The 62,533-nt window shown below is 43.2% G+C and overlaps 7 protein-coding genes, 1 long non-coding RNA gene and 1 pseudogene across 11 annotated transcripts; 6 read left to right on the top strand and 3 right to left on the bottom strand.

The window, feature by feature from the left end:
• Positions 1 to 5,276: 5,276 nt before the first annotated feature.
• On the top strand, positions 5,277 to 6,083 carry LOC115682325 (HMG1/2-like protein). Its single transcript, XM_030606510.2, has 3 exons — positions 5,277 to 5,328; positions 5,730 to 5,774; positions 5,884 to 6,083. Exons 1-3 carry the CDS (start codon positions 5,278 to 5,280, stop codon positions 6,049 to 6,051), a joined length of 264 nt encoding a protein of 87 aa, XP_030462370.2. The 5' UTR covers position 5,277; the 3' UTR covers positions 6,052 to 6,083.
• A 3,152-nt stretch (positions 6,084 to 9,235) lies between these two features.
• Positions 9,236 to 10,946, bottom strand: LOC115682326 (uncharacterized; annotated as a pseudogene).
• A 1,785-nt stretch (positions 10,947 to 12,731) lies between these two features.
• On the top strand, positions 12,732 to 14,249 carry LOC130134723 (uncharacterized). The gene is made up of 3 exons (XR_008814254.1): positions 12,732 to 13,090; positions 13,565 to 13,609; positions 13,717 to 14,249. It is a non-coding gene; the product is annotated as an uncharacterized LOC130134723 (long non-coding RNA).
• Positions 14,250 to 25,696: 11,447 nt separating this feature from the next.
• Positions 25,697 to 29,761, top strand: LOC115682372 (nicotianamine aminotransferase 1-like). The gene is made up of 7 exons (XM_030606583.2): positions 25,697 to 26,066; positions 27,137 to 27,476; positions 27,751 to 27,969; positions 28,156 to 28,215; positions 28,739 to 28,894; positions 29,017 to 29,110; positions 29,223 to 29,761. The coding sequence occupies exons 1-7, from the start codon at positions 25,798 to 25,800 to the stop codon at positions 29,336 to 29,338; spliced, it is 1,254 nt and encodes a 417-aa protein (XP_030462443.2). The 5' UTR covers positions 25,697 to 25,797; the 3' UTR covers positions 29,339 to 29,761.
• A 659-nt stretch (positions 29,762 to 30,420) lies between these two features.
• On the top strand, positions 30,421 to 33,495 carry LOC115682340 (probable aminotransferase TAT2). Its single transcript, XM_030606528.2, has 7 exons — positions 30,421 to 30,806; positions 31,068 to 31,407; positions 31,498 to 31,716; positions 31,797 to 31,856; positions 32,210 to 32,365; positions 32,440 to 32,533; positions 33,037 to 33,495. The coding sequence occupies exons 1-7, from the start codon at positions 30,550 to 30,552 to the stop codon at positions 33,153 to 33,155; spliced, it is 1,245 nt and encodes a 414-aa protein (XP_030462388.2). The 5' UTR covers positions 30,421 to 30,549; the 3' UTR covers positions 33,156 to 33,495.
• A 524-nt stretch (positions 33,496 to 34,019) lies between these two features.
• On the top strand, positions 34,020 to 36,815 carry LOC115682342 (reticulon-like protein B17). Of its 2 annotated transcripts, XR_008814252.1 has the most exons (9): positions 34,020 to 34,703; positions 34,825 to 34,984; positions 35,101 to 35,175; positions 35,252 to 35,393; positions 35,488 to 35,557; positions 35,675 to 35,740; positions 35,832 to 35,954; positions 36,126 to 36,428; positions 36,518 to 36,815. XR_008814252.1 is itself a non-coding variant. In XM_056302353.1 (8 exons), exons 1-8 carry the CDS (start codon positions 34,142 to 34,144, stop codon positions 36,269 to 36,271), a joined length of 1,344 nt encoding a protein of 447 aa, XP_056158328.1. In that variant the 5' UTR covers positions 34,020 to 34,141; the 3' UTR covers positions 36,272 to 36,443. The 2 variants fall into 2 exon arrangements, 1 of the variants encoding a protein (XP_056158328.1); XM_056302353.1 differs by lacking the exon at positions 36,518 to 36,815 and having other exon boundaries at positions 36,126 to 36,443.
• Positions 36,816 to 37,900: 1,085 nt separating this feature from the next.
• Positions 37,901 to 40,426, top strand: LOC115682343 (uncharacterized protein At4g28440-like). Its single transcript, XM_030606531.2, has 2 exons — positions 37,901 to 38,292; positions 39,887 to 40,426. The coding sequence occupies exons 1-2, from the start codon at positions 37,980 to 37,982 to the stop codon at positions 40,075 to 40,077; spliced, it is 504 nt and encodes a 167-aa protein (XP_030462391.1). The 5' UTR covers positions 37,901 to 37,979; the 3' UTR covers positions 40,078 to 40,426.
• Positions 40,427 to 41,417: 991 nt separating this feature from the next.
• On the bottom strand, positions 41,418 to 42,841 carry LOC115682378 (protein E6). Its single transcript, XM_056302354.1, has one exon. The coding sequence runs from the start codon at positions 42,710 to 42,712 to the stop codon at positions 41,684 to 41,686; it is 1,029 nt and encodes a 342-aa protein (XP_056158329.1). The 5' UTR covers positions 42,713 to 42,841; the 3' UTR covers positions 41,418 to 41,683.
• A 5,241-nt stretch (positions 42,842 to 48,082) lies between these two features.
• Positions 48,083 to 52,589, bottom strand: LOC115682379 (transcription activator GLK1-like). Of its 3 annotated transcripts, none has more exons than XM_030606591.2 (6): positions 51,807 to 52,589; positions 51,235 to 51,375; positions 50,185 to 50,568; positions 49,647 to 49,706; positions 49,325 to 49,471; positions 48,083 to 48,579 (listed from the first exon to the last, which is right to left on the bottom strand). In XM_030606591.2, exons 1-6 carry the CDS (start codon positions 52,311 to 52,313, stop codon positions 48,409 to 48,411), a joined length of 1,410 nt encoding a protein of 469 aa, XP_030462451.1. In that variant the 5' UTR covers positions 52,314 to 52,589; the 3' UTR covers positions 48,083 to 48,408. The 3 variants fall into 3 exon arrangements, with proteins under 3 accessions (XP_030462451.1, XP_056158297.1, XP_030462450.1); XM_056302322.1 differs by having other exon boundaries at positions 49,647 to 49,719; positions 50,186 to 50,568; XM_030606590.2 differs by having other exon boundaries at positions 49,647 to 49,712; positions 51,807 to 52,587.
• Between the last annotated feature and the right edge of the window lie 9,944 nt (positions 52,590 to 62,533).

Here is a 62,533-nt window from a genome sequence, read left to right as displayed (position 1 = left end):
GGAAAGGTCGTTGCTTCAGATGTGACATACAAATATAAAAATCATGCAATTGCTTCACTTGAAACACTCAAAGATGATCTTTTGAGGAGCCTACTTTCTCTAAATATTTATCTGTGAAGTATCGTTCGGCTTGATAAGCATGCCATGGAGCAGAATTTTGCAAAGAGGAACTGATGCAGAGCTTTGACCTTCATGTCTTTTATTCAGTGGGCATCCAAAACGCTAAGTATGATCATGGTGCATAAGAATAGAGTTCAGATGGTACAAGCTAAGCTGAATAATTTCGTATCCTTTTGATCCACGGTGGTTGATTTCTCGATATCGCATCTTCCGACGATAGTGCAAGTGCCCCACAGAACAGTCGGAAGCATTACCGTCGATCCAGCGAGCAAGCCATCGCGACAGAGACCTGGCTTTGAGCATCTTCTGTGCTCCCGGTGGCACCAGATGCTACAAATTAAACGGATGTTACACCGGCGTAAGCCATTAATTATTCAAATCAACATGCGGAAAGGAATGACTTCAGGACTAGCTGATGAAGCCAAGGAAGCTGGACGATGGACGACCTCAGTCGTCAAGAGCGATCAATTAAACCAAGCCAATATTCCAGAGCACATATTAGTCATTGGTGGGATTATGCTGCCTCATATATATAGCAATATTCCTACGTTCGAGCACTTGTCCCTTCCCAGGTTGAAGTGAACAATTTGAGTTTGTCTGTCTCCTAGTCACTTGCAGGTCCATCACGACGTTACTGATCACTGTCACTGCCCAAATAATCTTAGCAAAGAAGTGCTTCATGCCACCTAAAAAATTTGTATTTCAGGCAATTAAAAAAAGACTGAGAAGGTGAAGTCCTTAACAATTTTCCCTAGGATCCATTCGGCTCATTTTGATTCGATCGCATCATGGAGCAAGCGTATCTATAGTTTGCGTCAAATAATATCATCAAGATGTCAAATCAGAGAGCAAGGAGAAAGGCAGCGGCCATCCCTAATGCATTTCTCCAGGGACGGCCAGGGCAGTCGTCCCTAAAAGGGCCCGTCGACGGGCTTCGCAAAGCAATCGCCAGGTCTCTTTGATGCGTCGTCGCGGTTTTTGAATTTTTAACGGACGGTTTTTTCTTGCCGTCTTGTGCCCGTTCTTTAGTTTGGGAGCGGCGGCGACTTCCTATTTCGACTCGGGTCGAGATGATTATATTTTGGCGATGGAGGGAGAGAATAGAAGACTGGAGACTTCTAATACAAGCCAAGGGGTTAAGGGGGAATCTTCCTCACAAATCTAATGAGATATCCAACGTCAAACCGCAAAAACATCATCCATGACGCTATATAAGCCTTTCATGTTGGATCTTTCCAACCAAAATTCGTCCCAAGATGATATTAAATGTCCCCTCCGTCGTGCGAATTTGTGTCGATTCCTCCCGGTGTGCTCCCCTCCCTTCCTTGCTCTCCAAGATTGTATAGACCGACAAGGTTGACCTTTGGACACCTCTCGGGTCCAATTAATGCCGCGTCACATTTTTTCGTACTAAATTCATTTTCCATCCATACTTTTTTTTATCGCTCATCTCTTTTTTATACATGTGTATGCGGTACTCACGAGAATCAAATCTCGGACCTAATATTCTCTGGCCCTATCCCCTAATTTTTTTTACCAATAGAGTCATATGCCCAGTGGTCCATCCATACTTAATTTATCCAGATTAGCGTACTTTCCCCTCTTTCCCCCGAGCCCCAACGTGTTTAGACATTCACCTCTGTGTGTCTGCGATTGATGAATGGGGGAGGAATTAAAGAGAATCGAATGATTAAATAATGTCTTAGCCTAGCCAGAGAGACATCATAGATAATGTAGAAACTAGACAAGCAGAAGACCATGAGAATGGAATCTACACTTGTCGTTTTGTCGTGATTTGCTAGAACATGTAAAGTATCTTGCCTTTTCTTTTCTTAATCTTCTTTTATAATCAGCAGATTAAATTATTGTCGTTTGGATTTGTCGAATCATCCGCCCACATCACATGAGACTCGTCTCTTTGTGCCTCTTTGGTGAAAAACAGTGCAATGCACACGCATCGAGTGCGGCACAGTTAGTCATGGCCACGGTTCAGGAACCGCCGGTTCCGGTTCGGAACCGGCGGTTCCGGTTCCTGGCCACTGGCCAGGTATGAACCGGAACCGGAACCGCCCGGTTCCGGGCTGGAACCGGCCCGGTTCAGGGTCGGTTTAGGTCCGATTCCGATTTTTTAAAATTTTTTTCAATTTTTTTAATTTTTTCAGGGTCAGTTTAGGTCCGGTTCCGGTTCAGGGTCGGTTTAGGTCCGGTTCACGTTCAGGGCCGAAATGTGGCCTACGGGCCCGGTTCCGAACCGCAGGCCCGGTCAACGGGCCGGGCCCGGGTTTGACCGGGCCGAAATCGGTCCGTGGCCATGACTAGGCGCAGTCACCACCTGACATGTTTTCTTTGAAGAGTTGGTGCGAGCAAGTAGCGATGCACGTGTAGTTCAGCCGACAGATACGGTCACGCGTCGAATCCTCTTCGTTTTATATTATGAAAACAACATATAGTCGTAATTACGATTTTTATGGATATTTCGTATGCTTATTAAGTATATTTAACCTAGAATCATTGAATTTTCAACTAATTAATTTCTAAAATTATTAATGTAAAGTGGCATGGGATCCCATATCCCCTTCGTCTCCATTTTCCATGTATAGAAACGTGTACTACATTATCTTTTTCGTGACCGGTTCAACAATTTGTGAAAATAGTGTATTCACATTTCGGAATTTTCCGATGAGCAGCGGCAAGGTGGTTGCTTTGTTGGACACTCCCGATATCTATCTTGGAGTTGAATCTCCCGTCGTCTCGACCCCGACTTTATACTATCATTAGACTACAGAGTTCACGGGTCATCGTTTTGTAAAGTTGGATGATATTAGCAATAATATGATTACCCACTTAAGTGGAATGCGCAATATATGTAGAGAAAATTAAAAGCTAGAGGAAGGTATTACTGTTTTTATAAGTGAACCGTTATGATGCACTTATAACAAATCTCTCCTCATTACTTAGCAAGCAGATTGGAACACGCCGTTTATTATTATTTTCGGTTCCTTGACTCTGTGTTTCACTAGGAAGCAATCGCAAATGAAGTTATTCAATTCATGGGATGATATGAAAAATCCTATTCGATATTAGGACAATGTTTAGCATGCTAAATAAGAAGATTGACAAGTTTATGACTAAATGGGCAACCGTACAATAGGAAGCTTCGTGAACGGCAAAAAAGAGAGGGAGAGTTGGATGGTAAAACCAAAGAAGCTCGTCCGTGAAGAAGGAAAAAGGGAAAAAGAGAGGATGTCTCGACAAGTCGAATCAACTCGGAATTGCAACGCCAGGTAAGTATTCGAGCCAATTATTCGTTCAAGCGTAGTAATTTTTAAAGTTAAGTCATAAATTTGGAATTATGTGAAGTTCGATTTGGGAGGTTCGATTGAGGAGTTACCGATCTGCGCACGCGCGCGCATATATATATATATATATATATATATAGATGAATGCCTGAGCTCATTTCTCTGCTGTTATCAATGCCTGAGCTTGAGGTCAGGCAATAACCCACAACCACCGCCTGCCCGCTTCTATATCACTCCGTGGCTTTCGCCCGACTTAAAACGAATAAATTTTCTGCCTTCCAAAAATCTATTCCAACTCAAATCCGAGAAAGTTAAAAATAAAAAAAAAAGCACGAAGCGCTTGATGGTGGTGGTGGTGGAGGTCGAGTTTGGGATTGGACTGTTGTTGTCGGTGGTTTAGAAGCTCTGCCGCGGCGGCGGAGGGGACATCAGCGGTGCTTTGGTGGCTGTGGGGGCAGACAACTGTTGTTGACGGTGGTGGCGGAGTATGGCGCAGATGGTTGGCTTTCGGTGGTGGTGTTAGGTTGGGGGACGCTGAACTTGTACTAAATGGTAGAAATTATTTCGAATTTACGGCAAATCTAAGGTGATTTTAAGTAATTATGGTATGAGATTTACAGAATAATAATTGTAAGATCACGATTGTGTGAGATTGTTATGTATGATAATTATAGAAGAAGTATAAAAAAATCATTCAATTACTTATATAGGGAAAAAACATAAAAATGTAATTTCATGTGGCGAAATGTTCCAAAAAATTTCTAAATCTATTAATATTAATCCAATCATAAATATTTCAATTGAACAAATTTAGTTATCAACCTTTTCACATTGGTACCAATTCAGTCCATCCGATCAATTTAGGTCGGAAATCGCTGGTGTGGACGCCGGCCGGCGCTGAAGTGGACATTTTCTATAATCTTTTAATATTTTTTTGAATTTTTTTTCATTTCTTTTTGTTTGGCTTTACCCTTTTCTTTTTGCCGACGGCAGCAACTAAAAGTCCACTGTAGATGCGTGGGCGATTGTCGTGAACCTTTCGACCAGATTTTTTTTTCTTGTAAATTTGTTCTTAATCGAATGAAAAAAAAAATAAAACCAAAAGAGCATTAACACATTGAAAGTTGGGTTACTAAATAAGAAAAAAATTCCACAATTTTTAAAAAGGGAGATCAAAACCAAACCCCACGCCACCCCACTCCTCCCCGCCTGCTCGCAAACCCTAGAAATCCTCTCAGTCGCCGATTCTCCCTCCCTCTCTCTTCTTCCCCCCTTTCTCCCCCAAGGCGCACATCCTCGACGCCTATTCCGACTACATGGCCAGCAAGACCTCCTCGTCGGCGAGGGGAGCCGGCAGAGCGCTCCCGGTGTTGGAGAAGAAACGTCGCCCAGCCCCAGAGTAGGCTCGACCAATTCATTCCCTTTTCTTTTCTGTTTTTTTGCCCAAGGATATCTCTCTCTCTCTCTCTGTGTATCGTTTCGTTTTTCGACCGTATACTGCTTGGTGAATCCTCCTGTGTACACCGATCGGTGTGTACATGTAGATTGATGTTGCTATGTTATGTGATTGCTTTTGAATTTGTGAGCCGGGCTTCTCTTACTCGCGTTTGTTTGTGCATATTGAAATACCATACGCTCGATCTCAACCACCTTCTTCGTTCTCTCAAGGGTGCTTGACCCACGGAAGGATATCTCGAACAAGAGGAAAGGAGCGGTGCTAGAGCGTCCTCCTCCCCCGGCTTTTACCATTTTTATGTGAGTGCGCTTAGTTTGATTTGATTGATTGATTGATTGATTGGATTTTTGTGTGTTACCATTATTCTGCTGTTTGTTTGTTTGTTTTTACATGTATGGTTTTATGGGTGGTGACAGGTGTGATTTCAAGAGGAGCAAGGAATGCGAATCTGTCGTGAGTCTCGCTCTCAAGTCACCTTGCGTTTACTGTTCTTTATCTTTTGCGTCGTCCCTACGTTGCAATTCTCGACATTACCGAGTTTCAGGCACTTCTGATCCCAACAGTTTTTTTTTTGACTTGTTTGCGAAAAAAAAATTGGATTGCGAATCGATCAGCGTGATTCGATGTGCATCATTCAACCGTCTCATTTTCAGTAAGAGAGAAACCAAATTGCTACCGTGCGTCTCGCTCTTGCTGCTTTTGCATTCACGCTCGCAATTAGTCAGAGACCCGTCTCTCTTTGTCGTTTTCGGATTACCTCGATGCTCTTCGGTCTTATAGCTTTCTGATGACTAATTTGCCTTAGCAGTCTCAATTCTCAGACCATAATTTGTTGTGCTTGAAATGGTGTGCAGGTCGAAAAAGCTGCAGAGGATAAATGGAACTCAATGTCTGAAGCTGTAAGATGTCACTTGTCATTGCAGCATTAGCTCACAAAAGCTGTGAAAAGCCCAAGAAAAATACCAACCTCTGTGAATACAATGTTGATTCAGCCTACATTTTATGCAGGAGAAAAGTCCATTCGTAAAAAAAGCCTCGGAGATGGTGGCAGCCATGGACAGAGCTGCGGAATTCTATAAAATGATTACGAATGCCCCGAAAGCAACGGCAGCAGCTGCTCCTCCTACGGAAGAAAAACTCTCAGAAGCAGCTACAACTGGTGGTCCAATGGAGTAATAAACTTCTCAGAAGTTTATCGTTTGCTTTGCACGTTTGATTTGGGCAAACCTGGTAAACTCGTATTTGCTCTGCGTGTTCTTGTTTGGAAACCATGGCTTTATACTTGAGATACGATGACTTGTGATAGATGTCATACAATTGATAGACTAGCATTTTTAAAACTCAGTATTTACTCGCCCTTGTACGACTTGAGCAACGACCTGGTGTCACTGCACACATGGTTGAAGGCATGGTTTTTAATTGTCCAAAGGGGGCTAGCATTGGAACTTTAGTGCAGTGGGTCGGCTGTTTCTTGTGCAGCAAGTTTTTGAGCTTTGTCATTGCTTCACAATGAAGGTGAGTTACTGCTGCATTCTATGCCAAATTACTGCATAATTTCAAACTTATTACACTAAATATGATCTGGGTGAGTAAATGCTACGGGTGTGGACATCAAGTACACCCATATAGCACATGAGATGGATCACTTTAGACATCAAATACAATAGCCATGTAATACTTGTCTGGATCCAGAATGATACTGTATTTGCAGAGTAAGGCAGACCTCTTATTTTTAAGCACCTTGATCATTTGATTATTTCTTTTCTCCCGTGGGTCCTTAATTGCTTAATCTTACAAATATGATGTCTCTATGACGAAAGCGAAAGTTCATATCTTTGTTTTATCTCTCGTGCGTTTAATAGTAAAAATTCGGAAATGTTCCACCCCATGACATCCCTACAAAATTTTCCGAATCTTGAAATATTTTTGTACCCACATGTATTGCGCTTTCTTTGTATGTTGCATTTCTATCAATAATTTCTTCTCGTTGCTAAACGACTCGAGGGTTTCATATTTCAATTACTCGGGCACATTTTGCTAGTATCGTGAACGAACGAACAAGCTCACAAGTCTGCATCGATGATGACCATTCGAGTTACAAGGCAACCCTCCATCGTCATTTTCTGGCATATACTTTCTATAGGAAAAGGCAAAAGAATTTAGGAGTAGCTCCCAAGAATGAATGGAAAGTCCATCGCATGGAAATTGGGCAGTGTCCCTTCCGAAATTGAGTGAACAATTTGAGTTTGTCTTTCTCGGAGTCATTCGCAGGTCAATCACGTAACTGATCACTGCCCAACAATCTTAGCAAAGAAGTGCTTCATGCCACCTAAAAAATGTGTACCTCGGGCAATTGAAAAACAGACTGAGAAGCGAAGGCCTTAACAATTTCCCCTAGAATCCATTCGGCTTATTTTAATTCGATCACATCACATCGTGGAGCAAACCTATCTTTAGTTATGTTTTGCGTCAAATAATATCCTCAAGATGCCAAATCAGAAGAGCGAGGACAAAGGCGGCGGCCATCCCTAATGCATTTCTCTGGGGACGGCCACGGTAGTCGTTCCTAAAAGGGCCCGTCGATAGGCTTCGCAAAGCAATTGCCATGCCTCTTTAATGCGTCGTCGCTGTTTTTGAAATTTTAGAGACAGTTTTTGCTCGCGCCTTGTGCCCGTTCTCTAGTTTGGGAGCGGTGGCATTCAATTTCGACTCGGGCCGAGATGATATATTTTGTCGATGAAATGAGAAAATAGAAGACGCGAGACTTCTAATACAAGCCAAGGCGTTAAGGAGGAATCTTCCTCAAATCTAATAAAAATCCAGCGTCAAATGCAACAACATCATCCCTGCTGCTATATGCCTTTCATGTTGGATCTTTCCAACCAAAATTTGTCCAAGATGATACGAAGTTCCCTCGATCGTGTCGATTCCTTCTAGTGTGCGTCTCTCCCTTCCTTGCTCTCCAAGATTTTATAGACCGAAAAAATTGAACTTTGGACACCTCTCGTGTAGGGTCGTCAAATGGACGGGTTAGGTCGAAAATGATCCGATCTATGTTGACTCATTTAACCGTATTGATCTATTTACGTGCAAGGCCACGACACGTTGCTTGTCCTAATTTATTTCCCACCCGTACTTAAATTGCCTAGATTATGTCACTCTCTCCTCTTTCCCAAGTCCCAACGGGTTCAGATACTCGCCCGTGTGTGTCTGGGATCGAAGAATGGGGACAGGAATTCAAGAGAATCAAATGATTAAACAATGTCTTAGCTGGAGAGATATCATAGATAATGTAGACACTAGGGGCCTGTTTGGTAATGTTACAAATTTTATATTTTCTATTATTTTGTTCTTCGGAGCGAAAAAGGAACAAAAATCCGTTTGGTAATGTTAGTTAATTTTTTTGTCCACCGGAACAAAAAAGTAGCCGAGGAGTAGATTTGAAACAAAAAGTAAAAAAAAAATGCTTCTAGTTCTCGGGTACAAAAAGAGAAACAAGATCAATCACCTCTCTTTGACAAGATATTTCATACTAAATCTTAAACCCCAAACCCTAAAGTACTAAAAACCTAAACCCCAAACCCCACTAAAACCCTAAACCTCAACCTTAAAACATCAAATCCCAAACCCTAAAACCTAAAACCCTAAACTCTAAACCCTATACCCAAAACTCGAATCCCTAAAACCCCAAACCAAAACCCGAAACACTAAACCCTATATCCCAAACTTGAAACCCTAAGAACCTAAACCCTAAAACCCTAACCTCAAATTGAAATAATTAAAATTTTGTTGACAAAAATGTCAGAAAAATCTTAAATCTATTGCATTGATGTCAATTTAGTCATAAACCTTTTAATCGTGCCAATTTAGTCGTAAAACTTTTTGACCTAATGCCAATTGAGGCTGGTACCACCAGTGTTGACATGGATAATTTTTAATAATATTTTAATATTTTTCAATTTTTTCTTATTTTCTTTTTTTCCTTCTTCTTTCTTTTGCCGATGACCCACCATAGGCGATGGTTGGTCGCTAGCCATGGCCAAGCGAGCTGGCCTCGGCAAGTGTACTAGGCTACAAAAAAGTGGACATATTTTAGCTCAAGAAGGAGACAGAGACTTGTTTATTATAAAATGTTAAAACATGACTCACATCGAGAATTTGAAGGTTTGTCCCAGGATTTGTGTAAACACCAAGTCTTACCATTTTCTTCTTCTTTGGTTGCGATAGCCTTTGCATCTTTTCCTTTTCAGTTGCAGGTCTCTTAAATTGGAAAAAACATTGGACGTAAGAATCAAATGACAATACATAAATGCATGCAGATTATGGTATTGCTTGATTTTCTGAGGTCTATCCTAAATTATTACATTGGCTTGAACAAAATAAATTCCTTATCCTTGACCAAAAGTGACAGCGGCAAAAGCATTAACCCCGCCACAAGCTTGAGAAGAAGCAGTAACCTGCCCACCACATTCTGCACTTGCCTCCGTAGAAGCAATGGCCTGGCCTTTAGATCCTCCTTCAGTTGTACTTGGCGTTGCTTTAACTTTATCCTGAATATGTATTCATTGTCATTAAATGTAACATTGACATATACATATATTGCATATCATGACCATAATCACTAGGGGCGTCAATGGATCGGGTCGGGTTGGGTTTTCATGATACCCGACCTGACCCAAATATTGGACATATGTGTTCGACCCAATCCGAGACAAGACCCGAACAAGATAAAGCTACACGATTGGGCCGGGTCATGTCGGGTCGGGTCGGGGCGGGTTTTGTGTTTCAAACAATGAATTCAGAGATAGAGATAGAGAGAGAGACGCCATTGTTGCGGATTTCGAATTCATCATCTTCCCAGCAGCACCCCGTGCATCACCGCCCCGGCCTTAGCGATTCAACCGCCGTCGCGGCATCGCCGCCTTCTGCGCCCGCCGTCCCAGCATTGTTGCTGCCGCAGCAGGAGGACTCCGCGTCGTCGACGAGCCCACCGCCGCCGCCGCCGCCGCAGGCGTCGGCTTCGGCCTCGTTGTCCTGGGCAAGGCCCCGCCAGATGTGGTTCTCCGACAACAGGGACTTCACTTGCTCTCAGAGGAGGCGATTCAATTGCCCCATCTTCGCGATCTCTTGGTCTTTTTCCTTGATTTTTCTGGCCAGCCCCTGCGTCTGTAAAGAAGTCAAGAACAAAGTTGTCAGGGTTTTGCTTTTGGAAATCCCAAAACCAAGTCATAAACCCTAATTAGTCCATCAAAAACTTGTCGAAACAACATAAACTGACGACGACGACAAGAAAAGGTAAAATTTGAAAAAGGAAAGGAGGAAAGAAGGGTCGTTACATACATGTTGGGAAATCAAAGGGTCGATCTCCGATTCGTACCCCCGAGACGGCGACGCCTTGGTCATCTTGCGAGGATCGTGAGTCACCGAGAAGCGATCGCCGCTCAAGAGGTCGTCGCCGATGGCGTCTCTGGACCTCTTGCGGTGGTGGTTCCCAGGGACAGAGACGGCGGCGGTGGCGGTGTTGTTGTCGCCGGTCGATGATTTCGCTGTGCAGAACTCGGGGATGATGCGGTATTTACGGAGGCGGCGGCGCGATGGCCGCGAGATCTGGTTGGACGGCGTGGTCTCCGGCAGAAGGATGAAATCCTCCGCCGCCTGGCTAGGGTAGAAACAGGTCGTCTCGTTGGTGAGCTTGAGGACGCCGCGGCCGTCGATCTAGGCGACGCCGCTGAGGGTGATGTTGCGGGCGGCGGAAGAACCCGGGGAAGAAGAAGTCGGCGGCAGGGTCCTAGGAGGAGGAGGGATCTTAAGGGTTTTGGTTATTGTTTAGGTTGGGCTTGGGTACCCAAGCCCAATAGATCCAAACAATACACAATTCTTTTTATTGTTACCCAAACAAGTTGAGATCCAACCCGACCCAATAAGAAAATTTCGTGTTCGGATCGGGTCGGTTCGTGTTTCGGTTCGGGTATTGATTGTGTTTGGTTTTGACACCCCTGATAATCACTTACTTTGTTTTCTTTTAGTCATAGATTCAGGTGCATTGGTATTGGCACTTGATGTACATACATCGGCTTGCTCAATTGTTTGCTGTTCACCTGCCGGGAAACCAGCAAAAGGAAACAAACGGAGAACTCGAGAAGTTCGTCGGGACTACAAAGACCTCGATGGAGCGTTGAGGGTAGCGGTGTCAGTGATGGGTGGCTAAGCGAACCACCTGGATCGCTGGAGTTTTTCTCCGGATGTGAAACTTCGTAATGAAAGAACCTAATCGGAGAAGCCTTGGTCTATCTCTAAGTGTGGCCTCAGTGTCTCCCGGAAGTGACGAAAATGGGTGACGTGAATAGAGAGGAGAGGGGAGGAGATTTGATCGTGGGATGTCATGAGAGATGTAGTGGATGATGATGAGTGGGTCTTTTAGGGAGCTTCAAGATTTGATGGTCATAGAATTTAGAGGTGAGGGGTTCCAGGTCCACTTAAAACCTATACCTTGTATACTATTGATTTTGGAACCTAATATGTCCCAGGTTTTAGGGTCGATGCTAGGGTTTAGCTGAACGATTGCAATAAATCATTATCTTTCATAACCATCACTTACTATTACAATCTACTGACACAATTTATATTTAGAACTATGAAGAATACGAAACATTAATAAAGTACAAATCTTAGTTATAAAATAGAAACTCAGACTAGTGGTTCCAAATTATTTCCAAATTATACGCTGTAGGATCTCGTGAAAACATTAACAAAAAAAAAATTACAAAAACTTGTTTTAGGTTCCCACAAAAAAATAGATAAAAAAATACAAAAACTTATTCCGGGTACTTGGCACTTAAACCTATCCATCGAAATAAATTTTTCAATTTTTGAAATCTCAACCTATTCTGCATACTTGAAATCATGCTGACCCCTAATGGAAGTTAATCTCTGCATGATGGCCGTGTACTTGAAGGATCGTGAAAATCTTTTTAAGGATGAGCATGATCGTGGGCAGATATGATGGCATCGGGATCCTTGATGAGCATTTTCTTTTTATCTTTCCTTTCGAAACCCTTTCCTATATAGCGTGCAAAGAATTGCTTTCAAAATCCCAGAATTTAGTTCCCAGTCAAATCCCTCTTGCCTTACCAATTTGAGTGCCAATCTCGTCGATTCCTCTTCATGATTTTAGTTTGGCCAGCTCATTTGCTTCCATTTTTCTTTTGTAGATTTCAGCAGACAAAACCTTCCACAAACGCTTCGATTTCTTCCCTTTATTTTGTCCGTCTTCACAGATTTTGTCTCTCGATTGCCAGCCCTTTCCTTCCTTGTCCACATATGTAATCTGGCTTGATTAGGCAAGATAATTTCTCCTGAATACGACCAGCTTTTCTTCACCAAGTTCGTGGAAAAGGAAAGAGGATTCCGGTTCCGTCAAATTGATGCATGAGATTTCCAGTCCCATATTGCTTTGCCGCGTCAGTTTACAAAGATTTCGAATCCAATCTTGGATGTCACCAAATATGGGAAATGATTTTCGACAATCCGGAGGATATTTGAAGGGTTTCTAATCTCACCTTATCCCATCCTATCTCAATTCAAATCCGAACAATCAAATGCAGCTTGAATGCAAATACTATGAGATATGAATATTTTTATTTAGAGACAAAACCAATCCCTAATTTATTTTGTGATAAATGACTAGAAAAAATCAAAATTTAGGTATCAACCATCAGAAAAGCCCTAGCCCCAGCCCCAGCCCTGAAGCTTCGTATCTCACTTTTATAAGCGAGAGATATCGTCCATCTAAGGCAACAAATGAATGTAAATTAAGGTCTTAGATAAACATTACTCACCAGAACCTTCGTCCAGACTCCAGAGTAGGCTCGACCAATTCTTTTTTTTTCCAAGTATCTCTCTGTTTCATTTCGTTTTTCGAGCATCCTTAGTTTGCCGCATGCTGCTTGGTGAATCCTCCTGTATACACGATCGGTGTGTAGATGTAGGTGTTGCTTCAAGTAGATGTTATGTGATTATTTTTGAAGTTGTGAGTCAGGCCTCTTACTCGCGTTTGTGCATTGAAATACCATATGCTCGATCTCAACCACCTTCTTCATTCTCTTAAGGATGCTTAACCCACGGAAGGATATTTCGAAGAAGAAGAAAGGAGGCACCAGCAGCTCTGCTCCTGCGATGCCAGAGCGTCCTCCTCCCTGGCTTTTGTCCTTTTTATGTGAGTGCGGTTAGTTTGATTTAATAGATTGATTTTTTTTTTTTTGTGTGCGTGTTAGCATTAGTCGCTGTTTTTTTTTGACATGTATGGTTTTATGCATGATGACAGGTGTGATTTCAAGAAGAGCAAGGAATTCGAATCTCTTGCGAGTCTCGCTCTCAAATCACCTGCGTTTAGCTTTCCATCATCACTACGTCGCAATGCTTGACATTACCACTTGGTTGCAAAAAATTGGATTGCAAATTGATCAGCGAGAATCAATGGGCATCCAATTGTCTCATTGTCAGTAAGAGTGAACCAAACTGCTACCGTGCATCTCGCTCTTGCTGCTTTTGCGGTCGCATTCACAATTAGGCGGAGACCGGTTTTCGGATTTCCTTGATGCTCTTCAGTCTTATGGCTTACTGATGATTAATTTGCCTAAGCAGTCTCAATTCTCAGACCATAATTAGTTGTTCTTGAAATGGCGTGCAGGTCACTAAAGCTGCAGAGGATAAATGGGACTCGATGTCTGAAGCTGTACGATATCACTTGTCATTGCAGCATCAGCTGACAAAAGCTGTGAAGACCAAGAAAAAAATCAACTGCTATGAATACAATATTGATTCAGCCTACTTTTTATGCAGGAGAAAATTCCATATGAAATAAAAGCCTTGGAGACGAGCGCAGCCTTTGACAGAGGTGCGGAATTCTGTAAAATGATGATGAATGTCCCGAAAGCTAGAACTGGTGGTCCAATGATGTAATGAACTTCTCAGTTCTTTCTTTGCTTTGCACGTTTTGATAAAATTAGGTAACTTCTATGGTGACTCGTATTTTCAGCCTGGTTCTTGATTTGGGCAAACCTTAGTGTTCCTGTTAGTTTGGTATTATCGCGTCTGAGCTGGGCATATGATATGCCTGCGTTCTTAGTATCCTCCTATAGATTCTTGGCCGGAAAACCTGCATTATTGTTTGTTGTCCGAAGGGCCAGGTTTCAGAACACATCCGCTTATGTCATATTTGTCGATGTGGCTTGAACTGTGACAGCTACTAGACTTGCGAGCATTGATGTTTTGCTGAATGAAAGTGGGATTACCTGGCAGAGGTTGTAGGACAGCAACAAACATATGGAAACAACGAAAGAAACCAATTATCGGTAGTTGGACTATTATGAATGGAATTATAGAGATCATCATCATTCTTGCTGCATAGCTTGTCCAGATGTCGGTGCTCGCTCCAGATCCTGCGATAGTCACCGTTATTTGAGATATAATGCGAGGTGCATCTAAATAGACAACCTATAACAAGGGTCATTTTCAAAATTGTTGCAGTCAAAAGTTCAGTTGCAATACATAATACAAAAGAGTAAAGCTATTGAGATATTCGGATGGGGGAAAGATTGTTGCTTCAGATGTGACATACAAATATAAAAATCATGGAATTGCTTCACTTGAAACATTCAGAGACGATCTTTTGAGGAGCCTACTCTCTCTAAATATTCATCCGTGAGTATCATTTGGTTCGATAAGCATGCCATGGAGCAGAGTTTTGCAAATAGGAACTGATGTAGAGCTTTGACCTTCATATCTTTATTCAGTGGCATCCAATACCATAAGTATGATCATGGCGCATTCATATAGAGTTCAGAAGGTACCAGCTAAGCTGAATAATTTCGTTTCCTTTTGATCCATGGTGGTTGACTTCTCAATATCGCATTTTCCGAAGATAATGCAAGTGCCCCATAGAACTGTCAGAAGCATTACCATCGAGCCAGCGAGCAGGCCCATCCCGACAGAGACCTGGCTTTGAGCATCTTCTGTGCTCGCAGAGGCACCAGATGCTACAAATTAAATGGATGTTACACCGGCATAAGCCATTAATTATTCAATTCAACATGCTGAAAGGAATGACTTTAGGACTAGCTGATGAAGCCAATGAAGCTGGACGACCTCAGTCGTCAAGAGCGATCAATTAAACCAAGCCAAAATTCTAGAGCATATATTAGTCATTGGTGGGATTATGCTGCCTCATATATATAGAAATAACAAGTTCATGTGGAAAAAAAATGTCTTGACAGTCTGCATATGCAGCAGAAAGTCATGACATATGGCTAAGAATTTATAAGGAACAACATTCTCCGTCCTTGCTGTCTCCTTTCCACAAGCCAACAGTACAACCTTCCTGAATTGCATCAAGACTTCCCATTTCATGGCAGAAACAGTAATTCTCATAAAGATGATTTCATGGGAAAAATGCTATAGTGCATTGTAATTAACTGAACAATGGATTTATAATTGCATGTTCTTGTTTCGAAACCATGGCTTTATGCTTGAGATACGATGACTCATGATGGATGTCATACAAATGTTAGACTATATGTACGTTGTCTATAATGCTTAGGCATTTCCAAACTCGGTATTTACTTGCCATACAAGACTCGAGCAATGACCTGGTGTCACTGCACATATGGTTGAAGGCACGGTTTTTCATTGTCCCAAGGGGACTAGGATTGGAACTCTAATGCAGAGGGTCCGCTGCTTCTTGTGCAGCAAGTTTTTGAGCTTCTGTCATTGCTTCAAAATGAAGGTGAGTTGCTGCTGCATACCATGCCAAATTACTACATAATTACAAACTCATTACAAGTACAGATGATGCACGTGAGTAAATGCTACGGGTATGGACATCAAGTAACACCCATATAGCATATGAGATGGATCGCTTTAGACATCAAATACAATAGCCATGTAATACTTCTCTGGATCCAGAATGATAACAGTATTTGCAACATAGCATGTGAATAATTCTATGTAGCTTCCAAGTTATAACGATAAATTAAAGTTTGAGTATCCAATTTTGCTCATTTGACACAAAGCATCATTTGCAAACACAACATCGAAGTCGAAAGACGGGTTGATCCGGTTATTCTCAAAACATTACCCAAATTTTACCTTGGCGTCTATACTATCATAGAAAGTAAAGAAGACCTCTTACTTTTAAGGGCCTCGATCATTTCTTTTCTCCCGTAGGTCCTTAATTGCTTTATCTTACAAATATGATGTCTACGACAAACGCGAAAGTTCATAATTGTGTTTTACCTCTCGTGCGTTTCAATAGTAAAAATTTGGAAATGTTCCACCCCCACGACAACGTCCCTAAAAATTTTCGAATCTTGAAATAATTTGCTCTATCCACGTATATCACGCTTTCTTTGTACTTTGCATTTCTATTAATAATTTCTTGTCATGATTAAATGATTCGAGCGTTTCATATATCAATTACTTGCGCCCATCTTGCTAGTATTGTGAACGAACGATCAAGCTCGTAAGTCTGCATCAATGATGACCAATCGAGTTACAACTCACAGGGCAACTCGATATCGTCAATTTCATGCCTATACTTTCTACAGGAAAAGGCAAAAAATTTCAGGAGCAACTCCCCGAGAAAGAATTGAAAAGTCCATTACATGGAAATTGGGCTTGCTCTCTACGCTCGAGCACTTGTCCCTTCCCAAATTGAAGTGAACAATTTGAGTTCGTCTTTCTCTTAGTCACTTGCAGGTCCGTCACGTTACTGATCACTGCCCAATAATCTTAGCAAACAAGTGGTTCATGCCACTTAAAAAATGTGTATTTCGGGCAATTAAAAAAAGACTGAGAAGTGAAGTCCTTAACAATTTTCTTTTGGATCCATTCGGCTTATTTTAATTGGATCACATCATGGAGCAAACGTATTTATAGTATTGTTTTGCGTCAAATAATATCGTCAAGATGTCAAAATCAGAGAGCAAGGACAAAGGCAGCGGCCGTCACTAATGCATTTTCTCTAGGGGACGGCCAGGGCAGTCGTTCCGAAAAGGGCCCGTTGATGGGCTATGCAAAGCAATCGCCACGTCTCTTCAACGCATCGTCGCAGTTTTTGAACTTGATAAGGGACGGTATTTTGCTCGCCGCCTTCTGCCCGTTCTCTAGTTCGGGAGCGGCGGTGATTGCCAATTTCGACTCGGGTCGAGATGATTATATTTTGTCGATGGAGCGAGAGAATAGAAAGACGCGAGACTTCTAATACAAGCCAAGGCGTTCAGGAGGGATCTTCCTCAAATCTAATGATCTAACGAGACATCCAACGTCAATTGCAAAAACATCATCCATGACGCTATACGCCTTTCATGTTGGATCTTTCCAACCAAAATTCGTCCCAAAATGATACTAAATGTCCCCTCGATCGTGCGAATTTGTGTCGATTTCTCCCGGTGCGCTCCCCCTCCCTTCCCTTGCTCTCCAAGATTGTATAGACCGGCAAAATTGACCTCTGGACACCTCTCGGGTCCAACTAATGCCACGTCACATTTTTTTTGTCCCAATTCATTTTCTATCCGTACTTTTTTTTGGTCTCGCTCATCTCTTCCGTATATACGTATGCGGTATTCACGAGAATCAAATCCTTGACTTAATACTCTGCCCCCATCTCCAATTTTTTTTACCGGTAGGGCCGCGTGCCCGCTGGGCCCATCCGTACTTAATTTATCCAGATTAGCTTTACTCTCCCCTCTTTCCCCGAGCCCCAACGTGTTCGGACGTTCGCCTGTGCGTGTCTGAGATCGATGAATGGGGGTAGGAATTCAAGAGAATCAAATCTTAGCCGGAGAGATATCATAGATAATGCAGACACCTACACTTGTCGTTTTGTCGTGGTTTGCTAAAACATGTAAAAGTCTCTTTGCCTTTCTTTTTAAAATCTTTTTCGATAATTAGCAGATTAAATTATTGTTGTATGGATTTGTCGAATCACCCCGTTCACATCACACGAGGCTCGTCTCATTGTCCCGATTGGTGAAAACAGTGCAGTGCACTCGCACCGAGTGCAACGCAGTCACCAACCTGACGTTTTTTACTTTGTTTTCTTTGAAGAGCTGGTGCGAGAGAGCGGCGGTGCAGGTGCTCTTCAGCCAACAGATACAGTCACGTGTTGAATCTTCTTCGTGTTATATTGTGAAGACAACATATACTCATAATTACAATCTTTTTGCAATGGATCGTACTTACAAGTGGTCCCGAGATACTTATTAAGCATATTTAATCAGGGATCGTTGAATTTTTAACCAATTAATTTCCAAATTTATCGATATATAGTGGCATCGGCTCGTGATTTATGGGATCCCATATCCCCTTGTCTTTATTTTCCATGTATAGAAACGTGCGATGCATTATCTTTTTCATGACTGATTCGGCAATTTGTGAAAATGGTGTATTCACATTTCAGAATTCCCGATAAGCCGCGGCAAGGTGGGCGCTTCGTTGGACACTCCCGATATCTATGTCACAGTTGAATCTTCCGTCGTCTCGATCCCGACTTTCTACTGCCATTAGACTTCAAGATCACAAGTTTATTGTCTTGTACAGTTGGATGATATTAGCAATAATATGATTACCCACTTAAGTGGAATTCGAAACATATATAAAGAAAAATAAAAGTTACAGGAAGGTATTACTATATACTGAAGTGAACCGCTCTAATGCACTTATAACAACCCTCTCCTCGTTACTTAGCAAGCGGATTGGAACACGCCGTCTATTATTGTTTTCATTTCCTTGACTCTGTGTTTCACTAGGAAGCAATCGCAAACTAAGTTATTAAATTCATGGGATGATCCGAAAAATCCTGTTTGATATTTGGACAATGCCTAGCATGCTAAATAAGAAGATTGAAAAGTCTAGGATACTAAATGGGCATCCGTACAACAGGTTTCAGGCCGATTGAATGTCTAGCAACATCTTGAAATTAGAATGAGATATTTGCATAACTTCGAAGATAGTAGAAACTTGCTGTAATGATGAGTGATCTAATAAAACTTCACTTAAAAACTCGCCAAAGCGAAAAAGAAAATAGGAGAGGAAGATATCGTGCTCTAATTTTTGTACATAGTAATCATGCCATAATCGTTCCTCCAGTTACGAGTCACCAATATTACTATCAACGAAAAAAAAAATGAAACTCCATCGATCTATATACTATTGTAGAAAGTAAAGACGTCGTCATACTTTTAAGGGTCTCGATCATTTCTTTTCTCCCGTATATCCTTAATTGCTTATCTTACAAATATGATATCCATGACAAATGCGTAAGTTCGTAATGTTGTTTTATCTCTCGTGCGTTTCAATAGTAAAATTCGGATGTGTTCTACCCTCCGGACAACGTTCCTGAAAATTTTTGAATCTTAAAATAATTTGCTCTATCCACATATATCACGCCTTCTTTGTACTTTTCATTTCTATTAATAATTTCTTCTCATTATTAAATTATTCAGGGGTTTCATATTTCAATTACTTGCGCACATCTTGCTAATATTGTGAACGAACGAACGAACAAGCTCTTAAGTCTGCATCAATGATGACCAATCGAGTTACAACTTACAAGGCAACGCTATATCGTCATTTTCATGCATATACTTTGTAACATGTTAGCCTCTCAGCCCATGTAAATTAAGAAAGTCTTTCTCCTTCCTTCCTGGCAAGCTTCGTGAATGAAAAAGATAGAGAGAGGGAGAGAGAGTTGGACGTTAAAATTAAAGAAGCTCATCGGTGAAAAAGGAAAAAGGAAAAAGGGGAAAAGAGAGGAGAGTGAGAATTTTGGCGTGTAGCCATTTCAGACATCCCGACAAGTCGAATCAACTCCGCATTGCAACGCTAGGTAAGTATTCAAGCCCATTATTTGTTTAATCGAAGTAATTTTTGAAGTTAGGTCGGTTATGTGAATTTTGAACTAAGAGGTTTGATTGAGGAGTTATCGAGTTGCGGATATATATGCAAACAAAAATTTATGGTGTTGTGGAACTGTAGGGTATGATGAAAATCGATTTCGAAATACGGATTAATCAGAACGAAATTCCGATGTTTCGTGTTCGAGTTACACGTGACGGACAAAGATAAACGTTCGTTATAAACGAGTTTCTTCGTTAGTGCATAGAAATCGTTTTATCAGCAAACAAGCGTAGTTTAGTCGAGTAGTTCATTACATTAGTGTATTACTCAGATATTGATATCGTTTTTCCATTAAATTCATAGGACTAAGATTGTGTCGGCTTTACTACCGTCGTAGGTTGGTTTTTAGCATTCTCAAGTGTGTGGTGTCATCTCTTCTTCGAGTTTGTAAACTCATATTTTAAAAGCGATATGAATTAGATATATTATGACTTACAAAATAACATTTTTATTGCATAAAAATTGGATCAAGCATTTACTACCATTTTGTCTATTTGAAATAGAACATTATCTGTCGATTATAATTTAAATTTATTACTTGGTTTGCAAAGTATTGTTATGAAAGAATTATGAAAAGATCTTACCTTTGAATATGATTTATGAAAGGTTTTATGTTTGATGAATTGAATCGTAAAAAGTGATATGATTTGGTTTTTGAACCTGAGTTTTGATATGGTTCCCGGTTTTGGTCATGAGTCATCGGAGATTGAGGTTGGTGGATTATACCCATGTCGCCATGATTGGAACCCATTGACGGGTAAGTATGCATATTGTTATTAGAACGTTCCTCTGGACCAAACCACTGGCTGATATTGGTGGAGACCTAGCCAATGGAGTAAATTTAGTCGTCTTTGTCACGGGCGTTAAGCGTAACCATAGTTAGATATTGAGTATTAGATTAGTCAACTGAATGAACCATTGACATTTGACTTGAAAGAGATTAATCAATGGAATTGATCATTGATGATTGATTTGTCATTGTTGATTATTGATATGATATAAAAACATAATCTACTTTTGATATTTTACGTATATCGTATTCTGGATTTGACATTGATGAGTTATGATATAAGATTATAATAAATGCACAGTGAATGTTTGATTTGCTTGGAAGAGATCTACTCACTGAGTTATGGTTGCTCATTTCATTCATCTTACTTGCTTTTCAGGGTAGGACGATTGCGTTATCATTATTAAGAGTACATTTTGATAGTAGAGATTTTTGGATATGAGTTATATGTGACTATGATGAACTTCTTAGTTAGTTATTTGTTGGAGATATATAAATATATCTTTTTGATAGATTATAAAAATTCCGATATTATAACCAAATCCGATATTATAACCAAATATATATATATATATATATATATATATATATATATATATATATATGGAAGGATGGCTATATCATTATGCCTGCACTTATAGACTTGGGGATGCGACAAACTTTCTATAAGGAAAAGCCAAAAAATTTAGGAGTAACTCCCAAGAATGAACGAAAAGTCCATTACATGGAAAGTGGGCTTGCGCTCAACGCTCGAGCACTTGTCCTTCCCAAATTGAAAAGAACAATTTGAATTCGTCTTTCTCTTAGTCACTTGCAGGTCCATCACGTTATTGATCACTGCCCAATAATCGTAGCAAAGAAGTGCTTTATGCCACCTAAAAATGTGTATTTCAGGCAATTATAAAAAAGACTGAGAAGGTGAAGTCGTTTCCAAAGAGTAAAAAGTATATTTTTCTCAAAATTCATTCAAGCTTATCCTAATACGATCACATCATGGAGTAAAACATGTCTATAGGCTTTAAATTTGTTCAACCTAACTCTAGTTTGCGTCAAAATATATATGATCAAGATGTCGAATTGACAAAATTCTAAAGGGGCTATTTAGGGGACAAGGCAGCCATCCCTAATGCATTTCTCTAAGTCGTTCCTAAAGGCCCGTTGATGGGCTCCGCAGAGCAATCGCCATTTCTCTTCGGGAGCAGACGGGGCGACGTGCCATCGTCATCGCCGATGATCTCATTAGGAATTGTTTTGCAGTTTTTGAACTTTTAGGGACGTTTTTGCTCGCGGCTCACGTCCATTCTCTAGTCGGGGAGTGGCGGGCATTTCCAATTTTGACTCGGGTTGAGACGATATTTTGTCGACGGAGTGTGAGAAAATAAAAGACGCAACACTTCTATTACAAGCCAAGGCGTCGAGAGGACTTCTTCTTCTTCCACAAAAAACTAACGGAAAATCCAACATCAGCTTTCATTTCACGTTGGATCTTTCCAAGCAAAAATCGTCCTTAAACAATGGAGAAAAAGATGACCATAATGTCTTCTCAGTGGTGCAAAGTTGTCGATTGCCCCCGGGTGCGCTCCCCTCCCTTGCTCTCCAAGATTGTATAGACCGACAAAGTTGACCTTCGGACACCTCTCGTGCAGGGTCGTCAAATGAGCAGATCAGATCGGGCTAAAAATGATCTGGCCCATATTGATCCATTTACATGCAAGGCCACGTCACGTTCCTTGTCCTAATTTATTTACCACCCGTGGTTAATTTACCCAGATGATCTCACTCTCCCCTCTTTCCCCAAGCCCCAACGTGTTCAGATTTTCAGGAATTCAAGGCAATCATACGATTATAGAATGTCCTAGCCAGAGAGATATCATAGATAATGGAACCTACACTTTGTCTTTTTGTCGTGATTTGCAAAAAGTTACTAAAGTCTCTCGCCTTTTCTTCTTCCTTTTTTGATGATTAGCAGATTAAATTGTTGTTGTTTGATTTGTCGAATCACTCGCTCACATCACGTGAGATTCGTCTCTTTGTGCCATTTGGTGAAAACGATGCACCGAGTGCATTGGAGTCACCAACCTGACGTTTTTCTCTTTGTTTTCTTTGAAGAGTTGGTGCGAGCAGCAGCAGCGGTGCAGCCAACAGATACGGTCATGTGTCGATTCTTCTTCACTTTCATATTTGTGAAAACAACGTATACTCGTAATTAGGATCCTGATCGTACTGACAAGTGATCCCGAGACACTTATTAAGCATTTTTAATACGGAGCCGTTGGATTTTCGACCAATTGATTTCCAAATTTGTCGAAATAAAGTGGCATCGGCTCGTGATTTATGAGATCCCATATCCCCCGTCTCCATTTTTCATGGATAGAAACGTGCGATGTATTATCTTTTCCATGACTGTTCGGCAATTTGTGAAAATAGTGTATCCACCTTTCAGGATTTTTCGATAAGCCGCGCAGGGTGGCCCCTTTGTTGGACACTTCCAATATCTATGTCGGAGTTAAATCTCCCGTCATCTCGACCCTGACTTTTTACTGCCATTAGACTTCCAGATCACAGGTCATCATTTTGTAAAGTTGGGTAATATTGGCAATGATATGATTACCCACTTGAGCGGAATTCAAAAAATGAAAAGGGAAAAAATTACCAAAAATCCTAAACTTTATCATCTGTGACACATTTACTCTAAATTTTTTTTTTGTGACACCAAAAACCCCAAACTATCCTATTTGTGACACATTTACCCCATTGTACTTTAGTCCATGGGCATTTTCGTCTTTTTTGCTTTTTCTTTTTTTTTTTTTTTTTTCCTTTCCGGCGAGGGTCGCCTCTCTGGGCGAGCAAGGGCGGCCCTCGCCCGACTCCGGCGAGGGCGACCCTCGCTCGAGTCGGGCGAGGGCCGCCCTCGCTCGCCAAGGCGAGGCAACCCTCGCCCGACTCAGCGAGGGCGACCTCGCCCGACGCCGGCGAGGGTCGCCCTCGCCCGACGCCGGCGAGGGTCGCCCTCGCCCGACGCCGGCGAGGGTCGCCCTCGCCGACGCCGGCGAGGTCGCCCTCGCTCGAGTCGGGCGAGGGCCACCCTCGCTCGCCCGGCGAGAGACCTCGCCCGATGCCGGCAAGGGCGGCCTCGCCGGATCGGCGAGGCCACCCTCGCTCGACGCGGCGAGGGCGGCCTCGCCGATCCGACGAGGGCCGCCCTCGCCTAAGTCGGGCGAGGTCGCCTCGCCCGGGAGAGCGAGGGTGGCCCTCGCCCGACTCGCCGAGGGCGGCCCTCGCCGACGCCGGCGAGGTCGCCCTCGCGGATCCGGCGAGGGCCGCCCTCGCGAGTCGGGCGAGGGTTGCCTCGCTGGGCGAGTGAGGCGGCCCTCGCCGACTCGGCGAGGGCGACCCTCACCGACGCCGGCGAGGGTCGCCCTCGCTCGGGCGACCCTCGCCGGAGACGGGCGAGGGCCGCCCTCGCTCGCCCAGGAGAGGCGACCCTCGCCCGACGCCGGCGAGGGCCACCCTCGCCGGAAAGGAAAAAAAAAGAAAAAGTAAAAAAGACAAAAATGCCTATGGACTAAAGTACAATGGGGTAAATATGTCACAAATAAGATAGTTTGGGGTTTTTGGTGTCACAAAAAAAAGTTCAGGGTAAATGTGTCACATGTGGTAAAGTTTGGGGTTTTTGGTGGTCTTTTTCCAAATGAAAATGCAAATGAAAAATGAATTTTTTTTTTGTTTCCTGGACTCTGTGTTTCACTAGGAATTAATCACAAACTAAGTTATAAAAAATCATGGGATGATCCGAAAAATCCCGTTTAATATCAGGACAATGCTTAGAATGCTAAAAAACGGATCTTGATGGTCATTGTGATCAACTTCAAGATCCGGAAAAGATGGAACGTATGTAGAAATCGATTTATTAAGTAATACAACGGACCGTAATTGCAGGTTCTAACAAGTATATCGTATTGAACTGCGATCAAAATCCGAATGTTTGGATTCTGTAACTCTCGTTTTTTATTGTTGGAACTGTAGTAGAGTGCAGGGGTTATGAGAATAAGCGATCAAGGGTATTGATGAACTTTAGGAGACACGAGATTACACAATAAATGACTGCAATTGATCCAATTAAGTAAGTAATTCCTTCAACTCAAGCTGAATTTAAAGCAATAGACACGCGGTACATCGGATCGATCAAAACCGGCCCTCCTAGATACATGACGTTGAGTGACATGAGATTCATAACGCGGTCTATAGTAGTGATCAGTAGATCTGTTAAACGGATGGGTCAGGGATCGAAAATGATTCGACCCAAATTGACCCATTTCCTCGCCATACAAATCTAATGAACTCTATTTGACCTGACCCGACTTGACCCGACTCATATTGCTAAAATACTTTCATATTTAATCTCAATCTAGGAAAACTCATGAGGTCAAGAGGATGACAGGGAATGAAGAGAGAGTAGTAAAGGAGGGTTGAATCTAAATAAATTGTGAAGTCGTTTAACAATCATATTATTTTGAATTTTACCATTCTAAACTCATTTCTGACCTATTTAATGAATGTAACTAACTCACGTAACAACTCGGCTCATTAAATATAGATAAGAAATGGGTTTATGACTCGTTTTTATAAGTCTGATAACCCTGATTACACTCACGTGGTGTCTTTCCCGGGAGTCAGCCGTAGCACAAGCCGCTTCGCGCCAGCCGTTTGTCATGGGCCGACAGTTCCTTGACCGCGGAATAGCCCGTGCGGCGCCTGATGCGTCAGTCACACCAGGCCAACCCTCGTTCATTAGCGGTTCCAGAGAATAATACGGCGAATAGCTTCCTTGTATCGGATCGTACCATGCCTGGTATAGCTCGGGCGTCTAGTCCATCGAGCGAGATACACATATCTTTTATTTAGATACGATAATTGGTTTCGGCCTACTGCTAAAATTTCTAACGCCAACCGTCCTGACACCACTCCTACGAGAGTAGGAGAGAATCATGGTCCGCGACACGTTGCTCACAAAACAACACTGCTTTGTCCGCGTCCGAAGCTCGCGGGATCTTTTTATAGGGCCCCCGCTGCAAGAGCAAGAGCACCACAGACATACGAGAAAAACAGGGGACGCTCTCGTCTGTTTCCATCTTTCCATCGCCGGGAAGAGGACGACGACGACGAAGCGGGCGAGCATGGAGAACGGGGCGCCGGTCTGGAAGTTCCGGGGCAACGAGGGGCTGTCCGCCGCGTCGGCGATCACCGTCCGCGGCATCCTCTGCCAGGTCATGGCCAATCTCGACGCCGGCGATGGCCGCGCCGCGGTCCCGCTCGGCCACGGCGATCCCTCCGCCTTCCCTTGCTTCCGCACGGCCCCCATCGCCGAGGACGCCGTCGTCGATGCCGTCCGCTCCGGCGAGTTCAACTGCTACGGCCCGACCGTCGGTATCCTTCCCGCCCGGAGGTAAGAAGCGGTGCCGTTCGAGATTGTCAGGATTAGATTTCTCGTTCACGTTCGCGACCTTTTTTGGCTGAATCAGAAGGGGAATAGGGGGAAAGTAGTGAGAAGAGAGTGAGATTTTGGGATGAGGCTTGGGAGGTAGAAAGTTGGTAGAGTTTTCTGAGTGCACTACTAGGACGCTCTGAAACGGTGGAGAACTTGCGGATTCGTCAGGCCAATGCTTGCGTCTGTTGAAATGATGGGCGAGGATTATAGCCGAATGTTGTTCTTTTTTCCGGCCTGTATATCTGCGAGCTACGGTATCTTTTTGGAGGGATTAGTTCTGCATCGCGTGTAATCTTGAGACGAACAGATAATATCGTGCTCTGTACAAGCTTGGCGATAGCATGGACTGGCTCGTATGCTTCTTATGGTCGGGACCGTTTGTTTAGCTGCGCGTGTCATATTCCCCAAGCATGTTATTTTGCATCCTCGATCTTCCTAGTACCTACGAGTCGATTGTTGATGCGTTTAAGGTGCCGACGGAGTCGTGTACTTAAAAATGCCGGGATTTACATCCATGTGGTCATGCAAGATTTAAGAAATCGTACAGTTTAAATGGTCAATGATTGAGAGGCTGATGAGTGGCTAGTGTGAAAGGCAACTCAATTGAGGTTTTTGAACCTTATTGTGTATTCTGTTTCCGTCGCGAGACTGCAAGGGGGTCGAATGCAAAATGCATTGTCCTGGCAGTTGTTTTGCTTTATGCATACTAACCATTTGGTTTGTTCATGGTTGTATCTTAATGTCATAGTAGCTGTTATTGCCGGTCAATATCAACTGTCTCGTCAATCAACTTGGATCATCATATTGCTAGCAAAAACAGTATGTTGAAAACAGAGTATAAAAAATGGGACCAAGCTTTAGTGACTACAAGAAGTGGTCATTGTCAATTGTCTGGATAACGATTGAATTTTGTGTAAAGGCCGCTATGACTATGTTGACCTAGGTGCTTTCTGTAGGCTGAATAGCAATTTATTTCCAGACCACACGTTCAAGTGAGCTAGACTAATTCGGGGCACCAACTTCCACAGGGCTATTGCTGATTATCTCTCCCATGATCTCCCGTACAAATTATCACCAGATGATGTCCATCTGACACTTGGGTGCACACAAGCAATCGAAGCCATATTAACAGTTCTCGCTCGCCCTGGGGCCAATATTTTGCTTCCAAAACCTGGATTCCCATACTATGATGCACGTGCTGCACATAGCCATCTTGAGACACGGTATTTTGATCTTCTTCCGGATAAGGGTTGGGAGGTTGATCTCAAGGGTGTTGAGGATCTTGCAGACGAGAGTACTGTTGCCATGGTTATCATCAATCCTGGCAATCCTTGCGGAAGTGTCTTCAGCTACCAGCATCTAAAGAAGGTTGCTTTTGCATTTTGTTTAAGATTTCTTCGAATCTTAGCAAGTAGATGTCTCATAAACATGGAAAAATCTATGATTATAAGCTGGAATGGAGCCAGTAGATTCCACTGGAGCTTGACTTAGAGAGCTACATAGCCTCTCGAGATGCTTCTTTATCTCAGGCAGTGGAAGCTAAATAGATTTGTTGCTAGTCGCTTTTATAATCTTTGGTATCCACATTTGTGTTGCATTAGCTGTTGTTCATCATTTTCTTTCTTTCTTTTTCCGAAAAAAGGTTGCCGAAACAGCAAGGAAGCTTGGGATTATGGTAATTGCAGATGAAGTCTATGGTCATCTAGCTTTTGGAGATACACCATTTGTCCCCATGGGTGTTTTTGGATCCATTGCGCCTGTCTTGACGTTGGGATCAATATCAAAGAGGTGGATTGTTCCAGGTTGGCGACTTGGTTGGCTTGTGACAAATGATCCCAATGGTTTTCTGAAAGACACTGGGGTCTCTCTCTCTCTCTCTCTCTCTCTCTCTCTCTCTCTCTCTCTCTCTCTCTGTGTATGTGCGCGTGCGTGCATGCGTGGGTTTGTGAGCGTGACTGCTCGCTTGATTGCATATCTTTTTGGGCCGAATTATATGACTGCTGGGGTTGGTCACAGGACATTTAGATTGTTCCTTTTCTCTCTACAGGTTCCTACGTCCCTTAAAGGATTTCTGGATATATCCTCTGATCCTCCTACATTTATCCAGGTACGTAACTACTCCTGATAATTGATCAGTGACATCCAGATTTGGAGACATGGGCTGTTTTTCAAAATGATTTAGTTAGTAGGCTTTGTCTGCATTATTTTTGTATCATTACTAGAGCGAGTTGTGGACATTCTTGGCAAGTCTTTCAGGAAGTGACAAGTTAATGAGAGCTTTTTCTCTTGAAGATGGTTAATTAAAACAATGTATACTGCATAGCAATGTAGAGTCGCACCCAAAACAGATCCCCAATGATTTGCGTGTTTCCTCTCTACAGTCACCTCGTGCATGTTACTTTTCTCAGAGATTTTAGACTGTGATGCGCAAGCTGTTGATATTCTTATTAGAAGTGATAGATATTCTGTCTCAGTCATTTGGCTTGAATTATCTCAACTCGCTTTTACTTGATAAAATATTGTCTTCGTTTAATCCTTGCGAGAGTGCTTGCTAACTTTTATTTGTGGACAACTAGCTTCCTTATAAAGTAATAGCTAATTATTTCCGCTCTTCATTGCAATTTTAACAGGGGGCGGTCCCTCACATACTTGAGAAAACAAATGATGATTTTTTTTCAAAAATCATTTGCCTACTAAGAGAGGCTGCAGACATATGTTATGAGAAGATTCAAGAGATACCTTGCATCGTGTGCCCAAATAAGCCAGATGGAGGCATGTTTGTAATGGTATGGACATTTATATATACACATGTATATGTATGTATGTATTTTTATTTTTTCATCGGTATGGCATACACAGTTATGTGATTTATATTTTTCTTGATAAGTGAAAGATGCTATCGTGACAGGTCAAGTTGAATTTATCATTGTTGGAGGGCATAAAGGATGATATGGAGTTCTGCATAAAACTGGCTAAAGAAGAATCTGTTATTGTTCTGCCTGGTAAACTCAGCCTCTCATACACCCATCCCATTTTCGCTACAGAGTTCTCTGCTTTTCTCAAGCGATGATATCCGTATCCATCAGATGATAATCGATAACATTTGTCTTGCAGGGTTAGCTGTTGGAATGAAGAACTGGCTTCGCATCACTTTCGCCATCGACCCATCTTCTCTCAAAGATGGCCTGGCGAGGATTAAGGCCTTCTATGAAAGGCATGCCAAAAAATAAATGTGTCGGTCCATGCCGGCGCCACAAGGGACTGAGATCATCAACTCCTTGTTGGATCTTGAGATGCCTTTGTCACAACGTTGAAGATCATTGCAAACTATAAAACAAGATTAGTCAATCCATAAGAAACCTAATTATCCGAGCATATGCCCGGAAGTAGGGGACGGAGGAGGAGGAGAAAATTAACCGGACTGTTGATTCGATCCAAACCTCCATTAGAATGGTCCCTTCTTAGTCGTGTTGGTTGCTTTAGCTTTGGCTGGGAATAAAAACTTCAAGTAAGGGCTTCGTAACTTTTGCTGCTCGGCAAAATGTCAAGAAGCAGTGTCATTAGGTGATCAACACCTCCCTGTTTGTAATTTAATCGTCTCTTTAGAAATAAAGATGTGATGACATCAGATATGCATATTCCGATTTCCAAAAGTGCCGCGACTCGCTAATAATTTCTATCGGCGGAGTTAATTACGTCGGGGAAATTCCTAGGGAACTCGTGAGGACATTTCTACTTGATCTAAAATATACAAACTCCCTCAAATTTTGTTATCATGTCTTCTCGCCCACCTGCATATTGCACGTCATTCCCTAGAAAACTCTACATGAAGTCATTAGCTTTGTTATCAAAAGTACCTTCCCATCAAACTTAATCTCCAAACGATTAAAGCAAAGTTGAGGGGTATCCTTTGCGGTCGGATGGTGCAAAAAACGTTGGAATAAAAAATTTCATTGTGAAATCAATATTGTGCTCATGCTATCGTTAAAAGGTATACATGAACATTGTGAATTCCCCATTTCATTGTAACTTAGTTCTTTTCCTTATCCTTTTTTTATTATTGTGTCCTCTCAATATGGATATCGATGTTTAAAATCCTTTGAAATTATGTGTATTAAGGCTGGCTTTTGCTCGGACTTTTTAATCGGATATGATAAGGTCAGATAAAATAAAGGAGGGACGATGTTTGGAAAATATGATGTCCGAGTTGGACCATTGAGGCGGGTTGAATGACGATGCGATGGCTCTGGCCGACAGCAACGTGCTACACACAATATTTTATGTTGACGACTTCAAAAATTAGAACATGTTAAAAGTAGCACAGTGCAACGTGCCAAACCGACTTCGTCGGTCTGTAAGTCCATTTTCGAACGCAGTTTACTTGTCATTCCTAAGTTCGATCCAATCCAAACCAGAGGAAGGACTCAAAGAGGAAGAAGAGATGGAGAACAAATGGAGTAGACTCGGATTCGCGAAGAGCACGGAATCGCCCGTCACCATAATGAACGTGTGCGCTATGCTGAAGCAGAACCTCAATGCGGCTTACCCCAGACCTCCTGTTTTGCTCGGCCATGGCGACCCTTCTGCATTCCCGTGCTTCCGCACGTCTCCGGTCGCCGAGGAAGCCGTTGTCGACGCTCTCAAGTCAGCCAAGTTCAACTCCTATGCCCCTTCTCTGGGTCTTCTTCAAGCTAGGAGGTTGTGGTCTCTTCTCGTTCACATAGCTGTTACTTGCTCAAATCACTATTTCCATGTCGTTCTCATATTGTCATCTTTTTAATGGACTCATCATCTTGCGTTCATGTTTTTGTTGTCTTGAATATGCTATTCAAGGGTAATGTTCCATCAAGCATCCTGTTTGTGGGTGATGAATGTTGCAGTGAAGTGTTTCTTCCTTTCCTTTTTTTCTTATTTGTTTGTTCTCCAATATGTCATTTTTGCTGCTTTTATGTTCACCAGGTCAATCGCCGAATACCTTTCGCGTGATCTGCCCTACAAGTTATTGCCAGATGATGTCTTCGTGACCAGCGGCTGCAAAGACGCCATCCAAGTCATGATCAATGTCCTTGCTCGAGCTGGCTCAAACGTATTGCTTCCGAGGCCTGGCTTTCCGCGGTACGAGACTTTTTGTGCTTTTAGTCAGCTCGAAGTCCGCCATTATGAGCTTCTTCCAGAGAAAGGCTGGGAGGTGTGTCTTGATTCGATCGAAGCCCTCACGGACGAGAAAACCGCTGCTATTGTTGTAATAAATCCGGGCAACCCTTGTGGAAATGTATATAGTCATCGGCATCTGAGAGAGGTGGGACTTGTTACTTGTCAGATCCAGAAAACCCTCCTCTGTGGACTGTTGTTGAGGAGACCTATTTTCATATCTCACACTTGTGTACAGATTGCAGAGACTGCAAAAAAGCTCGGGATTCTTGTGATAGCTGATGAAGTTTATGGCCATCTCTGTTTCGGAGACGATCCTTTTGTGCCGATGGGCATTTTTGGATCTGTTGTGCCTGTGATTACGCTTGGATCTATCTCGAAGAGATGGGCCGTCCCGGGTTGGCGACTTGGTTGGATAGCGATAAATGATCCTCTGAAAATGCTTCAAGAATCTGCGGTACTGACAAGTCTTTTTCTTTCTTTTTCCTGCAAGCTACTCGCAACATGGCATAAACTCTTGTTTTTTTGCCGTCTCAGATTGTGGAGTGCATTAAGATCTGTCTTGATTGTTCCCCTGAACCTGTTACCTTCATTCAGGTTTGTGATATTTTGGATATGGTAGCCTGTCTTTCCTCTTACCTGTAAAGCAAATCATAGAAAGGGAAGCTAGAGAACTGCAGTTAATATGACATTCTGAGCTTGTTACAACTTTATGCCTTGCATTCTCGATGATAAGAAGCTATGTTGCACACTAATGATCCACTATGTGTATTTTGGAATTAGAAAGTTTCTTTTTGGTCAGATTCTTTTGAGAAGTTTATGTTGCACCTTATCTTGAATACACAAGTAGTGGATCTTAGAATCACTTCCTCATGCAATCGCCTTATGGTCACGTAAGAGAATTCGCTCTTGATCTGCTTCATAGTCTTTATGCTGTCATCTTGCATCAGGGAGCTATTCCAAAGATCCTTCAGGACACAACAGAGCAATTCTTTTCAAGTACTAACAGCATTCTAAAGGAAGCTGCGGAGATATGTTTCAATAAAGTTAACGAGATTCCGTGCATTGCTTGTCCGCACAAGCCGCAGGGGTCTATCTTTGTAATGGTAAGAAAGCCGTACATTTGAGCTCAATATCAACTGATCGATTGAGTTATAATAACCAGAGACAATCCTCGCAGGTCAAACTAGATGTTTCACTCCTGGAAGACATAAAAGATGATATGGATTTCTGCCTGAAGCTCGCGAAGGAGGAATCTGTAGTCGTCCTGCCCGGTATCGTATTAGCCAAACTTTGTTTGTTGCCAAAGTTCATTAATGAGAATTCCTGCTCTCACTGTGAAAGCCCTCTATGCTTACTGTTGTGCTTATTTATGTTGAGATGTCTAATTCATAATGCAACTCCCATCTTAAGTCCACACGTTCGACTATCGTCCAAATAGATGGAGTGTGCATTGTTAGTTAACGCTACGCGTTTCACTAAGAACTGCTACGCATCTCAAGTTCCCAAGAACAAACTAAGTAATGAATATAGCTGTTCAGAGCCCAAATTTTGATGGCTTGGTTCACCAGCCGGTTCGAATTCTCTCCACATACTTGGCTAATTGAGGAGTCCTACCTGGTTTCTTTGCGAATGTCTTTCGCACCGCTTTTCGTTGGCGTTCATGAATGCATTGCTGCTAACGTTCATTGAAAGAACCGGCTCCTAACGTTTCATGCTGCATAGCTGCTTCCTCACCTCCTTACCGGTGGTTTGCTGACGCATCCGTTCCTTGCAGGGACCGTGGTGGGGATGAAAAATTGGCTTCGCATAACTTATGCCGTCGAGCCACTATGCCTCGAAGACGGCCTCGAAAGGATAAAAGCTTTCTGCCATAGGCGTTCCGCGACGCCATAGCCTGCACCTTTCTCTCAAAATTGTGCAACTAGTCCTGCTCGTCCGCACCTATGGGATCATCGACTCGCGCAACCATCGCTGCCATGTCGTAACTTACTTTATCAACAAATAATTAAGAGCTGATGTGTAATAATGTGTTCTGCTCGACCGGTGAAGTCCTCTAGTTGAACTTTCATCTTCAAAGTGACACTTGAGGCAGCATCCAATCAGGACGCAATCGGTCATTATCTGATCAGTCTCAACGAGTAACGTATACTTTGTTCTAAATTCATGTTAAGACCCATCTTAAAATTCTAGTTAAAACTATAAGCACCGCCTGGGATCGTGTTCGGGTTTTTGGCCTCTCTCTCTCTGTGCCCGGTGTCTCGCGTCCCCCCCCCCCCCCCCCCCCCCCTAGCGATCATGTAGACATTGAAAAGACAAAAGAGATTTACGAGACGCAAGGAGGGTGCGCGTTCCGGGAGTACCTAATAATTTTCCGAAAACTAGGACGGCGAGTGACGTCGGATCGGACCCTCCCCCGGGAAGTCGCCGGACAGGTCCGGTTCAGCTCACGTGAAATGGACCCCAGACGACAAAAACAAAAATAAAACAATGTCCAAGAATGTTTGACCCGTGCTTTCTTACCGTTGAAGCTTTCATGGCCCAACAACCATCCATTTTCCCTTGTCTTTTCCCTCCTTTCCCACATTCAAAATTTTCCCCAGAAAAAAAGAAAAACAGAGATAGAGAGAGAGAGAGAGAGAGAACACCAATCGCTTTTCTTGATCTTTCCTTCCTTTTCCATCTCCAACGGCTCCTTCAACCCCACCCCTCTCCCCTCTCCTCTCCTCTTCCAAATTTCCAATACAAAAGAACCCAACAAAAACCAACTCCCCCCCATCAATCTTCCCCATCTTCATCACTTCGTGAATTTCGATTCCTTCCTCTGTCTCTGCCTCTCTCTCGCTAGCAACTCGCTCTTGATACCCACAATTCAAGAAACCATGGACACGACCCCGCTCTCGCACCGGTCCCGGGCCAAGTCCTCCGTGTCGCGCCTCGCCCGGGCCGTCGTCGACTCGAGCATCGACACCGACGGGTCCCTGAACCTGTCGTCCCTCGACCTGGTCCCTTCGTCCCCCAGGAAGACCCCTTCGCCATCCCCTCTCTCCCTGAGATCCTCCAACAACTCCCTCCCCCTCCAGGAGCTCCTGCTGCTCTCCCCTTCGCCTTACAAGCGGTCCAAGACCCGCCTCGCCGATAGGCTCGAGGCGGCCGACGATCCCGCGGAGGGGCGCGGGGGCGGCGGGGCGGCGGGGGCGGCGGCGGGGGGCTCGCTGCGCAAGCGGTGCAAGAGGAGGGAGGGGCAGGCGGGACTTCTGGGGTGCGCCTCGCCGAGGGGCAACCGGCGGTCGCGGAGGCGAGCCGAGGCGGAGGTTAGGGAGGAGCGGGATCTGGGGCTGATCGAGGAGGCCGTGAAGCAGAGGAGGAAGCACGGCGGGAGGTCGAGGAAGGAGAGGCTTGCCCTGGTGCCTCTCGTGAACACCTCTTCTAGTTTGTCTCTGAGTATGTCACGTCTCGCTCTGTGCTCGGATGATTAATCTAGGGTTTGGGTTTTTCCATAGTTCTTGCTGTAGAGATTGAATGGCTCATCTTTATTACTGTCTTACACTGTCGAACATTTCAGACGTAGAAACTGATGATGGGGACAATGGGAATTTGGACCGAATTGGACAGGCTATTACTGACTTGATAATGTGGAGAGATGCGGCGAAATCGACACTTTGGTTTGGTCTAGGGTCTCTCTGCTTCTTATCTTCTTGCTTTGCTCAAGGAATCAGCTTCAGGTGTGATGAAGTCATTTCTTGTTTGGCTTATATCTCTACATGGGTTTGTTTTTATTGTAAGAACAACCGGTGAAGGATGATATCTGATCAAATTTCCTGATGGCTTATGTTATCAGCATTTTCTCTGCAATTTGCCAACTGGGACTTCTCTTTTTGGGGTTATCTTTCTTCTCCAATTCCATCTGTCAAAGGTATAGTTTCACTCTAGTGTTTGCACTGTTTCTTTATGTGTGTAAAGTTGTGAGCTAAGGTGCAGCATTGATGCAGGAATAATGTTGAGAAGAGGCGCGATTTCCAGTTAAAAGAAGATGACATCTTGAGAGTGGCTAGATTGATACTTCCCGCTACTAATCTTGCAATTTCGAAGACGAGAGAGCTTTTCTCTGGGGAGCCGTCCATGACCCTTAAAGTATGTCGTGGTGGGCTAGTATTCCTGTTCAATGCCCATATGCAGTTTGCTCAAGTCATTATCTTTGATCAACATTTCTGTTTTTCCTGATCAGGTAGCTCCATTTCTCCTTCTTGGAGCTGAATATGGCCATCTCATCACGCTTTGGAGGCTATGTGCAATTGGTGAGTAGTGAGTGCAAGCTTATTGTACCTCACCTAAATGAGAACCTGTCTTATAACTCTCAGGATTGCTTGGCAATGTATAGTAATGCCTTACACATTCTTTTTTACTTTGAGCAGGGTTCTTCATCAGCTTCACCGGCCCGAAACTATACTCCCGCTACTCAGCTCGGATAAGCCAAAGAGGTACATACGTTCGTTCAATGCTATGTATATGAATGTTACTTGCTCATGCTTTCATGCTCATATTTAACTAAGCGTGCCTCGGTTTGTATAGTGGAGCGCTCCAAATGGTGGGTTCTTGAAACATGGGGTGCTTGCTCCCACAAGAAAATCGTAGCTGCATCAGCAATCATGGCCTTCTGGAATCTGACAACAATAAAGACTCGCTTGCTCTCAGGTGAACTTTATAAGATGCGAGTCTGCGAAATTTAAGAGGCAGTGCAGAATATTGCAGGACATTTGTTGATGAATTAGTGATTAGTGAATCTCCTCTATTTGCACTGAGACAAACTTGTTAAGAACATCAATGTCTACTTAACTTGACAGTTTGGTATTGGTCTCTTCACAGCGTTCATATCTGTTGTGATTCTGCGTTATCGCCGACAACATTCGGAAGCAAATCTTGAAGTAGCTGCAGAAGCAGAAAGGGAAGATTCAGCAGAGAAGCGGCCTCAAAAGGCTCTAGTCGTCTCGGAAAAGGTGTCCTGCGACTAGTGCCAAGGCTTTATCAGCCACATGTGAGACATTCGTGTTGTGCTGTCCAGAAGCATTGTAGATCTCGCAATGCGGAAAATAGGCTCTCTCTCCCGCCTTCGGTGAATAATCAATCCAATTTGCGTGTAAAACTAACATGTTTCCTGTACAATAAGAGGTTTTCTATGTAAAACCGCCTCTTTTGTTGTAGTAATGTTGTCGACTGCACTTGAAGTCGAAGTATCATGGTTTCCTGTACAATAAGAGGTTTTCTTTGTAAAACCGCCTCTTTCGTTGTAGTAATGTTGTCGACTACACTTGAAGTCGAACTATCATGGTTTTCAAATATGACCTGACAGGAATCGATGGTCAGTTACTGACTCGAGAAGGTCGAGCCCGATCCCTTACGAATTCTGCTTGCGAAGCCCCGTGAGACTTCATGTTCATGTGTAATTGTTTAGCTGCCCAAATGGGCATGGCTTGGAAAGAGAAACACAGCCTAAAGCTAGCCCAACTCCAACTCCGCCACACGTTTATCTTCAATGGTGGTAGAGTCTTGTGCCAACTCATTACACAGAACTACTGGTGGTAGTAGAGTGCGCAACCTTGCTTTGATACCGCTTATAGGGTATTCGGAAGTGTTGTAGTGGCGACACGAGAAAATTGTAATAGACAATTCGAGATATACTCGTTTTATCAAATTGCGGTATAGCACTCGGAAATTATCTCACACAACTATTACAATATATTTTCTCTCACCAAACTCAAAATACTCGAAGCAATACTTGCTTATACAGATACACACTCTCAACTAATCTGTTTATCTCTCACTCATAGAGAGCAACTCTCAGTTACTTGCTGTTGAAGGATATTGACCAACTTTGTACTCGCTTCTTTTACCGACTTGAAAGGAATGGTGTCGTGCCTTCCAGCATATGTTGGAGTTCCTTCATTTTGTGTGCCCCCCTGCTTTTCTTAATCTTTAAGCATTTGATTTCAACCATTCATTAGCAGTACCTCTGCTGCTACATGATATCTTTTGAGATTTCACCTTTCTTTCCTCCTTTTTGGGCGGACATTTTCAGCCGGAAAATCGCCAAACCAGAAGATCAAAATATAGGCCTAGCTTGCTCAACTCGACCGCGAATATCACGACGACGGTGGATTTGCAAAGCGCAACCGGTTGTGGAGCCATCCGATCATCGGATTTATCATATGAATACCGAATCATTATAGACTTTCAATCAATGCATCCCGAACCTTTCCTCGACTTCGATCCTAAGCAAAAATCGGTAAAATCGGATATATTGTCGATTCCATTGGGGGGGGTTTTTAGGCCGCACTTTTCAAAAAGTAAAGAGAGGAAAAAAAAAAAAATGTCCTGGAGGTCCATTGGGCTTTTCTCATGAGATTGGAGGCCCCTGACACATATATATATGCTCCATCGGCCAATGCTCTCTAGACACGTGGCACATCGGGAAATGCTCAGCTGGTCCCGCCCCCACAGTATCATAGCCTCAGTCCCCACAGCAAAACTTTACCCCAAAAGAAAAAAAAAAAAATATTCCGCAACTTTAAAATACAGCAGATCAAAATCATACCACCTCCCCCTCCCCCTTCGAAAACCCTAGAAAACCTCTTCGTCTCCGATCATCTCCCCCTCCCTCTCCCCCTCCCTCTCCCTCCATTTCTCCACAAGATCGTCGCTTTCGCCGCGGATTCCGGCGACATGGCCAGCAAGACCTCGTCGGCGGCGGCGAAGGGCGCCACCCCCGCCGGCAGCGCGGCGCCCCCGCCCCCACCGGTGGTGGAGAAGCGGAAGCCGGTCTTCACCAAGGTCGATCGCCTCCAGCCCGGGACGAACGGCCACACCCTGACCGTGAAGGTGGTCAGCTCCAGGGGCGTGGCGGTCAACGCCAGGGCCAACCGGCCGTCGTCGAATGCCGTGCTCTCCCGCCCGCCCCCGCGCAACACCCGCATCGCCGAGTGCCTCGTCGGGGACGAGACCGGCTCCATCGTCTTCACCGCTCGCAACGAGCAAGGTATATATTAGGGTTTTTTTCTTTGCTTGCCGCCGTGTGCTTGTTGGTCCGATCGCGTGGGCTGCTGTTGCCGTTTCGCGTCCTGTTGAGAGCGCTCTTGATTCCTTTGGTTGCTTCAGTTGATTTTTGGCTTCTGATGATGGCTTACCTCTGGCGACCATTGGGGTCGGATTTTCCCTTACCCTCGGTGCCTTTGTCCACTTTCGTGTAGAAGTTTTGACTTTCCCTATAGTATCTTACTGTTCTGGATTTGCGTTTTTGTGAAAGAGTATCAGAACTTACATGTGTTCAGAGTTCAAAATGAAGGAAAAGAAAGATTAGATCCCCAAGAAAATGAACAGCTACAAAGACGTGTGCGAGTAGGAAATGTGGAGCTCATGATGGTACCTATACTCGATAGTTGTCAAAAAGTAGCATTCGGACGGAGAAAAAGGTTATTCTAGGAAGACCTGACATTGGAGCTGCAAAATGTTCCTTTGGTATGTCCATTTCTGAGCGCCGACGCAGGGCCCTCTCGATTATGAAACTACTCCCTTAATTTGAATTACTGTGAATGCTACACGTTCGGCTGGCCTTAGCTGGATAATTGGACCCTTTGGCGCGCTACTCATCCGTTGCCTGGGGGACAAGATGCATCCCCTCGATCTGCTTAAATATTTTACTTTTGCGCCAGCAGTTGAAGGATTTGTTCATACGTTTTCAGCACAGTGCAGTGCTTTGAACATGTGGACACTATCTTATATTGTTTGTGGCATGACCTTTCAGGTTGAATGCTACTTTTAACAATGATCAATTACAACTGTGATGAGCTAAAAGTTCCTCATTTTCATTTGCGCGAAGTGCTGAGCTATTCGACCAAAAAAAGAACAAAATGTGCTGAGCTATGCTTACAGTCAGTTGCAGCTGTAGTTATATTGATTTCAGCAGGAAAAATTGAGGCAGTAGTTTATAATTTTCTTCGTTTCCCCGTCAATAGCTACTATATCTTGCGGCTGTGCTGCTGAGAGGACAACAACACCTAGAAATCCTTGTTCCTAAGGATTTTAAACTGCCTCTGTCGATTATGTGGATTTTGTGAGTGCCCTTTGGCTGTACTCTTATCGTGATAATCTTCTGTCTTTAGAGGTGGACTAGTGGAAAAGAATGGAAATTGTGACTGAATTCATGTAAAATGAGGAATAGTTAAATGATTAGTGAATTAGCACGCTATAGTATGCGACAGCTGATTTTTCGTTCCCTATCTTTTAGATCTCTGATTGCCTAGATATCTGGGCTGCATCTCTGTACTGTGATATTTTCAATTGGGTTCCTTCACTTTCCAATGCATCATTTGTTAGTTTCTATTGTGCCACTGAAATTTGACCTTGCTTCTCCGACTCCGCCTTCTCTATATTCACAGAGATCATAATAAGAGATTTCTCTGTTGGTGAATGATGATAGAATTGTTTTGTGTTATTGCTATTCTCCTATGTCGTTATATTTTTCATTCTTTTTTTCAAATCGATATCTTCATTTAGGTTCATTGTATTTACTCATTGATGCATGGATGTCCATATGTGTCAATCTTACAATGTATTAATTCGATATTTTGCAGTTGATATGATGAAGCCAGGCACCACTGTGATTCTTCGTAATGCGAAAATCGACATGTTTAAGGGGACTATGAGGCTGGCAGTTGACAAATGGGGGCGTGTTGAAGTCACCGAACCTGCCAGTTTCGAAGTTAAGGAGGACAATAATCTGTCTTTGGTCGAGTATGAACTTGTCAATGTTACTGAAGAGTGATTCGGCATCTGTGGAGGTGAATATAAGGGAGGCATTAGAGGCTTGAGATTGTTTTTCCCTGGCCATCAAGAGTTCGTTGGGAATGGTTATGATGAATGTCCTGCACAATAGGTTTCCTGGATAAGCTTTTGGGGATATTGCTATGCTTGGTGTAAAAGATGGAAGTTTGACTGGGTAACTCATTGGATTTCCGAAAAAAAAAAAAGTTACGTGGTTAAATATCGTTCTATGCTGTCGTGACGTTGAATTTAGACGAATTAAGTGGTGGTATCAGTTACGTGGAGAGCTGGTCTGTCCTTTTTCTTTTACTCCTTAAGTGACTCTGTTTATAAAATGATGCTTTTGTGCACTTCTCTCTTCCAAACCTTTTGATGGTCTTTTTAAGATCGATTCATTATCGTGTAATGTATGTGCCAACTGCTGATGCATCCAGGCGAGATACGGCAAATCTGATGGATCATAACTTCTACCTCTTTGAAACTTTATATGTGGAACTTCCCCACTAGTACGGTTCAAACTAGGCTTTGCGGATGCACAAAGACATCGTGAATTTCTGCCTCTTTTGAACCTAAATGTCTCTTTATCTATTGCATTTTGTTGATGAAGTTGGGATTAGATCGTTGTTTACTAGAAGAGATGGGGGTGAAGGACATGGGTCGGTGCACTTGGGGGATGAGAACGAAAAACACGCTAACTATTCCGGCTACACGAGCAATAAAGGTCTAATGTGAAGTTATCAACCACGCTAGATTGTGTAGAACATTGGATGTAGAGGGTAGGAGTAGGGAAAACCTAAGCTGTTTCTGAAATTAATGGTCTGACGGTGGAATGTGGCGATTGGTCTGCTTGGGATTACGACATACTCAACTCAAGCTTCACAATGAATTAGCTTAGCTGAGACTCTGGATCATCGATTGTTTCATATTGCTGGGCGAAGGAAACTAGCCTCATTCGAAATCCAGATGAAAGGAAACTAATTAATGAGTGATGCCTAAAATTCTTACACAAAAGCGCATCGATCCAGTGAATGCCCGGTTGGTTTGAGAATGCTCTTTTTCCACTGAAAAGCTTCTCACTGGGAGAACCACTTGGTGATGAAAGGAGGTAGGGTTGCAGAGAGAAGAGTTCAATGAGAAGGACTACAGTTCACGTAATCAACTGTAATTGAGAGACGTGAATAACTAGCGGGCTGGAGCTGAGCTTTGTGAGATATATGCAGGTCTCCAGTTGATGGGTTAAGCCCAAGATTAGGCCTTTGCCCAGACCCGGTCTCATTAGCTTGTGTATCATCATCATCAAAGGGAACTTGGTTAAAAAAGACCGACATCGGGACAAGCTGCTTGCTATCAAGATGAAAGCATTTCCATAAGTTCTGCTCTTTTTAAAGCATTCAATACTCTTAAGAACATCAATTGTTGCAAGCAACTCGTATCATTCTTCCATATGCAAATCAATAAAAAGTGCCCAAGAGGAAAAAAAAAAACAACTTTGGAAACATCAACACAACGAACACACATCCTCTCTTTCTTAATTTAGCTTAATCTCCTACTCTGCAATCCATGTCCAGAGCTCTCTCTCTCAATCGCTCACGGACCGATCGCTGCTCTCAAGGCTCGTTCACCTCTTGGCTCTCTTGGTACCCCTGCTTCTTGTAGTACTCTTCCATGGTATCGAACTCGTTCGAGTTCGAACTGTTCTCGTCGTAGTTGACATAGTTCCCAGTAGCTGCCTTTTCTGGCTCATACCCATTGAGATAACTGTTGTCGCTCTTCACATTGTAGGAGTACTTGCCATTCTCCAAGTACCTGGTGTCACTCATCCCTTGCTTCCCGGTAGCTGCCTTTTCTGGCTCATACCCATTGAGATAACTGTTGTCGCTCTTCACATTGTAGGAGTACTTGCCATTCTCCACGTACCTGGTGTCACTCATCCCTTGTCTCTCTGTCCCATAGCCATTGCTGTTGGCGTTGCCGGAGTATCCATTTGTGTTGTAATTCTCGGACTGGTCGGTGGTGCTGTACGTGCTCGTGAAGGCGTTGGTGTTGTAGTTGTTGGCGTATCCATTGGTTTCCCTGGTGTTTGCGTAGCCATTGTAGTTGTAGTTGTTGGAGAAGCCATTGTTGTTGTTGTAGTTGTCATTGTTGGAGTAGCCATTGTTGTTGTCGTAGTTGTAGTTGTTGTTCGTGTAGCCTGTCTGGAAGCTTTCGCCGCTGAGCTCTTCGCGCACGAACTGGTCCTCAAGGTTGTTGTCCTTATTGGCGGTGGCAGTGGCCGGAGTGGCGGTGGCTTGCTTTTCGTTGACATTGGTGGTGGTGGTGGTGGCGGCGACGGTGGTCACAGGAGTGAACGTCTCTCTAGCCGGTGGGAGCATGTCGGAGTCGTGGCCGTACAGGCCGTAACCGTACTCCTTCTCAACATAAGCCGGGGCAGGGCCAGGCGTGAGGCTATACTCCGGAGCAGCCGCAGGGATCTCGATCTGGGCCAGCTTCTTCTCTTCGACGTGATCGCTGGTTGCCACATTGGTGGAGTGAGTGACCTTGCTGAAGAATTTGCTCTCTCTAGCTTGGACATGGGAATGGGCAAGGACCAACAGCACAAGGAATAGAACAGAGAGGCCTTTCGTTGAGGCTGCCATTTTGGGGTTACAGATCCAGAAACAGCGCAAAAAGAGACACAATGGTGAACTTAGCTGGTGTTCACTATACCGCTCCTATGTGAGACGTCTGCTCAGTCCTCTTTTTATAGAAGCTCTCCCTTTAGAAAAATTTGGCCGAGGAATGATGCGGGGATTGAGGGAGATAAAAGGGGCTTGTGGGGTACAGACATCATGTCACGTAGCGCACGCTCCATGTGCATTTCTTGACAGTGTCCAGCAGGAGAGAGACCTACACTAGATTAATGGAGCAGCATGGAGTCACGGTCAAAAGAGCTGCAATTTTTCTTTTTCTGGTTATCAAAGGAAGGCACCTCCTTCGTCTGCTTTTGCTGAAGCCACTCGATTGGAATCGAGACTTTTGGAGGGTCCTACGTCTTCACCTTCGTAGCAGTTGAAGTTTGTTGGGCATCTAAGTGGAGGAGAGGGGGGGAAAAGAGAAAAAGGAGAAAAGAAGAAAGAAAAGAGAGATGATTCTGTCGGATTGAAAGCTTGAATTCCCTGTAATCATGGGGTTGGTGGGGGAAGTTTCTCATCGCAGAAGAACCCTATGTCTTGTATCACTTCATTTGGCTTCCAATCCAGCCGATGTTTGGTAGCGTTAGCATAGCTAGCGTTCGACAATTGTTACTCAACACGTGGTCGAAAATCGGTATCTCGACACCAAGTTTCTCGTCACAGAAGAGCTCTAAGTCTTAAGCCCTCATTTAAGGATGAATCAGGATAAATGTTGTGTCTCGATATATCTTTCTCTCCTTTACGCTCTTTTCGTTGTATTTGTACGCTTAATCCTGACAATCTCGACGCAACGCCAAGCTTGAAGCCGTCACTAACTTGCTGCTAATCCTATTGAAAGTGAATTTAGGCCACCACACGGACTGTGCTTGTCCTACATACGGCTGTTTGGCATGAAGTCGAAGTTTCCTAGCTCGACGGTCGATTGCCTTGATCATTTGTAGCTATTCATTATGTACACCAGCGAGACCAGATCTGTATTCAACAGGGGGGAAAAGCAGGCAGGTTCTACGACTCAGTGATTGTGGAAGACGAATTATAAAGCGAAACTTGGGTGGTTTGTCTGTTGACGCTCCCTGAAGCAAAGCAAAATAATCCTCGGTTTGGAAGCGCCATGATTGGAGGAAAAGGCGGGCATATTTAGTCAAATAGAAGGTGGGCCTTGGTGCAATGATTTCAAAGCTGTTGACTCTGTGTTACTGTGCTTGATTGGTTAATTGAAACAGCAACTTTGACTTTTGATTGGAGAGGACTGAGGATGAGATGGAAAGGCTTTCTCTTGAGGGGTTTGATGGGCCTCAACGCAGGGGCAGCGTGCTTTGATCTCGACATTGCCCCCATTCTAGGATCAAGGGTGAAAGCCCATCCCCGCGGACCATCGATTTGATTAGACACGGCTTTCGACTTAGACCTGATTCATGAGCGAGCCCGGATCGGATCGGATCGGATCGGCTTGGCACGGTTTTGTGGCAAGAACAGACCCGGCGATCGAGCCTCTCCAGCCTAAGAACTACCGCGCCAATTTGATTCTGGAAATTGTTAAAAGTTGATTCACGAAATAGGATCAAGTATGGGCATCGGAACCGGCCCGAACCAGACCATTGAGCCGAAATGCATCGATATTATTAACGGGCCGGTTATCCCGTCTGCTTAGAGTGGATGCTCCCTGGTATAAAAATAACGGAAGGACCACTAGTTTTAATGATTCAGCCAAATCTAATGCAGCATTCACTGAAATATTGCGTTAGATTGGTGAGACATATGTTAATGTACGCTTGATTATGCTTCAGTTTTTAAGTACCCCGGAGTTAATCTCTCATGCACATCAATCTGCCGGTAAGACAGGAAAATTATAGAACTAGACATCGCCTTTATGCACTCAAAACAGTCGTAGTTCTATTATCATTTCTCTAGATTTCACTGACAAAAAGACGATAAAAGCGATTCTTATATTCAGTTTTGGGGTATGCATGGGCTGTTTAAGGGCCCATTCCAAAGGCTCCGAGCCGACGACCCATCTGCGGGCTGCAGCCCTATCCCCATCTCAGATTTTTAGCGTGCCATACCGGTAATTCCTTAAAAGCGTTGGTGAATTTCAAAACTCGTCGGTATCTAAGGGTGCATACGGTAACATTTCTGTTCCCGGAAATATTTTCTTTTCAAAAACGGTCTATTCTATTTTTATTCTCCGGACGAGTTTCTGAGCAGAAGAATATGCTTGGTAACTATACAAAATTTCTATTTCCCGAATAAAAAAAAATAGAAATGCGTTTGATACGACCCTAAAAATTTCTATTCTCAATTTTTTTCATTTAATTATTTCAATGCCAGTGGAGACTTAACAATTGATGTTTGGATAAATTGGATTTTGTAAGGACTTAACTGATCCAACTCATCAAACCTTCAACCAAAGAAGACAACTTCACCGGTAATTTTTAAGCACTTCAACATTCACGTCCTCGACCAAAAAAAAAAAAAACATTCACGTCTCATTTATAGTTGATTATATAAAGTTCTTGAAAGAGAAAGATGGAAGTGGAATCCTAAACTCATATCCGATCGGCGACTTATTTCACATTGGGCTTTGCTAGCATAGCAGTCTTTTGGCCACCGTGAGAATAATAACATGTTGTGAGTCACAGATTCTTGAAGGAGTGAACCCTACAACAATTCATAATTATTTGTCATTAGGCTTTGCTAGCATAACAATTTTTTGGTCACTGTGAGAGTAGTAGCATATTGTGAGTCACAAATTCTTGAAGAAGTTGATGCCGCATCAATTTATAATTATTTGTTATTAATTCTTTTTGTGATCTAGAATAGACTGTTTTTCTCACAGTAAATTAAAGACCGTCATGCAACCATTTCTCTTTGTCATTTATTTTTTTGTGGCCCAAAACAGATTGTTATTTTCATAGTAGATTAAATACTGTCATCCAATCATTTCTCTTTCGGCATTTAAGGTGTTGGTAACTTTACCGACGGTTTTTATGAAGTACCAACAATTATAAAGGCCTGTCATACATTCGTAAGTCACCAATAAATTTGTGAAAAGCATGAAGGATCATCTAATTGTTTCAAATTACCAACCATTTCCATAGATTATCAATATTTATTCGTGCGTTTTAATAAGTTTTACAGAAAACTACGGACTGATATATGAGTCCGTATACAAACTTCTACTTAATTGTTTCGAATTTGCCGATAGTTCCAAGAATTTACCAACAGTTATTTACCAAAGTTATTAGTGATATATTATTCCACATCGCTTGATAATAGGTCATGTGTGGTCTTCCTCTATCAATCCGTTTAAGTTTTTAGATTTGGTATTCTAACATGGTATTAGAACTTTGTTCCTTTCGCGTATGTGCATCTACCCCATCGATTGAATTTTACGTGCCGGCTCCTAATTCGGTTTGCACGCGAGAGGGAGTGTTGAAATATCGTCTCACATTGCTTGACAACGGGTTTAAAGTGATCTTTTTCTACCGATCAGCTAAAAATTTTTTGATCAAATTTTTTTAAAGGTTATCGCCGCACTCGAATTACTTCCTTTTAAGAAAAAGGAAACGCAGGGAAGGGGGGGGATAAATTTCCCATACTCGCACCGATCCGAATAGCACTGCAAGTCAGATTTGGCCCTTGGAGCTACAATTATGACCAAGTTGTACTTGAAAAACAGCAAGTCTTCTCCTTATCACATACCATAGACATACACATCTCTCTCGCTTCTTTGTGGAGTTTTCAGTTAAGACAAGAATGTCTATTCTAGTTGCTGTCCACGTGTAAAGGATAGGAGGCGCGAATGAATGCGTGGGGCTTGACTTGCCACGCCGGCTCCGATGGCTTCGACGTTGGATTTTTAGGGTACGGTCCATTCATCCCATTGAAGATGAAGGGAGGGGGAGGAACCCACTCTCTCTCCTCTCCCTCTGGTGGCTCTCCCTTCTTCTCCGAGTTCCCCTCTTCGACCTCGGATTCGTGCTTCACCGCGTCGGGTGCACGGGAGCCAGATTCACATATATCATTAGATGTGCCGAACGGAGCCGACCCGAGCCTCCGCATGGGATTTGCATGCTCTAACGGCGGATGTGTAACTCCAATCACCTGATCCGGGTGCGTCCAATGATGGCCTGTCGAGGTCATATCATTAGTTACCGCGTGGCATCTTCGGCCCCAACACGTGCCAAGAGAAGTTGCTGCATGGGGTATTGAGCATGCATGTCAATACCATTCAAACAACTAATCGTGTAGAGGCACCACGGGTTCACACGAGCAATGGTATGTGGCGGTCCGCATGATCTATAAACCATGCAATATTTTTCGCGATAATACTTATCTGGCTCTGATCAAAAGCATGATACCTCAAAGTCACTTTGACATGAGATGGGACCTCGCGCCCATCATATATCCTCTTATTGCAACAAAGGAAACAAACGGAAAAGAAACTCTAGCCAGATTTATCAATTTAGTTGAGAAAAAGGTTTATCGTGCATCATGTAACTAAGCCGAGCTATCGAGTTATGAGCCGATTCGATCTCTTAATTCACTCCATCGATTCCTAATCATATTATCCGAGGGGGAACTCTTTCGACGAACACCCTCGCAAACACTTATTCAACGTATCTAATTAGGCTTTGCATATTGTCCTTTGGTACAGACATTTTGCAGCAGCTACAATTATGAAAAAGAGAGTTCCGCAATCTTTATAAGGTGTTTGCAGATATACCTTATAATCACAGTATCTTCACGGCAACAGATATTTCATAGCCGTTTTTAAGAAGTTGAGATGCTGCAGCTATGAAATTTACTTCGCTAAAACATGAGCCGTAAAGTATCACTACACAACCAAAAAATCATAAGACTTTAACACGGTTAGAGTTGCACCAAACATACTTGGTGCGCGAATGCGCCGGTGTGGGCGTGCATGAGAGAGAGAGAGAGATGGACGGACATCCATATATTGCGACGACGGTAGCGTGCAAATGCATTGGTGAGCGTCAGCGTGCTTGGACACAATGGTGGCCATATGCAGTAGCATGCGCTGGCGGGAAGCAGGTCTCCGCCGTACAGACTTCTGATCATATGCACCCACATACTATGACCATTCTTATATGCATAAGTGAAGCCTGTTCTGATTTATCATTGTCTATTCATTTGACATAATCCCTCATACTTATAGACAGAATTAATCCATGAACTTATGATTAGATAGCTAACGTTTTCCAACATTACACAACGTGAAGAAACTCATAGCACGAGAATTATGGATTGCAACTAGCTAAACAACAGTTTAGCCAAGTCGTCAGCAATCACAAACTATACAAATTTGAACTATACCGTAAATAACTTCTTGAGAAGCAAACAGGGTAACTCTTTAAATTAGATAATTCACAGGGCCACGAGATCAGTCTCCACATCCACAACAACCACTACAAAAAGAGGGGGAAAAAGACGAAGACATGTTATTTGGAAATGGTTTCATCCCCGGCAACCGATTGAGCTACAAATGAGCACGGAAAAGGTCGGGAAAAAGTGGGTACTCGCCGATTAGATGTTTGCATCTAATGCAGGAAATGTCGTCGAATTTGAGGGTTTTCGATGCCTTGAAAGCGCCATGGGGGCACAAATTCTGCAACCGAAGGATGCCCTTTAGGGTTTTTTCAAGCACAAGAAGTTGGGATTTTGGGTACTCCTTGGCGTTGAAGCTCTCCCAAGACACTGTCCGTGGAAGGAGGCTTCAGACCGAGAGGAAGCGGCAGCCACGGCTTTGATAAAACATCTCCGATAGCTGCGTCTATCGTCTCCTTCGAGTGTTCATCAAACGCATAAACCTAGGTACCCATATGGAAAATTCGTCAGTCATGCAATTGCAAAGTTGATGCATAATATGCAAGAAAAGCTTAAAGCTTATTGTATAAATCAGCTAGGGACTCATTTTCACAGGCTGCATCTTATTTTCATTACTTGGAAGTGGGAGATTCTTCCGGTGAGAATTCAAAGACGGATAATAAACATGCATTATGAGCCTAAGTTAATAGCATGAAGAATTTGAGTTTTTTCTTCAAGGCATTTGTAACGACAAAAAACGGATATCCTTTGAGTAATGCTAAAGATAAGAAGATCAGTTTGCTCGATTGATTCACACGGTAATCTGATAAACCAGAGATGTGTATTTGAACATGTGACTCTTATTCACATATACAATGAAAAATCCGTCACATCACATTATAAATTAGTTTCCGTATACGAATCTAATTTACATCCTTGACGCTTCTTATCCTCCACGAGGCAATAGAAAGCTTCTCATCAACTATTTCCAAAAGTGTCCGTGAGACTTTAAGCTACTAAATATGGCATGGACACGAATTAGTTATACCGTGTCGAAAAATCAGCCAATCGTGTGCTCAAACCATCGAGCATTGACCAAGGAGAGTCTATATGCACATTAAACTTGGCTGCTAGCCTACTAGACATTTATATGTCAATGCAAACTAACAGTACCCCATCGAAAACCAAAGCTAAAGATCAAGGGCAACGCTCCACAAATAAGAAACAATACAGCAAACCAGTACTAACCGGATGAAAATTGAAGGGAGGATGAGAGGCCAATGGTCCCGGTGGCACGCCGTAGCCCCGATTATTGTTGTTATTATTATGGCTATTTCTATCGAATTTGTACATGGCGTGGGGTGGAATGCCCGGCACTGGTGGAGCTCCGAATCTCTGCAGAAGAAAAATTTCGACTGCAATAATTGAGGCCGTCCGACATAGGTCGAAATTTACTCTCTCCGTGACCATACTTGGGTACACGTCAATGATGCGAGCATATCGGCTTTTTGTTGGACGATGCTAAGCTACAAAAGAAGAAAAATATAAAATGTAAGGACTGAGTAGTCACCGTCGTTGGCAGGGCTGGTTGGGCAAAGCACGGCGTTCCCGGTATTGGCGGATTTGGCACCTGCACCTGCACCACCACCAACTCGAAGAGAATAAGCCGCTACATATATATGAGGACAAGAAAAAGGACAAAGTCGATGTCATTGCTGTAGTTTACAGTAGCATGTGTTATTCGAATTCTGAGTCAACTTAAAGAATTTGGAGATAGGGGTTAATTCGAGAGAAACTCAAGCTCCTGGTTAGATGAAATACTGGAGATTACTAGTATGACCCAGTTGAAATCGAGCTTAGCTAATAATGACTCGTATTCATGTCCATGCACGTTAAAAAATGACCCGGTTTGATACTTGGATGTGGGTGTTCGATGATGTTCGTCGACCCGAATTCAAGTATCGGGCAATGTGAAACACAGGACTAGCTACACAACTCTCGAACGGTTCGCTATAGCTCAGAACATCATTAATTCATTACGCACGGAAGGAGGGTTAACTAATGGAATGGGATACTTATAAGAAAATGGAATCAGGTCTGAGTCTTACCCGTTGGTGGCCGTGCGGACGCCAAAATGGGGTCTCCGGGGGAGCAGCGCCGTGCCGTGGGGCGGCCCAGGCGGACGGAGGTGGCGGCAGCGGGGAAGGTGAGTGCTTGGGCCACACGTGCATGAGGGACTGGTCAGCGGAAGGGTGGCCCCACACGTGGAGGGGTCGGAAGTGGGGGTGCATGGGGGTCACGGGTGGGAATCCGAGGGTGGGCGGTGCGAGCCAAGGACTCGCGTTGGTGGTGGGGGTGGTGGTGTGGCTCATCATCACTATTGTGTCTGGCCTCATCTTGGGGCCTCCATTGCTGTACATGTGTCGCTTCTGACTCCAGTTCGCTGCCTCCGCCTCACGAGCCAGCATATGCTTTCTATGCGATCTATACTTCTGTTAACAATAAAATTCAGCAAATTATTTTTGTTGCGACTATGCAGCTGCTCAAAACTTCTGTTGAAAAGGGAGAAATTGTGCATTTACTCTACTTCCCCTCCTATATCAAGCCATCGACTCATCAGCTTAAGTAGATAAACATGAAAAGTGAAAAACCTTTTTAGCTCGACTCCTGGAGATTATTGTTAACCTTTTTTTAACAGATTCAAATATAAATTTGGAGACAGAGTGTCTCTTGAAAAACTGCCTTCGGCAAGCTATGGGAATAATCTGATGAACTGCGCAGCTAAGAGTTATATCTCTCTCCCTCTCCAACTGTTTGCCTATTCTTAGCAGACTCTTCTGTCCACGAGAAAAGATGCAAAGGCTCCAGCTCAACTTTCTCACGGATTTGGAATGAAACCCACCTTCTTCATATTACCATATGCCTTTTCAGGATATTCTAATTCTCCAAACCCCATTTTCACGAAACTGGAAGAAGCAATGCATCATTTTGCTTTCGCATTGATTATCACAGACACAAACACAGAAAGAAGAAAGAAAGTTGACGTCCGCCCATTGGAGAGAAAAAAAGTCAGCAATTCATGCCATGAGCATTATCATGTACTATTACATATGAACATACGCAAATCAATTATTGAAGGACTAGAGAGAGACGAGTACTTGGAGGTGGCTAGCGATGTTGTGACGTGTGAGACAATCGATGCCCATGAGCTCCAGGATTCTTGAAGGCACCGCCTTGTCCACCCCAAGCTGCTCCACTGCTTGTACAAACCTCCTGTGCAACTCTGGCGTCCAATCCACCTATATACATGTCACACACTTCAAGATATTAAATTTGAGTAAAGCTAAAAAGTAAAAAGTCAAAGAAAAGAATGAAACCCTAGATTTCACTCACTTCCCGAAAAAGAAATAAACCCGAAACTTGTTAGAGGAGATATATTCGTTCAAGAATTCATACGAATTACTTGAGACTTTGAAGATACGATTAGTCTTTTGGAACAGATGAGCTGCTGTTTGCGGGTTCTTAGCTCTTTCTTTTCACGCTGAGAAGCGCTGGGACTTGCAGATCTTGCTCGAGAAAGCTCCAAAAGCTCCAAAGGTTCACGTGAATGCCATCTATCTACCTCATGAAGTATAAATGCATACCGACTTCTAGACCTATTTAGCATTACTCAAAAAGGCAAAAAAGAAAGAAAGAAAGAAAGAAAATACACCCATCATCATTTAATTACCTTCACTTTTCGCTTCCCATGAGCTTGAGGGTTACTCTTGGATGATTGAGCTGATGATTTCTTTCCCCTGTTGTCAGACTCTTTATTGTTATTAAGGACTGGATTGACCACCACAGACTCATCCCTCTTGCTCACAATTTCTTCCCCTCGGCTCACGCTAGAGATGTTATCCAGCTCCGAGGCCTTATCATCGTTGACTTCTCTCTTGGAGCCGTTGTCGACCTCGGCCTTCTCGACCGATATCGACGAGCACCCTGTCCCCGACTCCTCACCACAGCTGGCAGAGAACTCGGCAAGCAGCTCCGCGTCCATCTCCAGGTCTGGCAACACGTCCCCATTGTGTATCCCCATGAAGAGGTCATCGAAGTCTATGCTGTCCAGCAGGCTTCCATCGGAGAAGTCAGGGAAGTCACCGCCAACGCCATCTCCAATCGAAAAGCTCTCCATCTCTCCTTGGTTGTTGTTGCAGCCATCGTTCGTGTTCCTCAGAGGTGACACAGCAAGCATCAATCCCAAGCTCAAGACTCCCCTCGAGGCAACGAAAACCGTGCAAGCTCGACCTAGCTAGGTCAAAAACTATATAAGCCCGCTATAGAGATACACTAGATAGTCGGTGCAATTACGTTTTAATGCATGAAAGTGTGTCTACAGCAAACTTTTAGTAGAAAGATTGCTGTGGAAAAGTGGGCGTTTGATGAATGTTTTTGCGTCTCTGGGGTGTTGCAAGGAGAAGGCGAAAAGGAGAGGGACAATGAATAAGAGAGCGTGGGTTGGGATTGACTTTTTGGTGTTGTTTATTATTATTAGCATCATTATTTTTAATGTTATTATTATTGCTGCTTCCTTTTTTTAAAGTTTGAAGCGTGAGAATGATTGTGGAGAGATTGGATCTCCACCACTCGTGTGTAGAGATCTCTGTGTGATTTTTGTTTTTATGTTTTTGTTTTTGTTCGTGCCTGCAGTTGCATACTATTATTTCTTCTGTCTTTTTAGGGTTTGTGGTTGCTCTTTTTTTGAAGGTTTTGAAAATCTGAGTGGAGTGGCATTTGAGCTCCATTTAATATTTCCTTTCATCTCATGTCTATGTAGAGAGAGAGAGAGAGAGAGAGAGAGAGAGAGAGAGAGAGAGAGAGAGAGAGAGAAAGAGAGAGAGAGAGAGGGTCGAGTTGATGTCAGTGAGTAGAATTGGAATTGGATTGGTATCAGCTCGTCCATCGCTGTATAGTGAGAACGATAGTGATATGCCCAAGTGGATGATTTAACTGAAGTTGGTCGCAATATTGAGAGTGATATAGTATCTTCTCTATATGTTTATTAGCTCATAATTGAAATGTATTGCCCGAAAACTACGAAATGTATAGTGAGTGAATGTTTATATTCATATATCTATCGACTCCAAAAGTTTTTGTTATAATCTTTAATTTGCATGTGAGCTTTTCGTCTGTGTATTTTTAACTGGTTAAGGCCATCACTTTGTTAATAAATGCTTTGCATCTCCCTTGCTTTATCATATGGACTCTTCAGTTTAGATCCTTCCAAGGAAATCATCTCACTTTCTACGAACCATGTCTGAGATCCTTTGCTATTGAGATCGCATGTTTTGCTTTTGTCGTGAGTTAATTCTATATCAGATACAACTAATTTGGGTCATTTGCTATTTTAAATAAACATTGATTGCACCTAATATGGTGACCAACGATACATAGGAAAGAACTATAAAATTCTCTTATTAGTCGTTTGACAAGTGTCTTTGGAGCACTGTTTAACGAAATCCTCTTAAACATTAAAATATTTCTTTCTTCTGTGCGATCGTTTAGACTTACCTTATTTATGAGAGTTAAGCTTAAGTTTGTTGCAATACGGCCATTGATGTGTGCTAATGCTTTTGTGAGAAAAATTGTCCCTAAGGGCTAGTTTTGAAACTCGAGATCGCAATTTTCTTTTCGATCTTTAGAAATCTCATTGATCTCCATGTAACCATGGATTGCATGAAGCACACCAGATAAATCTCTAAGCTCTTTTTTGCTGTTTCTGGTCAATTTTGATATAGTATCATCTCAGAACCTTCACAATTAAAAGGCCGAGACCGGGTCGTATATCCCAGATCCCTTGCTTTAGACATGCTATGGTTTGTTGTTGTCTCGGGGGAAAATTACCAAAAAAGTCCTAAACCTTTTGTAATTATGCCAATTCAGTCCTAAACTTTTTTTTTTGATATTTCAGTCCTAAACCTTTTGCAATTGTGCCAATTCAGTCCATCCGGCCACTTTTGGCCGGCTGGCGCTGACGTGGCATTATTTTAATATTTTTTCCTTTTTTTTTCTTTCCTTCTTCCCCCCTGACCGGTCCGGCCAGTGGGAGACTCGCCGGCGAGGTGACCTCGCCGGCCATGGCGAGGCCAACCTCATCCGGCCAAGGTGAGGTCGAGCTTGCCAGCCATGGGCGAGGTCGAGCTCGCCTGGCGACAGTGAGGTCTCGCTAGATCTGGGCAAGGCCTCGCCGTCGCTGGGTGAGGTCGAGCTCACTGGCCATCGGCAAGCTCGACCTCGCCATGGCCGGGCAAGGTCGAGCTCGCCCAGCGAGGGCGTCGCCTCGCAATCGCGGGGCGAGGTCGAGCTTGCCCAGCGACGGCGAGGTCTCGCCTAGACCTGGCGAGACCTCACCGTCGCCGGGCGAGCTCAACCTCGCCCATGGCCGGCGAGCTCGATCTCGCCATGGCCAGGCAAGGTCGAGCTTACCCATGGTCGGTGAGGTCGGCCTCGCCATGGCCTGCAAGGTCACCTTGTCGGCGAGCCTCCCCCTGGCCGAACCGGCCAGGGGAAGAAGGAAAGAAAAAAAAAAAGAAAGGAAAAAAATATTAAAATAATGCCACATCAGCTGGTCGGCGCCGGCGAGCGCCAGCCGGCGTCCAAGACAACGCCGGCCGGCCAAAAGTGGTCAGATGGATTGAATTGACACAATTGCAAAAGGTTTAGGACTGAAATGGCAAAAAAAAAAGGTTTATGATTGAATTGATACAAATGCAAAAGGTTTAGGACTTTTTTGGTAATTTTCCCGTTGCCTAGGTTTTGAAGGTTGATGTATATATGTCTGGATGAGCAAACATCGACGTCAAATATCAGCTGAGCATACTATGGAAAACCATAAACTCCACAAGATCTTAGTGAGTACCAGTGTCATCATTGCCTTCGACGACGACTCTATCCATTCTTTTCAATAAATGAAGCCTGATGTATGAGGAGAAAACCGGCGCTGGATATTGGAAAAGTCCACCTTGTTAAACAGTATCAGATAACTAGCTAGGGCTTGTGTGCCTTGCGTAAATTTACACGTCACTTCTTGAAAAATTTTCATTCGTACGATGCAAACCCTAATGAAGTACAAGACCATCATTAAAAGATAATGACACGACCCATCACAGCGTAGATGCACACATACATTCAATACTTTTATGTTAAGATCTCTCCATCGTATAAGCCGTCCTAATATCGTAAAGCAGCAGACTCCTCTTTCCGGCACATTGAGCATTTCAAAAAATTAGTTGGGAGTGGATCCTCTAGTCCAAACGTTCGATGACTTGCCTTTGACCAGATTGGAGAGTTAAATTTAATCATGTGCGTGAAAATTGACTTGCGGTACCACTTTATTTGTTTACATGATTATCGGCCCAATTCCTTAAAAAACCCCCAACTTTAGCATTTGTCCCAATTATATCCCAAACTTTTTTTTATCTCATAAAAAACCCAAAACTTTTACTTTTATCCCAAATCTACCCCGTTTACTATTCATCCAATTTTTTAATATTATTTTTTATTTTTTCGAATTTTTTTCTTTTCTTTTCTTTTTTTTTCACCTTCAACCTCCGGCCGGTCGCCGGTCCGGCGACCGGCCAGAGGCGAGGGCGGCGAGGCCGGCCCCGCCGTGCCGCTAGCGAGGCTCGGCCTCGCCGTTCTTTGGGCGAGGCCGACCTCGCCGGCACCGGGCGAGGCTCGGCCTCGCCAGCCGGGGCGAGGCCGACCTCGCCCGGCCGCCGCGGGCCGAGCCTCGCCGTTGGTGGGCGAGGCCGACCTCGCCGGCGGGCCGGCGGCCGAGCCTCGCCGGATCTGGTGAGGGTCGGCCCGCAGGCACCGGCGAGGCTCGACCTCGCCCGGCAACGGCGAGGCCGACCTCGCCATCGGCCCAGCCCGGCGGCGAGGTCGGCCGAGGCCGAACCTCGCAGTTCTTGGGCGAGGCCGACCTCGCCAGTGCCGGCGGGGCCGAACCTCGCCCGGATCCGGCGAGGCTCGGCCTCGCCGGATTCTTGGCGAGGCCGACCTCGCCGGCGGCGGCGGGGCCGATGGTGAGGTCGGCCTCGCCGTCTTGGCGAGGCCGAGCCTCGCCAGCTTCCGATGGCGAGGTCGGCCTCGCCGTTCTTTGGGCGAGCCGAGCCTCGCACCATGCCGGCGGGCCGACCTCGCCGGTCCTCGCCTCGGCCGGTCGCCGGCGGACCGGCGACCGGCCGGAGGTTGAAGGTGAAACAAAAAAAAAAGAAAAGAAAAGAAAAAATTCGAAAAAATAAAAAATAATATTAAAAAATTGGATGAATAGTAAACGGGATTGATTTGGGACAAAAGTAAAAGTTTGGGGTTTTTTATGAGACAAAAAAAAGTTTGGGATATAATTGGGACAAATGCTAAAGTTGGGGGTTTTTTAGGGAATTGGGCCCATGATTATCAAACTTGTTCTCCCTTTTTGTTTAATTTTCGTGAGTTAGAAATATAGAAGTCGTGTGCTTCGACAGCAACAGGCAAGGCACGCGCTGCAGATTATCCAACATTTCCCCCTTTGTTTTTCATGGCAGTGTTCGTTCAGATTCATCCATCTGCATGATGTACCACTCAATCCACTTTTACGATTTTCGATAGGTAAGTTAAAACTCGGATCTTGGGCCGGCATGCATGCACATTATCACCTTGAAAAGATTTAAGGAACTAAAAATGATTATGAACAACACTAGTTTGTATTGGCTTACATGTCAATAGTCAATTAGTACTTTAAATAACTGTAGAGATGGATGGTTGATTTATCTTTTAAGTTGGGAGGATTCTAAATTCATTTCTCTAAAACAATTTTATCTTGCTAGGTGGACGTTTTCTTATTCACTCATCTCATTGTGCAAGATAAGGGGAATGATATTATTTTGTGTGGATTGATTGCATATATGTTCTATGTTCAGGGACCACATTGCACATTGGGCTACAGTTTATGGACCACATTGAACAAATTAAAAATTCATGGACCACATTGCGCATTAGGCCAAAGTCCAAGTATCATTTTTGTTATTTTCCCTATCTAAAATAACCAATTATTTTATATTGGATTTTTTGTCAGCAATAAAATGGTTCTTGAGTTAGTTTTTGTGCGCCACGTCCTTTCTATACAAAGACCATTGGACACTTTTTATTTGGTCTTATGAAGTATATATTTTCCAACATTCATCAACCATTTTGTGGGTTCATTTCAAGTAGACCTGTAAGAATATGTCATAAACACATTTCTTAACTCATATATAATAGGTTGAATTGCTATTATGAGTTAACTATTTACAGTAAATGGATCATAAATGAGTTGAAATATAATATTGATGTTAAATATGTTATAAATTGATCATAAATGGGTTTACAACTTACTTAAATCCAACTTACCTCTATGACTCTCTCCTTATTCTCTCTCACCTTTACTTGATCTCGCGATCACTCACTCCGCACACTCACCTTAGTTTGGGTATCAGCTTTCCTAGATTGGATTAAATATAGAAGTGTTTTAGCTATATGAATTAAATCGGACCAGGTATGGGTCACAGGATTCGAATTGTATGGAAATAGGTCAAAACAAGTTAAATAGGTCTATTTGGGTTAGAACATTACCCTACCCATCTGTTTGACGGGTCAAACTGCAAATGAACCTATAGTATTTTCTTTTTTTAAGATTGAATAAAATGCAGTTATAAACCGGTCGACATCGAGAAAAGAAAACAAGATCACAATTGTTCTAATACAAATATGTTAACATTGTTGACTCAAGTTAATCATTAATCTTAAAGGCGAAATAGACACACCGTAAAAAAAAAAAACCGAAGGAGGCAAACTAAGGTGACATCGCGAGCGGCTGTCAATGTTCTCATTTCAGGACATCATGACAATATATGCATCGTCTCTTCTCGTGTTCGAAGAAGACTAGTGCGGATGAAAACAAATTCCGGGTTGATTTGTGAAACCGTGTGGGCTTGTCATGCTATGTGTTCGAATATACGATTTCCGAAACGAGAGGGACCCCAATGTCTTAAATGATAGATCAGTTGAGGAAACCACCAAATTCGAGGTAGGGACCTGTTTCTCTCCCTGTCCCTCTCTCTCCCCATTAGCGACTTGAATTCTCATTGTCTTTTTTCTATAATTATCTTTGAGAAAAACCCGTCGCTTTCCCACCCTTAACGGCAAATCTACTCTCTCTCTGCCCAACGCATTGTCAACGTTATTCGATTTTCTAAAGGACACCACCTACCATGGCGGAAGACAATGATATGCTGTGACATTGAGAACATACCCAGTTTCACCGCTTTTACATTCCGTGCGTGGAAGCCAGATTTACTTCCTGATTATTGGCTTTGTGACATAGAATTGTTAAGAATGCCGCTTTTCCCCAAAAATCTAAACCGTTACAAAAACGCGCCAGCAATGTATTTATTGCATATGTCTTAGCATTCCCCCTCGTGTGGGAGCATTGACGGAACGGAAAACGGGCAGTATAATAGGCAGGAGAAAATTGAGAGAAAGTAATAAGATTTGAATCTTTGACCGGTGCTTTGATATTATGTTAGACAAACTAAAATTTCAAAATATTAGAAAACAATTCAAACTTGTATTTGTAGCATGTTTCTCAATAGGAACGATACACCACTTTTCTAGATATAGGTTGTTTTGAGCCGTCACAAATGGCAAAATTATCTCATACTACATAAATCCTCTAATGTAATAGACTCGGTTACGCTAGACTCAAAATCATATAACATATTTTCATTCATCCCCAATCAGAGAAGGCCTCTGCGTAATGGATTGTAAGTATGGACATCAACCACATTTAACCATATACTTAAGTTTGTGTGTGTGATGTCTATAACTTGTAACTCACCAACTAGACATACGATTAGACAAAATTTCCTTTAACCAGGGATGGAGCAAATATTTGCCATGTCAATAATGTGAATAGAGATTTAAGCACAATAGAAGTGCCATTAGGAAAAATTTTACTATGTTTCTTTTTACCTCATATATGTTAGATAAACAGAAAAGTCGTGTTTAAAGCGTAGAACAAATAGATCATTAGTAGCGAGAAATAAATGCATAAAATAGATGCACATTGAGATTTGTGTGTGGTTCGAATGGGGAAACCTATTGCATTGGTACCAATTCAATCATAAACCTTTCAATTGGATTAATTTAGTCATAAACATTTTCACATTGGCATTAATTCAGTCCATCTGGCCAATTTAGGCTATAAATCACTGATGTGGAATGTGGCTATCCTACGTGGCACGACTAGTGCTGATGTGGACAATTTTTACGTTGGCACCAATTCAGTCCATCCAGCCAATTTAGGCTGGAAATTGCTGACGTAAACACCAGTCATTCTACATGGCACTATTGGCGCTGATATGAACAATTTTTTGAATTTTTTATTACTTTTATTTAATTTTTCTTTTCTTTCCTTTCTTTTTTTCCCAACTGTGGGTTGGCGAGGTCACCAGTCAAGCCTCGTCGACCACAAGCGAGGTCTATGCCGACCCTCACCTGTTGCTCGACGAGGGTCGCGACGCCCTCGCTCATGGTGGGCAAGGGTCGCAATGCCCTTGCTTAAACCAGGCAAGGGGGTAGCGGCCCTCACCTAGACCAGGCAAGGGTTGCCAGCCCTCACCTGTGTGCGGCCAGGTCGCCGACCCAAAGTGAAAAATAAAAAATTAAAAAGAAAAAAAATTAATAAAATCAGCAAAAATATTTTAAAAAATTGTAAATTTTATCCACGTTAACGCCGGCGATTGGCCGTGCCACGTATGATGGCTCCCGTCCACGTTAGCAATTCTCGATCTAAATTGGCATTGGTATCAATGTAAAAAGGTTTAGGACTAAATTGATCTAATTGAAATGTTTAGAACCGAATTGGTAACAATGTAATAAATTTAGAACTTTTTTTATACTTTTCTTGCTTGAATGGTTATACCTAGAAAAGAGATTGATGACATACTCCACTAGAAACGTATTGAGAGCACGCCCGAAGAACTAATCACTCCAGGTGATTTTCAAACCGCAATTCCATGAAAAATACTCACATCTATTGATCAAGAGATCAAGTGTATGTCACTCACTAATTCTTACTGTCGCCTCTCTACAACTCTTTTCGTGGTTCTTTGTGATGTACGCAAAAAGACTTAGGGTTAAAACCAAACTAAAAGTCGAATTACGTGTGTCTAAAACATTAATTTTTCATTGACTGAGGTCAACATATTATTTAAAGAAAACATTCGAATACCCTCATCGTTTTTTTTTTTTTAAATTTACAGTTAGCTCGGCTACTTTTATGATTTTATTTCCAGTTGCATCTGACAATGATTACGGTTTTGGTATCTTTATTAAATTATTACCACCATTCCAAACCTTCTTAACATGGAAACCCACTCATTCAAAACCCTAACCCAACCCAATCACAACTCAGTCCCTCCCCTCCTCGGCACCACCGACGGTTGCCGCCACGAGCTGGGCCACCATCTCGCTGCCCTTATAACTTCCACTAACAGTGCTCATCTTTCCCTCCCCCTCTTTAGTCTCTCTCAGTCGGCGCCTTTGTCCGACGCCTCGAGCTCAGCGGCTCCTCCGTGACTGTCAACATCTTGGCCACGATGTTAATAATCTCCACGGCCAAGTTGGGGCTATCACCTTCGAATCTGGTTGAGCTTCGCCGTTTTGTCAACGATGCCAAATATGGTCGAGAGCCTGGATGCCACTGTTGCCGAGTCTGGGCAGCGGAAAGAGAGAGACACATTTACAGAGAGGAGGCTGATTTGTTGTAGGCCGGGGTGGACAATGGCATCGGTCGAGGTCGGTGACGGCCTCGATGATTGCCCAGGGATGGTCGAGAGAACAGTGAGTTGGGTGAGGGTTTGGGTGCATTTGAGATATAGATTGTAAAGACACTGATTTATCGATCAAGGGAGGATAATATGGAGATGTCAGTCAAAATCACAAGTTTATTCTTGGAGATGTTAGAATCAAAGATTGATAACTCTCATAATATAATGATTTTTTCATATTATTTCCTTATGAAGTGTAACAGTTTGTAATATCTCTATATGGTGGAGATCATCTCATTATTATCAAGAATCAAATACCTTTGTTTTATATAGATTGGTAATTAAAAGCTTTTTTAACTTGCCGATTTTGTCTAGAATTGCGAATTGTAGGTCTAGAAAACTGTGGTCAATAAGGGTAACGGCTCAAACTGATAATGATGATTACTTAACTCCAAATACGAGGATCTTAGGTCTCGACATTGCATGTGTAATTCTTGTCTTTCGGCCTCAATCGTCCTAGATTTGTCTTTTTGATGGCCATCGTTTTAACATTTGTTGTTCATGCTCGTGAATGATTCGTACTCCCTTTTCTTGTCACTTTGATGTCGAGGATCCTATTCTTAGTGATGTTGGCACTCGAGCCAATTATTGGCGTTGGGCCCATGAATTCTTCAGCTTCCCGACGCACACGTTGTAAACATTTGCGCTTCGCTAAAGCTCCTCTTACAGATTTGACCTTTCGAAACCTTTTTCTTACTAATTTAATGTATTGGACACTTCAAATTATATAAACATGGAAATTGTCAATCATGCAAAACTCTTCTCGTAAATTTCTTAAACTCTAAAGTAATTTTTGTTGTCGGCTAAGTTCGTATATCAGAAATTAAAATCAAACGTTAGGAAAAAACTAACCTGAAAGCAGTACAACCAAATAAGCAGAATGTTGATCCGAGCCCAACGAATTAACGTCGTGTCCTTAAGACGAATTTGGCCCCTCAATCGACCCGAGGATATTGGACAATCGTCTCCCAGGGATAGAACGGATCTCGTTCCTCCGAGCGGTACGTATTCGGAGGACTCCAACGAACGCAATTTTGCAGAACAATCGCACCAAATGACAATGATGAAGTGAATATGCGTAGAGTGCGTCGGGAAAAAAATGAATGCCACGAAGTGATATATGTATTCCGAACTAAACTGTTCGGTCTTATTCAAGTGACGAAAAATGAAGAGTCGCGAGTTTTCGTGAATAGTAGCGAAGGTTCGCTTGAACCGGTTCGGTTCATGAACAGTCGCGAGAAGGGCTTCGGTTTTCTGTTCGGGCGAACCGAACCTCACGAACATACATGTTTATTTGTCCAAAAATAAATAAATAAATTCTAAACAACGTGTCTGTTCGAAAAAAATAAAAACCGATAGAGAGTGGACCCGGAACCGAACCGAGCCGGCCGGCGGCGGCGCGCGCGCGGGAGGTGGACCGACCTAGCTTGACGTAGGTCCTCTCTCTTCCACAAAAGTGGGGTACCCCTTGGGGCCCAAACCCATTTGTGAGGCTCAACTATTTGAACCCATCTCCCATCTCTCTTCTACCCTATGTGGGACACTTTCACCCACACACTTCTCA

Source organism: Syzygium oleosum, unplaced genomic scaffold (assembly GCF_021117445.2).
Source record: "Syzygium oleosum isolate NSW1041296 unplaced genomic scaffold, Sole_v2.1 Sole_v2.23, whole genome shotgun sequence".
NCBI classification, from domain to species: Eukaryota; Viridiplantae; Streptophyta; class Magnoliopsida; order Myrtales; family Myrtaceae; genus Syzygium; species Syzygium oleosum.
The sequence above is the reverse complement of the archived record's forward strand: the minus strand, read 5'-3'. Positions and strand labels throughout refer to the sequence as shown.

What these genes read in the sequence shown, in the direction of transcription:
- LOC115682325 (XM_030606510.2), top strand. Translation starts at nt 5,278, where the DNA reads ATGGGTGGTGACAGGTGTGATTTCAAGAGGAGCAAGGAATGCGAATCT. An exon ending in GCAAGGAATGCGAATCTGTC is followed by an intron (nt 5,329 to 5,729) that starts GTGAGTCTCGCT and finishes AATGGTGTGCAG; the next exon opens with GTCGAAAAAGCTGCAGAGGA. An exon ending in GGAACTCAATGTCTGAAGCT is followed by an intron (nt 5,775 to 5,883) that starts GTAAGATGTCAC and finishes CATTTTATGCAG; the next exon opens with GAGAAAAGTCCATTCGTAAA.
- LOC115682340 (XM_030606528.2), top strand. Translation starts at nt 30,550, where the DNA reads ATGGAGAACAAATGGAGTAGACTCGGATTCGCGAAGAGCACGGAATCG. An exon ending in GTCATCGGCATCTGAGAGAG is followed by an intron (nt 31,408 to 31,497) that starts GTGGGACTTGTT and finishes ACTTGTGTACAG; the next exon opens with ATTGCAGAGACTGCAAAAAA. An exon ending in AGGGGTCTATCTTTGTAATG is followed by an intron (nt 32,366 to 32,439) that starts GTAAGAAAGCCG and finishes CAATCCTCGCAG; the next exon opens with GTCAAACTAGATGTTTCACT.
- LOC115682378 (XM_056302354.1), bottom strand. Translation starts at nt 42,712, where the DNA reads ATGGCAGCCTCAACGAAAGGCCTCTCTGTTCTATTCCTTGTGCTGTTG.
- LOC115682379 (XM_056302322.1), bottom strand. Translation starts at nt 52,313, where the DNA reads ATGCTTGCTGTGTCACCTCTGAGGAACACGAACGATGGCTGCAACAAC. An exon ending in ACATCGCTAGCCACCTCCAA is followed by an intron (nt 50,569 to 51,234) that starts GTACTCGTCTCT and finishes TATTGTTAACAG; the next exon opens with AAGTATAGATCGCATAGAAA. An exon ending in AACCAGCCCTGCCAACGACG is followed by an intron (nt 49,472 to 49,646) that starts GTGACTACTCAG and finishes TTTCTTCTGCAG; the next exon opens with AGATTCGGAGCTCCACCAGT.
- LOC115682342 (XM_056302353.1), top strand. Translation starts at nt 34,142, where the DNA reads ATGGACACGACCCCGCTCTCGCACCGGTCCCGGGCCAAGTCCTCCGTG. An exon ending in AGCCGTCCATGACCCTTAAA is followed by an intron (nt 35,394 to 35,487) that starts GTATGTCGTGGT and finishes TTTCCTGATCAG; the next exon opens with GTAGCTCCATTTCTCCTTCT. An exon ending in AGCTCGGATAAGCCAAAGAG is followed by an intron (nt 35,741 to 35,831) that starts GTACATACGTTC and finishes CGGTTTGTATAG; the next exon opens with TGGAGCGCTCCAAATGGTGG.
- LOC115682343 (XM_030606531.2), top strand. Translation starts at nt 37,980, where the DNA reads ATGGCCAGCAAGACCTCGTCGGCGGCGGCGAAGGGCGCCACCCCCGCC. An exon ending in CACCGCTCGCAACGAGCAAG is followed by an intron (nt 38,293 to 39,886) that starts GTATATATTAGG and finishes GATATTTTGCAG; the next exon opens with TTGATATGATGAAGCCAGGC.
- LOC115682372 (XM_030606583.2), top strand. Translation starts at nt 25,798, where the DNA reads ATGGAGAACGGGGCGCCGGTCTGGAAGTTCCGGGGCAACGAGGGGCTG. An exon ending in GCTACCAGCATCTAAAGAAG is followed by an intron (nt 27,477 to 27,750) that starts GTTGCTTTTGCA and finishes TTCCGAAAAAAG; the next exon opens with GTTGCCGAAACAGCAAGGAA. An exon ending in GTTTTCTGAAAGACACTGGG is followed by an intron (nt 27,970 to 28,155) that starts GTCTCTCTCTCT and finishes TTCTCTCTACAG; the next exon opens with GTTCCTACGTCCCTTAAAGG.